This window comes from Eretmochelys imbricata, chromosome 4, assembly GCF_965152235.1.
Source record: "Eretmochelys imbricata isolate rEreImb1 chromosome 4, rEreImb1.hap1, whole genome shotgun sequence".
Classification (NCBI taxonomy): domain Eukaryota; kingdom Metazoa; phylum Chordata; order Testudines; family Cheloniidae; genus Eretmochelys; species Eretmochelys imbricata.
In genome coordinates, this window is record NC_135575.1 from 45,386,629 (window position 1) to 45,458,717 (window position 72,089).

Here is a 72,089-nt window from a genome sequence, read left to right on the forward strand (position 1 = left end):
TCTTTTTCAGAAGTTATTCCTGATCAAGGTCTATTGCTACTGCCTGATGTTAATAACATCACAAGTTTCATTGCCAGAGAACTATGCTTGAAGTGTTCTTTGTACATATGGTTATGTCTTTGGTGCACCAATCAACCATCTGTGTTCACAATCTAAATGTTTTGTGTCTCAAATTCTTTTATTATGTCCCACCAGCCTGTCACAGTTCCCAGGATTCATGTAATAGTATCTGCATAGCCTTCACTAAGCAAAGTTGATAACATTTGTCCTCTATCAGCCTTAGTTCTACTCTACGTTATCTAGTTCAGAAGTTGACTTAAGCAGAATTTTGCATTACATTTAATCAAGTTTTCCAATTCTATTCATGACATCAGTGCATCCCCGCTCTTTAAGCATTATGGCATTGCAGTAATATTGTTCCAGTTTTGAGAACAAAGTCAGCGTAGCCAAAAATATATAACAAGAAAAACCTCAAAACTATTATTTCCTACATATTTTCCAGACAGAAGATTGGAAGATCTCCAGTGGAATCTTGATTTAATTCAAAGTGTTCAAGCCTGCACAACTTGGGTCAGTATTTTTTTAAATGAAGCTTTGAGACTGACCTTGGAAGGAACTCTAAAGATACTTTCTTTCATTTAGAGTAAAGATAAATGAAGATTTTTTTATGGTGTGATTATGAATTTAAGCTCCCAGGTTTATCCTCTGAAGGTGTTGTGCAGGTTTCCTTGGAGGGTGAGGACTGAGAGGTCAGATTGGAGTGATCACTTTGGGAAAAATGTTCATCCATCGGTGATATGGTGTTTTTATCTTTTATTTTTCCGTGTGAGTTCATTCAAGAGCATAGTGATTGTCTCATCGCACCCACATAGTAGTTATTGTGGCATTTAGTGCACTGGTTGAAGTATACTTCATGTTGTGATAGGCATGTGTAGGATCCATATATCTTGAAAGCTGTGTGGTGGGGGGGTGTTGATCGTCATAGCAATGGAGTCTACAGGAGTTGCATCTGTTGTTCTGGCAGGTGGCTCTGGTGCAGCTTTGAGTTGGGATATCCTGGTCTGTGCGGAGCTTGCTTCTTATGATGAGTTTGGAGAGGGTGGTGGGGAGAGAGTTGTTTAAAGGCCAGAAGAGGGGGTCCTGAAGATTTCTTTAAGGATGGGTTATATGGGTTGTATTTACTTGATCATACCCCATATGGGTTCCAGTATGAGGTTGTAGGTGACAACTAGGGGTGTATTGTCAGAGGGGATTTTATTTCTGTATTGAAGTAGGTTCTCTCAGGATATTTGGATGGCCCATTTCATGATAAGACCCGTTTCTCTGGTGGAGTGTCCTTGTTTGGAGAAGGCGGTTTTAGGTGCATTAAGGTATATATCCCTTAACTTTCTCCTTTCCATAGTTAGTAGTATCTGAAATATGTGTTAACTACTTATGCTAAACAGTCTGTCCACCTTGTATTTAGCTGTATATATTCTGAGTATATTTCCCAGAGCTGATGAAGAGCTCTGTGTGAGCTTGAAAGCTTGTGTCTCTCACTAGCAGGAGTTGGTCCAATAAAAGATATTACATCATCCACTTGTCTCTGGAATTATTTTTCTCATTAGTCACTCTGGTGTTTAAAAAAAATCAAATAATAAAAAACATAACTTTCCCTTTGAAACTTTAGAGTAAGAAAAGTGATGATATCAATAATAATTTGATCTTTCATTTAGAAGCATTTTTCTGTACATCTGATTCTATCTTCAGCATCCACTTTCAGATGAGTTCCAGATAGCCCTTTTTTTACGAACTGTGGAATTTGGACAATTTATGAATTCCAGAAATCCTTTCTTCATACTGGTGAATACATCATTTTAACTAAAAGGCAAATGGCCATTCATAGCACTATCTTTAAAGGATCTGTCATGTAAAACCCAATGTTAGGGGTTTATAAATTATAACTCATCCATAAATACCTTGCTCTGAGTAAAAACTTAGTATACAAAAAGTCTCTCAAGGAGCCACTACAATTTATCAGGTCAAACTGTAGCTTTTCACAAGCCTTTATAAAATAGACTACAATAGCTGGAAGGGTACAAGTACAGCTTATCACATAAATAAAAACATATTTAAAAAAATCTGAATAACACTGATTTACACATTAGACCTTAACAGTTCTAGTGCATCCTCAATTAAGTAGAATTTAATTCTGTTGGCATTTTCAACTGTCTCACCTACAGCTTTGATCTTGTCAGGTTTCACAAGTCAAGCATAGTTGTACATAGTCAAACATGAATGGGAGACCTTCCAGGAATAATCTGTGTGGCTGCAGAACATGGGGGTATTATTAGAAAGTTGCATTCTTACCTTTGAGCATGTGACTGAAAAAATACCTGAGCATGGTGTTAGATGGCATGCCATCTTTCAGAAGTGTTGCAAATCTCGGGTCTTACCCTGTTGTAGAGTTATGCACACCTATTAGGTCTCCCTGCTCCTCCTGGTTAAACTGGGAGGAGGGAGGTGCACTGCCAAAGACTTCCTCTATCAATTTCTGCTACTGGAACGTATTCACAAAGAAGCCAAAATGGAAAAGGGTCCACAGAAAAAATAAATGCAGCCAAAGGATTCCCTATAGGGATTGGGGAAGGGAAGCAGAATGTCATATGTGTACCTACAAACAATCACTAGCCCACAAAGCTCCAAGAGATGAAACACCCACCACCTCCAGGCAGCCAGAGAGATTCATATGTCAACACAATCCTCTGTTTGCAGACTTATGGGGGCATGATTGGTCTAATCAATAACTCTTGTAGTTTTCCAAAAGTAAATACTATACATTTTAAAAATACCCACTGCAATATCAACTAGCTTTAATATTTTTCTTCATTTCCTGTTCCAAACCATTGTATATTGTTTCTGTACCCTGTTAGATAGCTACTGCATTCCATCCTAGAGGTAGTTGCACTTCAGTTATAGAAGAGCTCTGGATATAGGTTTCTCTTCCAGAGAAAAGAATCGTGGAAAGAGGAAAGGCCACAGTTACCCACACAAGGATCCCAGCAAGTTATCCCCTCAGGGCAAAGGCTCCATGGGATAAGCTTGTGTGGTTTTCTAATTATACAAATTCCCTGAGCTCAACCAGGAAATCCAGTTTCGTCCTTACAACTCTTGGAGCAGCCACACAAAGAGCTATTCTTGCTGCACTCTCTGCCTCTTCCATTCCCCTCATAGAAGCATGCTCAAGCAGAAGCTACACTTCCACTGACTGCCCCAATATACCTTGCTAATTTCAAATTGGGGAGAAGCCATGGAGGGGGAATTAACTTTCAGGTGAACTTTTGCTGAGAAATCTGTAGGTTTGAGGGGATCATGATACAGAAAAGTGGCACAACAGCTTCTTCCCATCTCAGTCCCAGGCAGACATAATCCCACATCCAAAGAGCTGTCCTTAAAGGTCTGAGAGGGCACCATAAACTCAAAGGAGGAAAGAATTAGCACACAAGCTGTCTCTGTCCTTTCTGAAATGTTCCCTACCTTTCTGTCCCTTTCCATGCTCCATTGATTTCCTGTATAACAAGAGTGGGGCATCCGGCCTTTAGCAGTAAAGCACTTTGAAGTCTCTTAAGGTGAACGGCACTTTAAAGTACAAGATATTATTTTACTGGAAAAGCTCTCTGTACATTCCCAGGTATTTCCTAGGAAGATTGTTAGCTTTGGACAACAAATTCAGAAAGAAAAAGAAGGAAATTCACACCAAAACCTTTTTCACATTTTTAAGAACCTACCTTAAACTGACATTAACTCATTGAATTGAACAGTAGAAATGCTCTCATTCTGCCTTTCAATTGCTGTATTGTGCCTACTGTTGGGGATGTCCAAACAATGGAAGATAACATACAATATAAATCCCATAATCTAAACACAATGGAGTGAATTAGGGACAGTGTTTTAGCATTAAGTCTGAACTTCCAGTCTTCTTTCAACTGGAAGCTTATTGTTTTTATGGGTTTGTTTTTGTTTGGTTGGTTTTTGATGGTAGTGGGGTGTTGTTGTGAGTAATTGATAACTTTTCTTTTATCTGATTTGATCATTCTTCAGATTTTGATTAGTCTTAACATATTTTTGTTTTGGATTCCAAGTTGCCATTGGAAGACAACTTTACTGTATACACTTCTTAGTGTTTTTTTACTCCTGATGAAAACATCACAGCTAGGGTTCTACTAAGGTCAAATATGTAGAGCTAGAACGGTGTAAGTTCAGGAGCTTTCCATCATATCTATTAGTATTTGGTTTTTAAAAGAAGCTAATGTAGCAAAAAAATAGATCTTTAAAACTGGTTTTAAACTCCATAACAATGGAGCTCACCTAACCTTGAAGGGCAGAATTGCAACTTAATGAGGAGAATTGTCAGCTTCATTTTTTTCTGTCTTTTATTTAAACAGAATGAACAAGACACTTATAACATTTTCTTCAGGTCTACACATAGTATGCCTCATTAATGACTAAGATCTGAGTATGACACAGTTTATTAACCTATTCTCTAATAATTTATGTGTAGTGATCTATATCTTAAATAGATCTGCATTATAATTTTTGTAGCATATATCTATATCTGGAAAGTTTTTTTCAACATAGTCCTTCCTCTAATCCCCTCTTCTGTTTCTGATCTCTTCCACCTCTATTCTGGTACACACCCACTGAATTTATCTTTGGTTGTGAGAGAACAAGATTACCAGCTTCTGCATAGACTGCACACGTGCTCAATTCTGCAAATTGCTCTGCACCCTCAACACTACTCAATGAAAGGTGCTCAGCTCCTTTAGTAGTGTAATATGTTGCATTTGTAATGTGCTCTGAACTTTCTTCCCATGAGAATGAGCTCACTGCATATGCATTGCTTTCTGGACTATCTACCACAGGGCATAAAAATCTAGTATAGTCCTAAAATGAGGCCTCCTAAATGACAATACAAGCTGCTGCCATAGAACCAAGACAATGTTTCTAGGCAGCTATGTAACTCTTCCTTTGATGTTTAGTTTAGCTTTAAAAGTGCAGGATTATTATATTGTGATTGAAGAAAACATTTATAAAGTAATATAATTTAAAGACAGTCCATTTTGAAATGCACAGCCTATGAATTTATTGTACCCATTCAAAGCTTGGAATCATTCTTTTTGTAATAGTCTTAAATGGATGTTAGAGAATAGAGACATCTAGACTATTTGTAAAGGATAATTCATTTGATGGAGTTTTGCCTTTGTTACCACTCACAAATTAACTTTAAAAACACTTCTTTATTTTTACAACTTTATTCTTTATTCAAAATTGCTTACCGATTTGTGGAAATGTTTCAGGTTGCAGGTTGTTTGAACTATTCACATCCACCTATACTAGTATGTGATTTGTCACCTAAGCTACTAGATGGCTCAAGGATTGGTGCTATGAGGAAAAAAGAAAGAAGACTCTTCTTGACTGATGAATTTCACTTGAGTACCTGAGGTATTAACCTTTGAGATCGAGGTTGACATGACTGATAAGAGCTTTAAACTAGAAGATGAGGGGAGAAGGTTGGGAGAGACTTGTGAAATCTCCATGCCTGGCTTCAGTACACAGGAGGAGGAAAATCAGCTAAATGTAGAAATATAAAGGTATAAATGAACACTAGAAGGTAAGAATGTGGACAGCAAGGAGAAAGACAGTACAAATATTGATTGGACAGGTAGGTGTTACAGTTAGTGAAAGGAGTACACCTAACCCAGCTAGAAAACTAGATGTGGTCTGGGAGAAAGCACTGAAATTCTTGCACAGAAATGCAAGGAATCTGGGCAATGAAATGGAGGAACTGGAACTACTGGTACAGGTCAAACTGGATATTGTATGAATTACAGAAACATGGTGGAATAGCACTCATGACTTGAATACAGATATTAAAGGGTATGTGCTGTTTAGAAGAAAGAGAAAGGTAAAGATGGTGGAGTGATGTTGTATATCAAGGAAGCGGTAAATTGTAATGAAATAAAATGTTATTCCTGTACGTGACAGACAGTAGATTTCTTCATCAAATCGTTATTGAATCAACAAGAGGCAATGCAATTTTAGACTTGGTTTTGGTAAACAGTGAGAACATCACGGAAGAGCTGGTTATTGGAAATAAGCTTGGACTGAGTGATCACAAGTTAATTCAGTTTAAATTAAATGGAAACTATCAAAAGCAGGTTGTTTTCAAAAGGGAAAACTGAGAAATTAAGGGATTAGTTAAAGAAGTTCACTGTACTGAAGAGCTCAAGGACTTAAATGTGGCCTTAGCTCTAAATACACCATACAACAGCTATCTTGCTTTCCAAGTAAGGGAAATAAACTTGTAGAGAAGGGCTCCAGATCCAGCTGCATGAATGACCATGTTGAAACAGTTATTACAAATTAGCAAAAAGCCTATAGGAATTTTTTTTTTTAAAAAAAGGGGTTATCAATGAAAAGAAAAAAATGAAAAAAGCACCCTCATGAAAGTTAGAAAATGTTGGAACAAAATGAGAATTGCTAAAAGTCTATCTGAATGAACATTTACCAAGAAAATTAAAAGAATTTTTTTTATTTAGATAAATAAAAAGTGAATAAGGAAGGATGAGGTTGGGCCACTATGCATTGTGGATGGGAAGGAGATTAAATGTAATCTAGGAGTGACCCAAAAACTAAACAAAAACTTTGCCTCAGTTTTCAGTAAGGATAATAGTGAACATGGGCATGAAGGCAGGACAGCTGATGGAAATGTGTGTATAGAAATGGAAATTACCACATCTATGGTGGAAGAAAAACTCAAACAGTTTAATGCACTCAAAATGGGGGAAGATAATTTCCTTCCGAGAATACTGAAAGAACTGGCACATGGGATTATAAATCCAGTGGCAAGGATTTTTTATAAATTTACCTATTTGAGGGTAGTAATGTATGACTAGAGAACAGCTAATGTCATACCTATATTTAAGAAATGGAAAACAAATGATGCAGGCAATTACAGACTAGGCTGTTATTCCCTGGTATTCATTCATTGGCTTCACACTAATAGCATAATTCTTCACAGATCTGCAGTAGTAGCCACTAAATCATAGAAAGGTTTTGAGGTCTATATAATGTTGCAGGCATGGCCGTATAAGCGTGTGCCTCTATTTTATCAGGATCTGTACCTTCACCTTTTTAAGACACAATATGACCCACCTATTTGACTGATCTCCCAGAACTTTCTTTGTGAAATGTTAAAAATGGCAAGCAAATGGAGAAGGGGATATAATGCAACATGGGCTTACCAAAGGTAGATTGTGCCAAATTAACATAATTTCCTTCTTTGAGAAAGTAACTGATTTTATAGATAAAGGAAATGCACTAGATCTAATATACTTGAACTTAAGTAAAGCATATGATACAGTACCACGTCAGAAATTATTACTTAAATTCGAAAAGATGGGGATTTACAAGCATTGTAAGGAAGCTAAGGAACTGTCTAAAGGGGAGAAGCAATGGGTTGTGCTGTAAGGTGAATTATTGGACTGGAGGGAGATTACTAGTGGAATTCCTCAAGGACTGGTCTTATTCAACATTTTTATTAACGGCTTTGGCACAAAAAATAGGAATGTGTTCATGATATTTGCTGACAATACAAAGTTGGATGGCATTTTCAATGCACAGGAGGATCGAACTATTATACAGAAAGATCTGGATGAGCTTGGAGTACTCAAGCAACAGAAAGGGGGTGGAAATTCAATAATTCAAAATGTACAGTCATACACTTTGGGACTAATAATAAGATTTTCTGCTATAAGCAGGAGATGGGTGGGGGCTCATCAGTTGGAAGTGACAGAGGAGGCGAAAGACCTGCGTGTGTGGGTCAATCACATGAAGACTATAAGCCCCCAGTGGGATACAGCTATGAAAAAGAGATGTGATCCTAAAATATGTTGAGATATTTCCAGAAGAGATGCATTAATGTCATTGTACAAGACACAAATCCCATTTGGAATACTGTGTACAATTCTGGTCTCCCATGTTAGAGAAAAAATAATTCAAACTGGAACACGTGCAGAGAAGAGCTACTTGGATGATCAGGGGAATGGAGGGCCTATCTTATGAGAAGAGACTAAAAGAGCTAGGCTGGGTTTAGTCTAGCAAAAAGAAGGCTGAGGGGATATGATTGCTCTCTATACATACATTGTGGGACAGGGGTGGGGGAAAGTAAACACCAGGGAGGGTGAAGAGCTACTTAAGTTAAAGGACAATGTTGGCAGAAGAACAAATGGGTGTAAACCAGCCATAAACATATTCAGGCTGGAAATTAGAAGGAGATTTCGAACTATCAGAGGAATCAGGTTCTGGAACAGCCTCCCATTAGGAGCTGTATGGGCAAACAATTTAATTAGTTTTGAGAGAGAGCTGGACACATTGATGAGGGGGATTGTAGGAGCAGGTTGCTTGTGTTGGTGGTGGTGTGTGTGTTGGGAGGGGGGGGCTCAGCAGCCCTGGTCTTATTTAATAAGCCTTTGTCTTATTTTCCTAAAGCTCATGCTTTAGGGGTTCAGCCAGTCACTTGCAGGGGTTAGGAAGGGACATTCCTCCCCTTCTGCCGTTGTATTCTGGAAGAGTGTTTTTTCTCCTTCCTCTGAAGCATCAGAGATAGCCATGACTGGAGATGGGACACTGGCTGGGGTAGCAACAAGCATTCTCTCTCAGATACTTAGCTGGCTCCTCCTTGCTTACAGGTCCAGGGTTTAACTGATTGCTATATGTGGGGTAGGGAAGGAATTTTCCTCCAGGTCAGATTGGCAGTGACCTTGAGAGATTCTCACCTTCCTCTATAGAATAGAGTGCAGGTCACTTGCTGGGATTATCTGAATATGTTTCACAATCAATTCCCTGCTGTTGTAGGGGGCTTGGGCTTTTGTGTACCCAGTCCCTTCTATTCTCTGCCTCTGGTTAGTTTCCTGTGGACTGCTTTGGTCTAATTTTGGTTGGTAGGTGTAGTGTCCAGATGCAGAGTGGTGTTGGTGGCCTGTGATACACCGGAGGTCATACTAGATGATCTGAAGGTCAGACAAGATCAGTGGTGGGCAATTTGCTTCCCGCAGCTCCCATTGGCCAGGAATGGTGAACCCGCAGCCAATGGGAGCTGCGGATGGCTGTGCCTGCAAATGGTCAATGTAAACAAACTGTCTCATGGCCCGCCAGCGGATTACCCTGATGGGCTGCATATGGCCCGTGGGCCGCCGGTTGGCCACCACTGGACTAGATGATCTGATGTTCCCTTCTGGCTTTAAACTCTATGATTATGAAGTTAGATGGTATTGTATCTGTTCCTTGAGTGTGATAAAGAGATTCTGAGAGAACAATATGAACTTTCCCAATGTGAGTATATATTTAACAAGATTTTTGCTTTCCATTAACTCTCTTTTGGATGAAATATTATTCATATGAATGTATGTAGAAAATGAATAAAAATGGTCATGACCACCAAAGCAATTTTGTGCTTTGTATTTGGTCAAGTGCTTTTGAATAATTTTGCAGTGTTCTCTTAGCTCCACCAACACCCCCCTCCCCCGCCCCCATATGTGTTTTATACAGACCACAAATGCTAGACATTTAGCCAGGCAAATGCTTGAAAAAATACATCTGCCCTCATTATGGTGAAGTTCTTGGAGTTCATGCATCTGTTTAATTTTGTGAAGTGGAAAACATGTAGCTATTTTGTGACAATGTTTTTATTGCCTCAACAGAAAAAAACCCTTCAAAATCCAGCTAATAAATCATCCTTCTATTTTTGATGGGGCCCATTAATAAACACTGGATGTACCCACTAAATTTATGTTGATTGGCTGAAAATATTTGTTAAGGTCAAGGAGCTCATTCTTATGTTGCAGCATATGAGTTTTGCAGACTAAATGGGGGAATCTTAGTTTTAGTCTCCTGCTGTCTTACTTGATTTCCCCCTTTTTAAAAACAGTAAGTTTACATATGTATATCCAGATTCTCTTACAGCCTGGCCCAAACCTCACTGAAGTTGGAGAGTTTTTCCATTGATATCACTGGGCTTTGAATCAGGCCATTGAAGTGGGAGCTCTCTAGGGGACAGGGACCATTTCTTGGGCCCCAGTATTGACTGGGGACTCTGGGCAACATGGCAATATGAAAATAAATATTTCAGAATTGTATATTACCTTCACTGACCATCGATGTTAACTCAGTATATCCCATTACATTCATTGTAAACTTTTGCAGAACCACAGTGGTTTCTGTCTATATTTTGTGTTCCTTAAGAGCAATGCATATTGTACAATCTTACCACTGTGCTGAGAACATAAAAGAAGTGTGTATCACAGCTACAATGTAACTCAAAGCACATTGTTTTGATAAAAATCGTATACATTCTGAGTCAATTATGAGAAAAAAAATTAGAAATCAAATGTACTGTTCACTATGTATATTATTAGACATTAAACTGCCCATGTGGAGCCAGTTACAGGATTAAAGCCTAAATTTGCACTTTCCTTAGCTTGAACTAGCCAGTTGCACTTTCTGTTCTTCATACCTTAGTACAATGCTGCTATAACTGCACTGGAAATACATTAGGACAGGGGTGGGCAAACATTTTGGCCCGAGGGCCACATCTGGGTATGGAAATTGTATGGTGGGCTATGAATGCTAACAAAATTGGGGGTTGGGGTGCGAGAGGGTGATGGCTCCGGCTGGGGGTGCGGGCTTTGGGGTAGGGCCAAAAATGAAGAGTTCAGGCTGCGGGAAGGGACTCCAGGCTTGGGCAAGAGGTTGGGGTATGAGGGTGAGGGCTGGGGGTGCAGGCTCTGGGGTGGGGCTGGGGATGAGGGGTTGGGGGTGCAGGAAGGTGCTCTGGGCTGGGACTGAGGAGTTCGGAGGGTGGGAGCGGGATCAGGGCTGGTGCAGGGGGTTGGGGTGCAGGAGGGTGTCAGGGGTACAGGCTCTGGGCAGCGCTTACCTCAAACAGCTCCCAGAATCAGCGGCATGTTTTTCTCCAGCTCCTATGCAGAGGGGCAGCCATGCAGCTCTGCGTGCCGCCCAGTTCCAGGCCAATGGGAGCTGCGGGGGCGGCGCTCGGGGCAGGGGCAGCGTGCGGCGCCCCCTGGCTGCCCCTACACAAAGAGCCGGAGGGGGGACATGATGCTGCTTCCGGGAGCCGCATGGCGCCACAGGCAGAGCAGGGCAAGCCCCCAACCCCACTCCCTGGCTGGAGCGCCAGAGCAGGGCGAGCCCCAGACCCTGCTCCCTGGCAGGAGCTTGAGGGCCGGATTAAAACATCTGAAGGGCTGGTTGTGGCCCCCAGGCCGTAGTTTGCCCACCCCTGCATTAGGATCACAAAGTTCAAAAAACCCTGCTTGAAATCATTAGAAAGTTTAAAGTTTTTCTAATTTTAAACACTCAAACACACACTTTGAGGTGAAATTATGCAATTACATCCCTTAAAAAACATAAGTTAAAAATAAAGAAAAATAATTGATATATTCTCTGTAGTTTTTATTCTGCCTTTCTATTTCTTTCTATTGTTCCTCTTATTTACCGGTAAGTAATTATGTAACACCACATGACTTTGGTAGGTATTTTACAAGTGCTTAACTGGGCATGCAATGTTATTTCACATTATGCTGTCTCCAATGCCAAAGGATCCCAAAACTCTTTTACGAACTAACTGTATACACAAAGGTGAAATGTGGCTACCAGTGGAGCTTGGCAGCCAAGCAGACAGACAGCACATAGTACATTGCATAGCTGCAAGAAGGGAAAAAATGGCAAATGACATTGAGGAAAATGCTTACTTTTACAGAAAGTTTCATTGGACTGAAGGTTGTGGCACTGGCCTACAGGCAATAGAACTGATTGCCAATTACAGTCCCACATAATTTAATGTTAAAATTAATAACTATTCCAAAGTTATTAAAACATTAATTACCAAGAGACTTGTGAAGCATGAATTATCATCAACCATCTGCCCAAGATAGGTAGCTCTATCAGATTTTTTTATTCTACCTGCTGATTGTCCCCTTTCCATGTTTTAAAAAGTACTTTCAGATCAAATCATATGAAGTTTTAACAGTTATAACTGACTTATTTAGGAAGCAAGCTTTATTCCTTTTAGCCAAAATATCACATTTTGTTTTACTTATTACCATAAACCATTCAAATTTATTAATGGCATTTAGTATTCAATTCAATAAAAACATACAATTATTATAAAGCCAAACCATTTGCAAATGCTCCTGCAAAAGAATTACATTAAACTAGTCCTGGGACTTCAACAACAAACAATCAGTACCTTGAAATGCCATAACATTTTGTTTAACCAGCTCAGATTTTGTTTAAAAAGATGGCAGTTCTTAAATCTCTGAAGTCTCTGCTTCCTCCCCATTCCAGTACTGCTTCTCATCCCAATCTGTTTTGCTTTGGCTGACCCCCAAGATTTTTACCAGGTCTTTTGAGTGTTATTCTATTTAATACACTGAACTCAGAATATCATACCAGTGTCCAAAGTAATTAGTGTATCTAAAGTTCTGGTTGTCTCTTTAATTGCACTGAAATGGCAAACCACTTGAAATTGCCGCTTGAACAAACACTAAAGTGTGTTCTTCATAGGGAAGCTGGCACTTCCCTGGTTACAGTACTTAGTTGTACTATAAAGGTGTCCAGGTTACTAAAAAGTGGACATTTGTGGTCACATATAAATGTGTTGAACACCTGAGGCTCTCACTGACTGCATATGTGTTTCAGAAGCTAAATACCTTTTAAAATTATGCCATTACTCCATCATGATAATTACTTTGGGAAATATCACAAATCGTGTATTGGTAATTGTCCACTTTTCTTGTGATAGCCACTGAACATAGATAAAGATGTTCAGAAGAGGATGAAAGTTGCCAGGGATGTATACACATGTGCTTTGGTTCCACTTTCAGAAGTAGCGTAGGGATCTGTACTGGAGTCTGAGCTCCTGAAGTTCCCCCACCCTGTTTTAGCCACCTTGGAGGACCAAACTGAGACACCACTCATCAGCAATTAACAGGGAAAACAAAAATCATCAAATATTTTCATTGTGTAGAAACTCATCCAAATGAGAGACTACTACTGTCTCTTTCATATTGCTCAGCATAACCAAGCACTAGAAAGAAGAGAGAGACAAAAAGACTAAGAAGTCTAGCTGCTTAACAAGTCATAGGCCCTTTCTGCTATGCAGCAGATGAAGTCAGATACCTTGCCGCTGGAAATTAATGTGGCCTGAATGTTCGAAGGAGAGAGGTAGAATATACTGGCACTTACTCTGCTGCACTTTCATGAGTGGTCCCTTCCTGTGACACTTCTTGTGGTCTTGCAATAGAGAGTTCCTCTTCCCTTCCCTCCCTCCCCCCTTTGGCCTATGGGTTCCATGTTTCTTCCCCACTATCTTTTTAAAAATTCATATGGACCTCTTTTCTTGGCAACCGTCCATACCTCATCAAACTCTCTGGGGATTTTCAGGGAAGGGATAATGGGGTTCCCTACTTTGTAGTTTTCTGCCATGTTTATATCATGATTCCTACAGAGCACAGCTCGCCTACTTACCAGATCAGCAGTTGGGGTCACCCAGTTTTGTCAGTTGTTGGCTGCGTGTGTTCTTTTTATGTGGTGGACCAGCTCTGCATAGATAGCTGACACAGCAGACCTCAGTTGAACTGACCAAGAAGACCACAGACTTGGTTCAGTAGTGAATGTACTTGGACAGGGCTATTGCAGACAAAGCACAGTACTAGCATCTAGCAGACTCTACGGGGCCACTAATACATGTATTCCCGTGACAATGGACTCATCTCAGTGAGCTGCAGGACTCTTCTCCCCTCTCTGCCAGATAGACTCACCCCCTTTGTGGCTCCTCTGTCTACATGGTTACAAATAAGTTACATGTTGTCCCTTTGAGGTGGTTAGTTACCATCCTTTGCCTTGTACCTGTTGATCCAATCAAAACATCTCTATTCATTATACTGTCATCCTGACTTTATCTTCAGGAGAGGTCAGTGTGCCCCTGTATAATTGTCAGGGAGTGTGTTTACCCCAAATGTTTGTATCATGACGTTCTGGTACTATCCTTTTGGAACATGTTTACATGAATACTTAGTTCCTAAGAGTGATTTTTGCTCATAGTCTGACTCTGGCTAGCTTTGCTTTATATCAGAAGGGTCTGACATATGCTCACTTTAGTTCAGATCTTAGGCTTTGTACTAGGCCCCATACTTCAGGCTCTACTACATAGGGATCTGACAGACTCAAAAGGGGAGTCAATCAAGATAGTGTGAATTGGAAATTTTTGCCAGCTAAAACAAGAGAGGATGAAGCCATAACATTCATACTTATTTACTGCTGTTATGGCGTGTCATCAGGTAAGCCAGCGTATTTTGCTCTCGTCCAACCCCCAAAAATACAACTCTACAACTAAAGCCTCACTCTTGTGAGCTACACAGCATAGGCCAGGTTCTGTCAGTTGTGGGTAAGATCTATGGAGGATCTGGTTATGGATCCCTTATTCTTTGGATCAGTCTGTGCTGGCCCCAGTCCCGGAGCAAATCAAAGCATAAGTTAGAGCAGCGGGCTGTTCCAACTTATGCCAGCTTTGTATGATTTTAAAGGGGAGTAAACCAGTCTCACCATACTCAAATGATGAACCTAAATAAAGGTCTCTGTGCCACACAATTCCTCTCCCATTTCTAACAGCCCTATTTTATATTGTCTTATATGGTTTTCAAGACAGTTTGAAAGTTTTGTATATATTATAAAATTGCTCCAGATTCACAGACGTGAGAACATGCACATTTTGATGAAAAGTTATTTCACTATATTTGCCAGCTCTTCTCTAGTCACAGAGGGCACTTTGTATTCATGCAGGAATCTCACAATGCACCAGAAGCATGCACCAACAGCATAGTAATTCACAATCCGTGTGGCTTATTGCTATTATTATTCACATCACATAAGGAGGGCCAATGCTTTTCCATTGACAGCACTGTAATACCTTCAAAAGTATTTGCAATCTTGGAAAAATGGTCATATAGATTAATTAGGGTGCAATGTACACTTACTAAGCAAATCACCATAGGTCTGCCTCACCTTGACAGCATTACGGGGTCATGTCTTCACACGGATGACCTGTTCTTGAACTGTTTCCCCAATATATTAAGTACAAATGTTTTCCCCCCACACCCACCAAGCATGCATGTCTTCTCTTTACTCCTCCCTATCCCCATAAACATATGTAATTATTGGGAATTTTGCAAGAAAATTCCAATTTCCATTTATGCTTTATTTCCGATACATCATTCTTAAAATTAATCACCCAAGAGAGTAACGTAGCACAGGCTATTTCTCCACACTCCCTTTTTGTAAGATTTTCCTCTACTGAGACACATTTCAAAGCTATTTCTCAAGCTATTAGTTTTAGTAGCTGATGTACATAACCTCTTTGTGGAAGCTGTAGCGAACCAACATTCTACATTTTCATTGCAACAGTTATAAATTCTGCAGTTTCACTATATGGTAAAAAAGCAGGACTTACGACAGCTAGACCTGAAACTAGAGACGGGTAACTTCTATAAAGAAGTATTCACAAAAAATTCTTTAGAATACCACCCACCTATTTTCTTGGCTAGTACTTTTGACTCCCTTATTTGTGCAACTTCAGGTGATCAAATTTTATTTGCCAATATGTTTGTGGGAAACAAAACCATTGTGAATACAATTGTGATTTATTTATATGGATTTTCATGTTGGAAGTGTTATAACGGCCAGTTTGAAAAACTCTTTATTATCTACTCAATTGATTTAAATGATTACAAAGATAGGATAATTTTCAAGAAGGAAAAAGGGACTCCACGTCACAGTTTAGTTCAACCAATTAGGAAAAAAGAAAGAAACAATACTTTGTGACTAAAATAATCAGTCATACGATGCAAATAATGATTGAGTACTTACAGCAACCAGTCAAGTTCTTCAACAAGTTAAAATTTGTTCGAAATTGAATATTTGTGAATAACGAACACATGAATTAAATTCATGACCTGTTTATGGAAAATTCACATACAGAAAAAAGGGTTAAATTTGCCAGATAATTATTTATTATGGATAATTCAATCAGCTCTTTAAAAGGCCAAACCCAAATATTGGCCAAATCCCCTACATGAAGCCTAGTGCAGGATTGCAAAATATGGATATACTTTTGGGCAGACTAGATTAGAGTCAAAATTTCCTGTTGCTTCATAAGGATCTAAACAAGCTCTTTACAAAGGCTTACAGAGGAAGCAGACCTGAATCTACTGCTGAAAGTGTTAAAATTGAAAATGGGCCTCATTTACAAAAGATCCATATTCAAATGTTATGGATTGTAATGTTTCGGGTACCATGTAATATTTTTATTTGCTTGTGTGGTTATAATTTGTAGGCAGCAGCTATATTTAGGAAAATAAATGAGACAGAGAAAAACTAAATCAGTAAACCTTTTGCTGATGATATATTTGGTTTCTAGAAAGAATTGCATCACAGCTGGTAATAAGTATTTCTCCAAGACCTAGCAACTATACAATCAGTTAAACAGAAGTATCAACATTCTCTGCAATTGCACCATTTATTAACTTGCAAAAACCTTGCTGGGGTTCAGATCCAGGGTTTGGGTTTGGCTAATTATACCGAATATGGGTAGCCATGAAATCTGGATCCAGATCTGAATCCAAACTTCCACATAGATCTAGGGTGTTCAGATACCATTTCTGGCTAAGAGTTATCACTGGTTAAAATAGCTGTTGCCATGCTACAAAATGAATCAGAGTTGCTCTGTTATAGTCCACTGGTTGGTAGGTATAAATAGGGTATTAAAAAGGAAAGTGTAAATTAAGTTGGTTAAAATTACCTTAAATTAACTTGAGTTCAACAATCTCTGTTCTACATAGTACAACAAATTGATCAAAGGTACCTAATGCTTTGAATTGTACTCAAGAAATGTGAGTCACCATCTGGAAAGTATAGCATCAGCCAAAATGTGTGGTTGCATGCACTTTTGACTTTGGTTCAAAGAAAAAAGGCAAGTAAGGGCCAAGTGATTTCTAACATTTGTATCTTGAGAATAGCAATTATATATATATATATATTAGATTTCAGAGTGGTAGCCGTGTTAGTCTGTATTAGCAAAAAAAACCCGAGGAGTATTTGTGGCACCTTAGAAACTAACAAATTTATTTGGGCATAAGCTTTCGTGGGCTAAAACCCACTTCATTGGCTTATGCCCAAATAAATTTGTTAGTCTCTAAGGTGCCACAAGTACTGCTATTTTTTATATATATTAGAGTATCTGGGCCTAACGAACAGAACTTATTGCTGCAAGTAGTCCCACTGAATTAAGTGTGACTGCTTGTGTAAGCACAACTCAGTCAGTAAAGGTTATAAAATCAGGCCCTCTGAATTTTGTTTGTTTAGTCATTTCTTGTATAACACAAAACAAACCAAAATGAAACAAACCACCACAAAATATGTACACATGATGAATGAACTAAAACGAACTAGTCTGTGGCTGGAATTTCATCCACGCGGTGTATTCATGGAACTGTTTCAAGAGACCAATAAGCCAACCAGTTAATCTAAATCATGATAAACCTCCCTCCTTATTAAAAAGCAAGTTTTTTTTTTAAATTAATAAACTATGAAGGCCATAGCAGAAGTAATTATTACCATAAAGCAGTTGTTTAATCATATTCACTGCTGCCAGCCTATGGCCCCTTTTGAAGAATACAGCTGACTTATTTTAAGCACAATGAGCAAAGAGTTGGAATATTTTCTGAATAGCAAACATCAATCATTTTCATATATTCCCCACTAATAACTACAGTTCGAGTACATCAGCCCCATTTTTAACTTGAGGCAGTCAGCCAGGCAACCAGCAATTACTAACTGAGCTCCATGACCTAATGGCCCCTTGCCTAATTATATTCCCGATAGTAAACTGAAGATATAATTATAAAAGTAAGTGCATGTTTCTCCTGTTTCTCACCTTCTTCTAAACTGGAAAATAATTAGATTCAAGATACTGTCCAACAGCATGCTGTGTGATTGATTTCAAAATTAATTATCCTACTGGCGATGGAAAATTGTCTTCAGTCTCCACATCCTTAAAATACCATTTTAGATGGGCAATTTTAGCTGGTAGCTGTAGGGAAATGTCACCAGTTGGGGATTGCTGCACATTTCATTTGGCAGAGAAATATGACTGAAGCAGTGTCTCAAAGCTTGCCAGACAAGCAGTGTAGAACAATGTGATAAATGAAAAAAGCCTCAAACACCTTAAACCATTCAAACGATATAAAAAAGGAAATCCTTCTCAATGCATTTTTATTTGTTCTTCAAAATTACCCCTCAGCATCAATGGAAGTCTTAGTCTATATGCAGCAAATCTGAGATATAAAACCACACACAATCATACCAGTGTAGCCACTGCTGTGACTGGTTCTTAGAATCAACACAAAGCTTTGTCATCAGAGCTGTCAGGGCTGGCCCAGTGACTTAGTGGTTCAAACACAGCTGAAGTTTTGGGCCCTCCTCAGGACAAGCACAGAGTCATCAAGACCTACCCTCTCTCCTGAGAAGAAGGTGTCAGGTACTACTCTAATGCACTTTTTTATGGATTAACAGGTGGAGCATGACTACTGGTAGCCTTTGAGGTTCCTACTCATTTTGCTCCTTCAATCAGAGGGGGCTGGATGATGCAAAATGGGCAGCTAGGAAGCTAAAGGAAAATGAGTGCCAGCCTTCATGAATTTTGAGGTAATCTTTGTTGTTTAATGTCTGGGGAGTGTCCTACAAAACAAAAGATAAAGAAAAACAAGTTATCACCTAAAAGAAAGAAAGGGTGTGTGACATACTCAGGGTACAATTCAGACTCATAAGTAGCTGTGTCATCCCTGCCCTTCAATCTGGGGTGCCGTTTACACTGTTTTGTTGCTGTAGCCTTCAGTCAGGACTGCTCACAAACAGCCTCCAGCCACGCCAAGGCTGGTAAGAGTCAAGGAGTCTAAATATCCCCCACCCCAAAATGTATGTCCTGTTCTGCGCAGTCCTCTCCTGGATAATACAAATGATATGAAGTCCATTATTGCTTCAATGAAAGTAATATGCACATAGCTTGCCATCCCAACTGGAGTTTCCATAGACACTTCAACTCAAACACACTGGATTAGATAAAACAATGAAACAAGTTTATTAAACTAGAAAAAGAGATTTCTGAGTGAGTAAGTAATGATGCATAAAAGTCAGAAATGGTTACAAATAAAAGATAAGATGCAACGGGTGCTTAACTTAACAAATTATGTTGAATTCAAAGCAAAGTTTTCTCACCACATGTTTTCTTTCAGTAGTCTAACTGACCAAACTTCTTTGATCAGGACCCTAATGGCTGTTTCTGTTGTCCCTTATGGTGCAGTAAATCGATTGTGGGGAGGGAGGTGTCACTTGGGTTGTCTACCCACCCTTTTTAATAGTCCTGTCCCTCTTTTGAGAAGCATTTCCAGCTGGAAGCAAGGTGACAGGCAGTCTGTGTGGAAGAGAACTCCATGCTATTTCTTTTCTAAGATGTATATTTTTGCCCCTGCCCCCTTTCTTGCCAAAGAACGGACACTTAGCAGGCAATGGTCCATCAGCCTTGTTTACATCTGGCTGAGGTGTCAGCTTGCCCTTTGTCTCTGAGGAACTAGTTTGGCCACTCCCCAGACTTCTCTGGGAAACATACTTTTAGTCATGATCTCAGCTTATGTTTATAACTTCACATATAAATCTGCTACGTGGATTTTGCCATGATATGATTGATCAGCAAATTATGAGTTTTTGAATGGTATCTCCAAAAATTATATTTTGAACTATATCTTTCATCTGAGTGAAAACCTCAGGGCAGACTGTCAGAAAACAGGGAAGCTGGTGGTGTGTTCTATAATTAGATTTCATCAAGTTAATAGCAAATGTGAACTCCTGGATCACTATACCAGTCTTACCATGGAGTCATGGACAGTCTACTTAGACTCTCCAGTTTATCAGACAAACTGGACTATGTAATTAATGGTCACTTAAACCAAAAATCACATCACATCAGGTTGCTCCAAGTCCCAAGAGACCAGTCACTAACCCCCGATCAATTGGTACTCTAGATCTTACACCAAAGACAACGCTGCTAGCCAATTAGTGTAGCTCCATTGAAGTCAATAGGTCAGTGGAGTTATGCCAACTTATACAAATTGAGAATCTAGTCTAGATCTGTTGAAATGTGCAAGACGAGAGGCTGTCTGGATATTGGCTTGTAATAATGCTTTGAGAAAAGAGACATTTACTCAGAAATGACAGCACTCACATGTTTTAGTAGTATCATCATGGGTGCTCAGAAAATATTCTATGGAAGACAAATTGTTGAATCCTTATAGTCATTTAGAGGCCAAAGAATTTAAGGAAAAATTCTGCACTGTTAAGTCTTATAGGGAAATGCTATATAGTATATCCAAAATTATTTATGATCCACCAGCATTGTATATGCAGTGAACTGTGTACGTAGGTCACAAAAAAATCTCCTTTGTTTCTTGTTTCCTGTGACGTAAATAAAAAAAGATAGCCAGAATAGGCTGGCACCAAAAAACAAAGATTCTCCCAGGGTATTAAAAGTGAATTATTTGATGGGAAATTACCAGATGATCTGCTATAAACTAACGTTTTTTTCCTTCTAGTAGGGGTCATTTCAGATAATTTAATTTTTGTATGTCTTACTGGTAGGCAAGAGTCTCTGGAAGAATTTGTTTGGAATGTGTGTTAAAAATGACATCTTGAATCTGCTATGCCTCAGAATATCTTGTATGCCAAATTGATGCGCTAGTTATTGTGGGAAATGATTGTTGATAATTCATCCTTTCTCTGATTTTCATAATATTCAAGTGATTTCAAAATTGGACAAACATGTTAGCCTATCTCAGTTAGTCTAAGAGCCAAACTATCAAGGATTAGAATGAAACTATCATAGGAGACTGATTATTCCACATCACTTACTGTAGGGTTTCTTGCACCTTCTTTGGAAGCATCTTGTGCTGGCCACAGTTGAAGACTGGGATACTGGAATAAATGGACCATGAGTTTGGTCCATTATGGCAATTCCTATGTTCCTAGGATCCCAAGTATCATATGGCCTTTCCAGTAGTTCTAGTCCTTTTCCTCACTCTTCTTCAACTACTCAGTAAGTCAGAGCACCACCTTAAGATTCCCTAGGTAAGGAAAATTAAGCCAAGTTTAAGGTAGATTTGAACTCCCAAAATGGTGCAAAACAGTTTTAGTAGACCAGATATTCTGAGTGTATAGATGTAATCATTACTTGATGTAATTCTTCAACTATAAAAGAAGGTTATTGAGAAGGTATGAAAATGCTTAAATGACTATTGGTGATTTCTTAGACCACTTTAGGTGGAAAGTTTTAGAATGCAGAATACATCAAATGGAAACCAAAATAAATGAAATAGAAAACAAAAACAAAAATCAAGCCCTGTTCATCCTCTTTATTTAAATGTATAATATAAACCACTGGAATACAACAACTAAATGGAAATTACTGAACTGATTTTTTTTTTAAAAATCTCCCATCTGTGGTTAGAGGAAAAAAAGCCAAATGATGACAATACGTAGTTTTGGTCCATATAAATTAGGTTCATATAAATTAGTCCTTTCTACCCAAGAAAGTCAACATCAACTTTCATTTTTTATAAAGCAAAAGCACATAGCCATACAATGAGTGCAAAGCTTGTGCCTGTTTTATAGGCTAATCACAATATTTCTACCATTCTTTGGACAGATTTTCCATTCTGACTCAATGTATCACTGTAATCTTTCTAAAATTCAAACAAACATTGTCTGATGTTGGATCAAGAGATAAATAACTTTATTTTGGATAAGAGAGTGTCTATTTCTTTTAATTTTTTCCTTCTCTGTTTTGATTTCCATCCGCGTATACATATTTACTTATAGCAGGTAGGCCTACACATATAATTTTCCTACCTTAAGAATGCTTAAAATATAACACTGCATTTTGATAGAATAATGTTTACTCATTGTAGAATGTTTTGAGTCAGGTTCTTCTGTGTGGTTCAGCCCCTTTGTGCCATACTGCCAACAAACCTAGTCATAGAGCCAGTACATTCAGCCCAGAAGGATCTGCTAGTGGAATAATGGTAGCATAAAGACTCCTGTATCACCTTCTTCCCTGTTGGTGGTCAGATACAAAATTATTTGATCCAGATGCTCCTACACCACACCAATACCGGCAGCAGTTTTGGATCATTGAGGTTGTTAGTAGCTGATGCAAGTTAGAGGAGCCTTTAGAATCCTAAACTTAGTGTAGGAAGTCACACTGGCAGCATGAACAGGGGAGTAGAACATCAATCTTTAAGGCTCCATACACAACTTCCCACATCCCCCTCCCAGCATGAACAGTGTGAAGTTTAACAATACCCAAGGACCTGACCCATTCTGTCTTAATTACAAACACAACATGAAATTTTCACAGACACTTTACGTGAGAGTCCCAAGTCCCATTTTTAAAAGAGACTTAAGCACTTAGGCTCCCAAGTCCCACTGACATTCAGTGAGCGTTAGGCCCAGTGTACTCTAGGAGGGTTTGTTCGTTTAACCCTCCTGCTATAGATGCAGTATATTGGTATAAATGTATAAATAATAGGTTGTCAAGTGATTAAAAATATTAAAAACATAATAGAATACCATTTATTTAAATATTTTTAGATGTTTTCTACATTTTCAAATATATTGATTTCAATTACAAAACAGAATACAAAGTGTACAGTGCTCACTTTATTTTGGATTACAAGTATTTGCACTGTAAAAAAACAAAAGAAATAGTATTTTTCAATTCACCTAATACAAGTACTGTAGTGCAATCTCTTTATCATGAAAGTTGAACTTAAAAATGTAGAATTATGTACAAAAAGACCCTGCATTCAAAAATAAAACAATGTAAACCTTTACAGCCTACAAGTCCACTCAGTCCTACTTCTTGTTCAGCCAATCACTCAGACAAAAAAGTTTGGTTACAATTTGCAGGAGATACTGCTGCCTACTTCTTGTTTATAATGTCACCTGAAAGTGAGAACAGGCATTCGCATGGCACTGTTGTAGCTGGTGTCGCAAGAATTTTACATGCCAGATGCACTAAAGATTCACATGTCCCTTCATGCTTCAGCCACCATTCCAGGGGACCTACGTCCATGATGATGACGGGTTCTGCTCAATAACAATCCAAAGCAGTGCGGACTGATGCGTATTCATTTATATCCTCTGAGTCAGATGCCATCAGCAGAAGGTCGATTTTCTTTTTTGGTAGTTCGGGTTCTGTAACTTCCGCATCTGAGTGTTGCTCTTTTAAGACTTCTGAAAGCATGCTCCACACCCCATCCATCTCAGATTTTGGACAGCACTTCAAATTCTTAAACCTTGGGTTGAGTGCTGTAGCTATCTTTAGAAATCTCACATTGGTACCTTCTTTGCGTTTTGTCAAATCTGCAATGAAAGTGTTCTTAAAATAAACAACATGTGGTGTGCCATCATCCAAGAATGCTATAACATGAAATATATGGCAGAATGCAGGTAAAACAGAAGAGGATACATACAATTCTCCCCCAAGGAGTTCAGTCACAAATTTTATTAATACATTATTTTTTTAACAAGCGTCATCAACACTGAAGCATGTCCTCTGAAATGGTGGCCAAAGCATGAAGAGGCATACAAATGTTTAGCTTACCTGGTTCGTAAATACATTGTAATGCCAGATACAAAAGTGCCATGCAAATACCTGGTCTCACTTTCTGGTGACATTGTGAATAAGAAGAGGGCAGCATTATCTCCTGTAAATGTAAACATTTAACAAAACAAATTTGTTTGTCTTAGCAGTTGGATGAACAAGAAGTAGGACTGAGTGAACTTGTAGGCTCCGAAGTTTTACATTGTTTTGTTTTTGAGTGCAGATATGTAACAAAAAAATCTGCATTTTTAAGTTTCACGACAAAGAGATTGCACTGTAGTACTTGTATGAGGTGAATTGAAAACTTCTATTTCTTTTGTTTATCATTTTTACAGTGCAAATATTTGTAATGAAAAAATATACACTTTGATTTCAATTACAACACAGAATACAATATATATGAAAATGTAGAAAAATATCCAAAATATTAAATAAATTTCAATTGGTATTCTATTAACAGTGTGATTAAAACTGCGATTAATCATGATTAATTTTTTTATTTGCGATTAAATTTTTTTATTTAATCGCGTGAGTTAACTGCATTTAATCGACAGCCCTAGTAAATAGTGCTAGATCAGCATACGCATTTTTGGACCGATAACTCCATCTAAACTAGAGCTTTTACCATCATAGTTATGTTGGCGCAAAAAAAAAAAAAATCTCATCCCAACTGATGTAGCCCTGCTGGCAAAACTTCTGAGTGTCAACCTGCTCTTAGACTTCACAGTGCCTACAGCATTTTTGTAAATAGGACTTAGTCACCGTAACTGTTGAAATTTTAACCAAAAACAAAAAGGTGAAGGTGAGCTCTGTGGAGCTTGAAAACTTGTCTCTTTCACCAAGGTTCACTAAAAAAAGATAAGGCCTCACCCACCTTTCTACATGTTTAAAGGCAGGACTTCCTTTTCTGCACACAGAATTGTTTATATGCACACCTGTGCTGTTTCAAACACACAGGGACAATTCCTCAGATGGTGTAAATTGTCATATCTCTGTTGAAGTCAATGGAGCGTGACAATTTACAGCAACTGAGGATCTGTCAAAGTGCGTCCAAATCAATACCTGTGCATTAGCTCTCCTTGTTATTACTTATTTCCAAAACTGGGTTAAACTAGTTTGTTTAAAATACATTCACACATTCACATTGATTCACATATGTAATTCTATAAGGGAATTTTTGCTATGAAATATAAAAGTTATTTTTTCTTTGCTTAGCTTTTTCTTTTCTTTCCTCGTGTGTGCTGCTGGCTTCTATGGGAATGGATAACATTATTAAAATAGTCAATGCCCCAGTTAATTGGGTATATTTGAAACAAACAAGAGGCAAAACTGGTTTTTAAAAACATTGCTAGTCATGGACTTTGTAATATAATAGGACTATACTGAATACATTGTTTTCAACATATTATTCCTTTTCTTGTCCAAATCCTACAGGAACTCTATTTTGCCCACTTCCCCCAAGCCCTAGCCAATAGATCATGGTTTGTGTTGGTGACACGAAAAACAATTGCCAATTCAATGGCATAAAATCTTCCATTCCATTCTAGAAAGAGTGTATTGACCTTAATAAAACCAACTTTGCTTTCCGGTCTCCCTATCAACAATCTATAGATTGTTGGGTGTCTCCCACAAACTCCTCACATTGCTACTTTCTCTGTCAGGCCTGACTTGACTATTCATCTTGTTCTCACTTAGAGTAAAAAAAATAAAATAAAAAAAAATGCCAAAAGCTAAACAAGTAAACGTATGTGTTAAAAAACACTATTTTATGCCTGCTGGGGAGTGAAAGCGTGAGTTTGCAATCTGTATATGGAGACAGTTGGCCATAGTCCTGGGCTAAGCATAGTCCTTTTAAACACTGTCTATCACAGGAATGCTATATTGGATCAGAACTGAGGTCTATCTAGTCCAGTATCATCCTGTCTCTGACAGTGGTTAGCACCTGGTGCTTCAAAGGAAGGTGCAATAAAACACCACAGTAGGGAGATGTCAGGTTATCTGCCCCAATTAAGGTCTTATCCTATATCACCCTAGTATTTAGAGATTGTCTTGAACCCAGAAGCATGATTTTATAATTCTCCCCCAAACCATTTTTTATGTTTTGGCATTAGCTATTATAACTTTTTGTTATCTATATAAATGTCAGTCTGTCTTTGAATCTTGTCAAGTCTTTGGCCTCAGCTACATCCTGTGGTAAAGAGTTCCTCACTCTAATTACACCCTATGAAGTATTTCCTTTTTAAACAGTTTCGAATTTTCCACTTTTCATTTTCATTGAATGTCCACTTGTACCTATGTTATGAGTCAGAGGGAACTGAAATTCCTATTCAATTTTCTCTACACCATTCTTTATATACTTTTATTGTGTACCTTATTTATTGCCTTACTAAGGTAAAACATCCCAGTGTTGTTAATCTCTCTTCAAATTGAGAATTTTTTCCATCCCCTGGATCATTCTCATCACCCTTACACAACCCCTTCTATTTCTGCAATAGCTTTACTGAGAAGGGATGACCAGCACTGCATGCAGCCTTCCAGATTACTCCTATGCCACTGCTGTTTTGAGTCTAGTTTAAATAGGTTTGGTTTTGTTGAATGTGGAAAGCTGTTTTCAGGGCGTAAGAAAAAAACAACACCCTTTCCCTCATGAAAATGAAGCTTGTTTATGACTTCATAACTGGTCACCGGGCAAACTTCCTGTGTGAGCCATTTCTGAACTGGCCTTGAGGCCTGTGATGGAAATGTAAGAGAACTTCAGAGAAATACCAATTGTTATAGTCATCAGTTTGAGGAGCCAAAGCTTAGACAGAAGCTTTTAACCATACCCCCAGCTACTTATTACCTGTATGGCTAGGAGTAAAGCATTTCTTCTTGATGCCCAAGACACTCTGTCATGCTGACTACCAGACACTACACCAGATTCTGATGTCAATGATACTGGTGAAAATCCATAGCAACTCCAGTGACCTCAGTGGATTTTTTTCTGCATTCACACCAGTGTCACTGAGATCAGATTATAGCCCTGAGAGAGTATGACTGTAGCACTGTCTTTTTAGAGATAAAAAGAGTTTAATGAGATGAGGCTAGTCTAGAATAGTGGAGTTCACAGTGAATAGAATACTCAGAATAATTTACTATTCTACATCTGGCTTATTATCCGACACATTCACTGCCTATGCAGAAGAACAACTACAGGACAGTGCTTCAAAGAGGTCAATCCTAATTCCCTGTTTTGCTGCTTTGTTTTTGCAAATCAGAAGCTGTAAAAAAGTTAAGATAACATTTTATTTTTCCTCAAGTCCTTCTTCATTTGTTAAATTTCGCATATTTCAGCTTATTGGATTTTAATTTCAATGAAGAGTGTTAAAGCAGATCCGTGCAATTTAAAGTGCTTCTTATGGCATCTGTCTGTTCAGAGACAGAGTGGAAAGCATGCTAAAATGGGGGAAGATTGTCAGAATAATTTATAAAATATGCTGACTAACAAAGACAAGTGTCTTATCTGAATATCCCTCTTACTATTCCTCTTACTTGTATGGAATAAATCTAATGATTTGCAGATGTCTATTCTGTACTGTCTGTGGCCAGCATCAACAGACTAGCACTCCTAATCCGCTCCATATTTTAAGTATGGGCTAGATTCCGCCTCTCTTATTCACAAATAGTAATAATTTATGCTGTGAGTAGCCTAATTTAAATCAGTAGACAACTAAAGAGCAAGGAAATCTGAGTGTGTGCACTACTTTTAAATAATATTTCTGTGCATTCTTAGGAGTAGCCCATCACCTCTGTTCTGGCAAGTGTCTAATGCAACCCTTGAGCAACATTATTTTAAGTGGATTCTGTCCATTCTATAAAAAGAAAAGGAGTACTTGTGGCACCTTAGAGACTAACCAATTTATTTGAGCATAAGCTTTTGTGAGCTACAGCTCACTTCATCGGATGCATTCAGTGCATCCGATGAAGTGAGCTGTAGCTCACAAAAACTTATGCTCAGATAAATTGGTTAGTCTCTAAGGTGCCACAAGTACTCCTTTTCTTTTTGCGAATACAGACTAACACGGCTGCTACTCTGAAACCTGTCCATTCTGTGGTGCTCTGAGGTTAGATACAAAGTCCTGCTTTTACATTTCAAATGAATAGTGCTTCAAGTAGTTAAGTGAATTGGAGATTAGTTTTCCATATAAAATGTCTAGCTCCATATAAAGAATGATTCAGAACTTTTAACCTTTTTCTTTAGAAGGTACTTTAATATGGTTCCCCAGCATCTAATGGGCTCTAGAGTACTATGAAATGCAGTTAAGAGGTATATTTATGACCTTTGTAATGAGGCAGTTTCACTAAATTGTGAAAATATTCACATGAAACCAAAACAGAATCCCTTGCATGCCATAAAGTCTTTGTATTATTAGATTTCACACTTTTGAGCTATTTAAAATTACTATGCCACCACAGTTCAAGGGCAAATGAATAATAAAAGAAGGTTTTGATAGTAGGATTAAGGCAGTTGAGTTTATTAAAGAAAGGGAACAGTAGTGTAGGTTTTGTAATTGCCCTTTTTCTGTCATCTTCTTTGATCATAGCTGAGCTGCAGCTATGTTATAATAGGCAATGTTTCTATTTTTTTACATTTGTAGTGTGTGGTGTGCCAACTTCCAGAAGTTAGTGAATCCATTACATGTGCATTTGGAGGTAGAATCAGAGCATTTCTGCTAGGTTACAAATGTTTTAGCTTTCTGTTCATTAACCTATTGGAGCTACTCTGCGGCTACAGCACTAGCCTAAAGCAAGTTAAAACTCTATATACGTATATTAACACATGCTAATATTTTCTCATTGTATATAGTGGCCCTTATGAATTATAGATGCCATACGCTGGTGAGTTAATATTGTTTAGAATTTCTCACATTGCCTTATTTTGCATATGCCATCTGAGCTTTTACATTAATTTTTTTTTCCTGTCAACAGTATTTCACACTTAATTAAATTTAGGAAAAATACTCTGCTAAAAATAAATATTTTAGCACAATTTTTTCCTAACATAAAAGGCACATTCTCTTAAAGAGAAAAAAAAAGGAGTACTGTTTATACTTAACTATGCCAGCTAATACCTACACACATAGGATCTTCATTTCTAACTCAGCAGCTCCTATTGGCAGATCTTCAGATGGTTAAAGTGAACACTGATAGTCAACACCTTGCGACTATGTTTTAATTCTGCTGTAGACGAGTAATAAATGGGGTGCAATGAAGTATTGCCTTTATATTCTTCTAAAATTGCAAACTGAACAAATGGAATCCATCTGTTCTCTTGGCATAACTACAGAACCGACAGAGACAATGCAGCATTCATCTGGACCAGAGATGTGGCCTGGAGTTTATTACTGAACTGCCAACATAGAGAATCAAATCTGGGATTAGACCTGCAATGCATGTCCTAGTTTGGTAAGAGCAAAATTGTAAATTGTAGGCCAAATTCTGCTCTTGGTTACAGGCATCTCATCCATGTAACTGAGAGCTGAATTTGGCTCTGTCTACTTTTGATTGAGTAGGACAGAGACTGCAACACACAAATATTGCCTTGCATGCTGATACAACAGAATAAATTCAGTGCAGCTTTGAAAAGGCTTGAAAGGGTCCTGAGTCAGCAAAGCATGGAGGCCTGAATGCACAAAAGGCGATAGGCATTGTGATGTCGAGTATCGCAGCACCTAACATGTAGGTGCCTAGGGAAAAAAAAAAAATCAGAGGAACACACTGCAATTCATAAAGTCTGAGTTAGGTGCCTAGCTTCCCTATACAATGAATGGGGAGAGATAGGTGCCTCACAATGGGATTGACAAAAGCCAGCACCTTAGGCAGGGAGCTACCTAAGCTAGCCAGTGGGCGATGCCAACCAGAGCAGTGCATATTCTAAGCCCCACCTATCTCTGCTAGTGATTCACTTCCAGGAACCCTCTCTGCAGTTAGGCAAAGGGGACCGGGGGGTGAGGGGGGCGCGAAAGAGAGAGAAGGACCTCCATTGTAGCTTTTAGTCCAGTGGCTAAGGTACTCACCTGGGATGTGGGAGACCCCCAATTCAAGCCCCTCTCTCCCCCCCCTCGTTAGCCTCAGAGAGAAAAGGGATTTGAACAAAGAGTTGTGACAATTCAGGCAAGTGCCCTAACCTCTAGGCCATCAGATATTTTTATGTAGGGCTCCCTCATTCTTTCCTGCTGAAGCTGTTCCACTGTGTATAAATAATTAGGGAGTCATTGGAGCAGGGGTGAGCACTCAGTGAGTGCTCTAGTCATCAAGCTAGAAAGTCATTTTCATATCTGAGGTACTCTTTCTTGCCCAAATGACGGTTTAAACTGTTCCACTGGATTGGGCCCTGCATGTGATTTAGGCAGTCAAATGCTTGTCTTTCCCTGGTTTGTGAATTGCTTTGGGGTTTAGGCAGGAGATATGCATCTGGACGCCCAGAGTAAGCCTGCAGTGCACATGCCCAGAGGCTTGCCGAGGTACTTTTTACAGCCAAAACATACATGCTGACTGAGTTACGTACGTTCAGTGGGAGTTTTGTGAATCACTGTTGAGCCTAAAATTGGGATTTAGGTACCTAGATCTGGGATTAGGCACCTAAGTATTTTTGTGATTCTAGCTCTTAAAGTCCCACTGAAATCAAAATACTTAAAAAATGTATTGCAAGTTCCTAAACACATACCATTTTAGAAGATAAAAAACATTCTTGATGTAAAGCCTTTATAGCATGACATGGCAGTATTAATACTGAAATCAATGAGAGACATGGAAGTGCTTACATGCTTTGCTAAATTCAGTGGGAAGGGAGGATGGGTAAATTTAGGCTTGTTCCAGCTTTTTTTATTTTTAGAAGTAGCTTTGTCTGTCCCTATTTATAAACAATGAGAATATTTAGTGTAATCATAAAAAGTTACCTTGAAGCAGCCTCTAACTGTTATAATAAGGAACAACTGGCATTGTATTTAGCATACTATATGCTTACTCACAACAGCAGTGTATAACAGATAGTCAAGTATATGCTAAAACTATACCTTCCCTACAAACGTTGTGTGGGAGTAAGTATAATGATTAAACTAGTGTAATTTGTGCTGCAAACTGTAACAATAATCAGCTGGAATTAGCAGAGATTGTAGCATTCAGCATGTATTACATATATGTCTTGTTTGTTTCTCTCATTTTCACTGTTAACCTCCCCCTCACATTTGTTGCTACTTACTTAAGATTTCCTGGATGGGCTGTTTGGGTGCAGTGATAATGCCTTCCTGGACATTAAGCAGAACACCAGTATACGTGGCTCTTCCAAATGATGCTGGAAGTCGGAATGTGGTGCATTTCTCTTCTTGCCTACCCATTTTAGAAGGTTTAAAGCTGAATTTAAAAAAAAAATCACAAATACAAACCACAAAAGAAGAGAGACACATATTTAACTTAAGGCCTTAATTCTAGAATATCAGGACATAGCTGAATCTGTTATCCCACATCAGAGCATTTTCTTTCTTACTTTTTGGGTGGCTCTTTAAAAATATGTGCATCGATGCAGCCAAGGTAAGGTTCTAACTCAGAATTTCCCTCTTTTGTGGTTTAATGTGAGAAGTTTAGTGTTATTTTAACATCGTTTTTCCATTTAGCTTTCTCATGGGTTTGTTTTTCCAACAGTTGGATTAGGATACCTTCCTGTCACAATACATATATTGCATAAGGCTGCTTTTCTAAGCTAAAATATTAAAATGTAAAATCCCAATAGAATCCCCAAAACACCCATTATAACTCATTTATTAGGTCATAAGATATTGTAAATACAAGTGATTTTAATAAGTTAGAATATGTCAAATTCACTTAAACTCATGGGAACAAATTTGTTATGCTATAGTACAGACATTTCCTTAGATTTTTCCTTTGTAGTTAAGCTTATGTGATGAAAATTGTTTCTGTAGTTAATATATGCCATGAAATGCATTAATCCACTTGTTCAAAGACTTCAGAATGATTCCTTCCCCTAAACCAGTACAAAGAAAGCAATGGCGCTGCATATGTAAGGAAGCCTCTGCAAAGCAAGGCCCTGTTCCCATGAACATATACGTGCTTAACTTTATGCAAAGAAGTAGTCCCGTTGGTTCCAATGAGACTACTCATGAAGGTGAAATTAAGCATGGGTTTGAAAGATCTGGGCCTTAACGTTTAAAACACAGAAGACAAAAATATTGCTTTACAAAAAAAAGGTGAGGGCAAGGTATTCTAAAACTACTACTCCAAACTGGAAAACCAATAGCTGGACATACAATATATTTTTGTTTAAAAACAGGGGAAAAAGAACTGCATGCTATGTTTGTATATCAGATTGGACTGCTTTAAACCTCTCAGGCAAAGGGTTCAATTTTGAAAAGCACAATTCTGAATAAAGTGCGAAATGAATATTTACTGTAGCTCTGCCACCAGCATTGTAATAAGTAGAATCCATTCTCTCAGCATGGTTAATAACCAAAGAAAAACCGTTTTTTTCTTACTGGGTGCTGAAACAGCAGATTCCTTTAATTTCTCTAATACAAAGGATGTGTATGCAGAGAGGGGGAGTACATTTGCGTTTAAATCACAATAATTTCCAATAATTATGGTAATTGTCTGGCTGCCTTGTGAATTCCAGTTGGAATCGGTATAGCACATGAAACACAATGGAGGATAATGTAAAATGGAGTGCATATCATAGTCATTGTTTAAGCACATAGTTAAAAGAATTACATAGACAAATGTATCATTGCAGTGTATAACGTACCAAGTGAAGATAGCTGTACTACATAGGTGCATACACTTCTTTTTACAAGTTAAATATTCAATTCATGTTCTTGTACACCACCAGCTATACCAAATATTTAGTATCGTTTTTTATTTGTAGCTCTAAAAAGACTCTAAAAACTTGCAAATCCATTTAAATTCCAATGAGAAGAAAATAGGTGCTAATGTCACCGATGGCTGGATTAAAATATACCTTAGACTCAGTCATTAAATGATCATAAACCGCTTTGATGACCTCCCTCCATCATCAAATAGTCCCAAACATGGCCTGCATCCAATTCCTTGGCTGAAGACTGAAGTGCACACTGCTTTTTAGCCCTGACTCAGCAAAGTACTTAAGAAAGTGTATAATTTTAAGGGTGTCATGCCACTGAAGATAATAAGACTACTTATGCTTAAAGTTCCAGATCTGCTTAAGCACTTTGCTGAGTCAAGCCTTAGTATATAAACCATAAAATGTTGGCTCGCCTGCTACTTTCCATCCAATTCAGTTTAAGACAATTTGGATACCTCCACGTGTAGTAACTGTGACAACTGGCATGAAACCAAATGCTCCAGACTAGCATCTTCCATGTTCTGAAGTAGATGTGAAAACAACAGATTTGGAAAAGATACGAGGATAGACTTTACCAGGCTTAATTTCCTACAGCTTATGTTTTTTTTTTGTACAGCAATGTTAATGGAACAGGATTCAGGGGGAAAAAAAGCTAGATTAGTAACTTTTTTGTTACTCCCGTTAGAGTGAGATATGTCAATAGTAAAGATGCTCCTGAACCAATACAAATTGTGCAGTTATCAGGTGATTGGGCTCAATTATTCAAGCCCAAGTCAAGATTTTAACTTTCGTCACTGATTCAATGATACTGCAGTTGATGATGGAATGTTATTTAAAAAGCAAAAACAAATAAATGTATTATTTTATTTAGTTTATTCCAACACAATAAAGTAGTGTCTCTTGAGGAACACTTATTACAGTCTCAATGTTCAACTGAACAGCAAGAACAGATTTTTGTTTTGTTTTGTTTGGGGGCTCTAGTAAGGTGTGAAGCCTGCATAATTTATTTTTTTACCCCAAAGGGGAAAACTAATTAATTATGAGTACATTCCAACCATACCACTTTCATAAGAAGTATGAAGGGGGTAGAATGTTATTCATCTCAGGAAGTCTGTGACTTTTGGAACTTCTGTAGTGAGCTGGCAATTGGAGAATAAAGATAGCTTGTATAGAATGGACTGGACTTCCTGTTTATACAGCCCTAGCAACAAAGACTGGAATCATGAAACCTTTAGTGATTGGATCACACTTTATTTCTAATGCTTCCAATCAGAATCTGGAAGTTGAATATCAATTTCTGGCATCTCCTACATGCATTTTGACCCCCCTCCCCTAGGATCATGAGATTGTATATTAGACTTTGATCTTGGACAGACATTGCAGGGTTTGTATTTACTCTACTTCTGTGATGCAAGCTTACTTCCACTGCTTTTATTCTTTGAGAGGCTGAGAAAAATGTTCAGCTTCTCATAATTATGAGAAGTTGCCAGCAATAAATCATTCAACAACTTAACCTTATACCAGAACAGTCATATCCAGTGACAAGTGCCAAAAATCTCTGTACATTTTCAAGGAAAGCCCCCTCCCCCCACCACCCTAGCTGCCATAATAAACTCTATTGCTGGAGTCATTGTTTAGGTTGCAAACCCCATGCAGCTGTAAGAATATGCTGAGTAGGGCTCGGTGCAGCAAGACATCCTTGGAAGGTAGCATGGCTTGTGGCTAAGCTACAGGCTTAGTATTCAGAAAACCTAAATTCCATTTCTTGCTGTTTCACAGGGAGCCAGCATAACCTTGGGTAAGTCACCTAGCCATTGTCTGACGTCACACATGTAAAATCTGCATGTTGAGGCATCTGTGTGATTTATTATACTACAGTAATTCTCACCATGAGGTCACATAGCATTTAAATGAACCTGAGTGCCATTGGTCTCAGAAATAGGAGGTCACTATTGGCAGAGCTTTTACAAATGTGTAAATCATCATCATGGGTTAAAGCGTTAGCAAAATTAGGTCAGAATGCCTCCTTGAACTGGAGCTAACTGGCAAAAATCTGTAATTAAATATTTCTTAACAGACAGATTTTTTTAGGTCAGATTTCCAAACTTGTTTGCAGGAACCTATATGTTAGTAGAGATTTCCAAATGTGATGTTAGAATCTCTGGGCTGATTTTCATTTTTTAGAAGACTGATTTGAAACAAATTTTGTTGCTAATTACTTTCTAAGGACCTAATTCTGAATGTGACCGACTCCTTCCAAGTCCTTATGATGTTCAACTACTGGTAGAAAATGCATATAAGAGACAAGTAGAGATGCATTAGCAGTGTAGCCCCCACAATGTGCTCGGTACTGTCTTTGCACAGAAGACATAACCTAAAGAGCTTACAATCCAGGAATCAAATAAGAACACTAATACACGCACATGGAAAAAAACACCCAATACACAAAGTAAAAATAGAACTTCTGACTGTAATTTTCTAGGTTGAAATAATCAATAGGCACAATAAATAAAATTAAATGCCACCCAAATTAAACTGTAAATGGTGCATAAAAATAGCAGGAAAAGTGCCTAAGAGAACAACAACAACATAATCAATGTTACATGTTTAGCTTTTTATCTGCTTTGATGTCTTACTAGAAGATAGGCAGGTGTGGGTTGATTTTTCTAATCTGGTGACCAAACTCAAGAGTGGCCTTAAATTAGAGGAATCCTAAATTAGAGGAGTTGGCTTGATTCGTTCATTCTGTGCTTACCAAATAAACCAAAAGGAATCCTCCCCTGGTCAAAGCTTTGCCAAATTTGTCTGGGCTGAATTTTTTTTTTTTTAGTTGAGATTTTACCGGAAGCCCAAGATGTATTCTTTAGCCAATGCAGTTAAGGAAATTCTAAAATCACTTTTATATGCTCTGAAGAGTACAGCTCCTTCTGTGACTATCTCTTGTCCATATCTTTCAGTACATTGCCATCCTCCTTCCACGATGATCAATTATAGCAACAATTTTCTCTTGTGGCCAAAAAATCTCTTATGACAATACACAGACCAACCATTCATTTCAGCTGCAGACAATGGCACAGATCTTAGGGGCTCCAGTGTGCAAGAAAGCATTTTTTCTCTCAAGGGTATTGGAATAATATCTTTAACATCCTTGAATGAATATCTTTATGAAAGGTGCTAGACTGATAGCCCTAGAGATTAAATTCTTTCTTTATCCATAAAATAAGCACAGCCTGGGAAGTTGTATCACCACTGTGCCTCATCTTTGAGCTGAGTGATCACCTCCAGGGTGAGAAAACAGGTTAGTGTCTGTTTCTTTCTGCTGAAGAGGCCCAGCCTCAATTGCAGTTCCAATTTCTATGATGTTTTTGATTAAGCCATTGTGGATAACTATGAGTACATCCACTCAATATGCAACAATAGTCAAACAGGTAACTAAACTATATTTAAAAAGTGAAGAGAATGGAATGTCAATACATATGATAAATCAGTGATACATTCCCATTTTGAATACTGCATTAAAATTTCAGTCACGTCTGTCAAAAAGGGAAGAGCAGAATTTTAAATAGACCCAGAAATGTGTAATGAACATGATTAAAGGCATGGGGGTCTTCTATTAGGAGCAATTTAAAACATTAATATTAATTAAGTTTGGAAAGACGACAAGCGAGGGAGGAAATAACAGACAGACATATATAAAATAAAGGATGGTATGGGAGAAGGCCAGTCATGCACTCCTGTTTTCCACCAATTCTAATATAATGAGAAGAGACTAATTAAAACAGTTAATTTAGAAAAGATACAAGGAGATGTTTCTTTACACAATGCATCACTTAAACTTGCAAAACTCAGACAGATACCTTAGCAGCATTAAATAAGTTCGCATTAACATTGATAGGACTAAGCTCTGGTCTACACTAGGAGTTTAGGTCAAATTTAGTGGCGTTAAATCCATGTAAACCTGCACCCGTCCACACGATGAAGCCCTTTTTTCGATTTAAAGGGCTCTTAAAATCGATTTTCTTAATCCACCTCTGACAAGTGGATTAGCACTTAAATCGGCCTTGCTGGGTCGAATTTGGGGTACTGTGGATGCAATTAGATGGTATTGGCCTCCAGGAGCTATCCCAGAGTGCTCTACTGTGACCGCTCTGGACAGCACTCTCAACTCAAATGCCCTGGCCAGGTAGACAGGAAAAGGCCCGCAAACTTTTGAATTTCAATTTCCTGTTTGCATGGTCACCTGCAGTTTGCTACCCTGGCCAGAGTTCATCAGCAGAGGTGACCATGCAGAGCTCATCAGCAGAGGTGACCATGATGGAGTCCCAGAATCGCAAAAGAGCTCCAGCATGGACCGAATGGGAGGTACAGGATCTGATCGCTGTATGGGGAGAGGAATCCACGCTATCAGAACTCTGTTCCAGTTTTCGAAATGCCAAAACATTTGTCAAATCTCCCAGGGCATGAAGGACAGAGGCCATAACAGGGACCCGAAGCAGTGCCGCGTGAAACTTAAGGAGCTGAGGCAAGCCTACCAGAAAACCAGAGAGGCAAACAGCCACTCCGGGTCAAAGCCCCAAACATGCCACTTCTATGATGAACTGCATACCATTTTAGGGGGTTCAGCCACCACTACCTCAGCCATGTTGTTTGACTCCTTCAATGGAGATGGAGGCAACACGGAAGCAGGTTTTGGAGACGAGAAAGATGATGATGATGAAGTTGTAGATAGCTCACAGCAAGCAAGCGGAGAAACCGGTTTTCCCAATAGCCAGGAATTGTTTCTCACCCTGGACCTGGAGGCAGCCCCCCCCCCCGGACCCACCCAAGGCTGCCTACCGGACCCACCAGGCAGAGAAGGGACCTCTGGTGAGTGTACCTTTTAAAATACTATACATGGTTTAAAAGCAAGCATGTTTAATGATTAATTTGCCCTGGCATTTGCGGCTCTCCTGGATGTACTCCCAAAGCCTTTGCAAAAGGTTTCTGGGGAGGGCAGCCTTATTCCACCCACCATGGTAGGACACTTTACCACACCAGGCCAGTAGCACGTACTCGGGAATCATTGTAGAACAAAGCACTGCAGTGTATGTTTGCTGGCATTCAAACAACATCTATTCTTTATCTCTCTGTGTTATTCTCAGGAGAGTGATATCATTCATGGTCACCTGGTTGCTTTTCTTAAGGGACATTCAGAGATGCCCATTCCTGCTGGGCTATTTGCCTGTGGCTGAACAGAAATGTTCCCTGCTGTTAGCCGGGGGGTGGGGGGTGGGGGTGAGGGGGAGGTGAGGAGCTAGCCACGTGGTGGGGGGAGGCAAAATGCGACCTTGGAATGAAAGCACACGTGCTGTGTATGTAATGTTAACAGCAAGATTCAACCGCGTTTGCTCCAATCCCTCAGACAGAGACAAACACCTACAAGATCTGTATCAAGCGTTCTTACAGCTACAGTTCTTACCCACCTGCTGAAGTGAAAAAACAGATTGATACAGACAGAAGAGTACCCAGAAGTCACCTACTACAGGACAGGTCCAACAAAGAAAATAACAGAACGCCACTAGCTGTCACCTTCAGCCCCCAACTAAAACCTCTCCAGCGCATCATCAAAGATTTACAACCTAAGTGTAGGCCTTCACTACACTTGCAAGTTAGAGCTCATTAAATCAGCCCCGGGTGCCCTACTCCTGAGGTGTCCGGACTGGCAAGGCACATAGAGCACCTGGACTCTGCAGCTGGAGCGCTCCTGGTAATCCACCTCCACGAGAAGCATTGAGCTTGCTGCGCCTCAGCTGAAACCCCCAGGTGTCAATGTGGATGACATGTTGCATTACTGCACTGTGATTGGCCTCTGGAAACATCCCATAATCCCTTGAAGTCAAGTGACCACTCTTGTCATTGTTTTGAACTCGGCTGCAGGCATGCAGATATCCCCTTTCAAAGCTCCGTTTCTGACAGCCGGCATGCTTATCTGCTCTGGGACAAAGCAAACTGTGGAATGCTCCTGCCGCAGAGGCAGGCTTTTGTGCATGTGTGTGTGAGAGAGAGAGGTGGGGGTGGGGGCTGATGTTGGAGTTTCCCCCTTACCTCTGCCACTGTCTGAACTTACAAGACCGCATGCTGATATGCTCTCTGCCCCCCAAAACACAGTCTTTCTCCCCCCACATACACTCCCTTTCACACTCTCCCTTCCCCGATTTGAAAAGCACTCTGCAGCCACTTACACACTGGGATAGCTACCACAATGCACTGCTCTTTGTGGCGTTGCAAGAGCTGCTAACGTGGCCATGACACTGTGCTTGCAGCTGACAGTATAAACACACAGCAGCATTTTCCCTGCTGCGGTCTCCAAGGGCTGGTTTAACTCCTGGCGCTCTACATCAGCAAGTGTAGCCATGCCCTTAGTAAGAGTAAGAGCACACATAAAGGTGTTTTGAAAATTTTCCTAGGGAATCTGGTACAAATGATATTCATCGGAAATTCTCATAAAAGATTTGACTTGGAGGCAAAGGAGGAAAAGGAAAATGAACTATATGAGAGCCAAATGACAATTGAAGGGTAAAATAACTGTGTATAATTATGTAAAGAGTGTAAACACTATGGAAGGACATGTATGGTAGGGTACTACACAGAAGTATAATTAGGACTAATGAGATTAAATTTACCAAAAGAAAATTTTTGGTTAAATAGCAATAAACATGTCTTAAGGGTGAGCTCTAATTGACTGTGGACTAACATCTAAGGGAAGTGATAGAAGCCCCAGTGCTTAGGAGTCATTTAAAATGGGACTGTATAAAGCACTAAAAGTCTCTCTGTCGCTCTCTCTCTCTCTCGCTGTCCTGGGGCATGAAGCATATGCTCTTTTCTGTCTCCAATTTCTATTCTTTAGTCTCTGGCATGGTTTTGAGCTGGCAAAGATTGTACTAAGCTTTATTTTCAGCAGATATTTTCTGTGGCAGAAATTGCTAGCTACATACTGCTTATGACCCGATTCTGAGGTGGTAGACTTTCTTTTTCCTTTCTTTTTTTTCTTCTTAAGAGCTTATTAGTGTCTGCTTCATCTTTGGCATTTTGGAATTATTGACTTCTTTATCAGACTGACGCCTCTCCTTATCAGTACCCTTCTTCAACCTCTTGTTCATTTCAAAATCATTTATGACTTCATTACTATTTATATCCAGAATTAAATTCTATTAAACCTAGCTTTGACAAAAGTCAAAGGACAAGCCATCTCTGGATCTCTCTCTAAAGAAATAGCTTCTTTACCCTACTTATTTCTGTCTAAGTAACAAATTGTCTCTGTGTTCTTTATTTATGACCTTGCTAGAAAGCACTTTTTAATTAAAATATATTAAATTCTATTTTCAGTTTTGCATTAATCTTTCCTGTCTATATAATCATTTAATCAATACACAGCATAATTACATAGGAAAGGCAGCTCTGGGAGCCCAATTCTCAGCTCTGGCTGAGATTCACTCAATATAGGACCTGCAGGGGAAAGGAGGGGAAAGGTGGCTGTACTCAACCTGCTCCTGGGACTGTCTTGGCCCCTGCAATAACTAAGGGTTGCCTCACATCTGCTGTAAGTTATGTCTGTCTGCTCTTGCCTCAAGGGGCTGTTCTGACAACCAGGAGTTGCCAGGGCATGGTGGTGCTCTTACCATGTCCCATTTTGTCTGGCTATCCTTCTATTCTGGGTACTATAATGTGGGGAGAGAGAGGGGTGCAGGGTTGGTACAGCTAATTCTAACTCACTGAGAGTCTCCCACACCCTAGCAAAATCCTGGTCAAGATAGTTTTATAGTCCTTTTTTACCAGCAGTGTCCTGCAAAGAGACTGTAGTGAACCACACTAACTACCCAAAATATCCACATCTGGCTGAGCATGCATTGCCCTTTAAAACAAGATCAATATCATAGTCTTGTTTTATTTTATAAAACCTGAATGAGAGAGACTCAGGAAACTTGTAATTAACTTGTCCATATCAACCCTAACTCTGAATTCCTCCATCTTCCCATTACCTGGGTGCCCCTCACTTGAGGACTGACCTAAAGGAAGCGGGACAGATGAAAACCATCAGCAGTGTGTTGTCAGATGCAGGACAAGCAGGCCAACACATATGCAAACTCCCCATCTCTGTTAGGCCTTGAGAGGTTTAGATTATTCTATCCAGTCTCCACATTGTCCATGTAAACATTGATCTCTGGACTACAACTTGTGGATTCTCAGCCCTCTCCCTAGAGTATTAATGGAGTATGTAGAGTGGGTTTTCCAGGAGGTTCATGAAGAATGGGTAGAGGTATATTGGGCTTGGAGGTCTGTACTGTAATGGTAGATAAATAAAGCTCCCTCATTGACTTCCCAGTGCTTTCCAACATGATTCATTAACTTTTTAGACTTGTAGCTCAAATAGGTCCTTGCATTTTTGGCAAGATCTCGCATATGTGGAACTACATGTATGATGATCTGGGACTGCACAGATCACTTACATATTCAAAAGGTAACATCATTTGTGATTCCTTATATCTACTCATTTATACAAAATTCCTGAAAGCAAGGATTCTTCCTATTTGTTTTTTCAGTAAAAGCATACCAGTAGCACTCAAACAACAAGGAGCCTATTTCATATATTTATAATTCAAGCTAAGAGAGATTTTTGGAAATAAAACTTCTCCCTGTTGTTACAGTACAAGTCTAACATCTTGAAGTTTAAGTATGTATTAAGCTAGCTCCATGGGACTTTGGGTGGTGTTTGTTTTGATAAAATTATATGGTAAATTGTGATGTACTCCAGGTTTTGAAATTAACTGGCTATGATGAAAGGATGATCATAGGATGATCATAGAAGTCAGAGGTGGAAGAGACCTACTAGATCATCCAATCCATCTCTCTGTTAATGTCACACAAATTATTTAAGGGGGAAAAAAGGAAAAGCAAAGTGTCAATTTTTCATTAAAAAAAAATCAAAATCTCAAACTGAAGTTTTCAAATTTTGGCCAAATATTTTTGGATTTCATCCATTTTCAGCTGAGTATTTTTTTTTCCAGTTGGGACTTGTGCTTCCCCCCAAAAGAATTGATTGGGGTTTCTTTACTAAAAGCTAAAAGTTCCAAACTGGGGGGAGGGGAAACAAGGATATTTTCTGAAAAGCTCTAATTTAGGTGCTCAAAACTAGGCACCCATGTTGAAAGCCACTGTTGAAAATGTTGGCCTTGGCTCTTTTAATTTTTCTTCATAAGTCAATCCAGCTCACTGATCATTTGCTGCGCTTCTCTGAACTTCCTCCAATTTATCAGTGTTTAACAAGATGTCACAGGTGAGACTGCAACAAAGCTGTCTACAGCAGGATTTTGTTTCTTCCCAGCTCTAGGATAATTGCATTGCTCTTTTCTGCTGCCCTGCAACACAGCAAACTCATGCCAAATTTACTGTGCACTAATCACCTACAAGTCTTCCTTGCACATTAGTGCTTTCATAGTGCATAAATGCTCCTTCACAACAAAGCCCTGTGGTTTGGATTATTGTTTCACAAAGGCTGAAAGAGGATTGGTCTCCATAAAATAGATCAAGGATAGTGAGGGAGGAGAGGGGTAAAACATCCAGGTGGGAGAAGAACGATTTTAATTAAAGGTCAATGTTGGCACAAGAACAAATGAGTAAATAAACTGACCATGGATAAATGTAGGCTGGAAATTAGAAGGTTTGTGATCATCAGATGAGTGAGGTTCTGGAACAGCCTTTCAACAGGAGCAGTGAGGGCAGATAACTAATTTGAAGATTGAATTTGATATATTTATGAATGGGATTTTATGACAGGGTTGCCTGTGATAGAGTACTAGACTCTATAACCCAGAAGGTCTTTTCCAGTCCTCTGTAACATTGTGAGGTATAGGATATCAAATGTTTCACTAAAAATTCAACTATGTTACATTGCCACACACATGTATCCGTTCCATCAAAAAACAGAAAACAAACAAACAAACAAAATGAATTAATCATTTGTCATACACAGGCTTGATAGAATTTGATTTTTTATAATTGACAGTCTATTTAAATTTTTACAGTTGTGGGAAATTATGGAGGTGTCAGGTGATAGTTATCAAAATGGTAGGTGTTGTGATTCAAGATGTGAAGGCTTCAAGCTGTTAAACACAAATTGGCAACATCATGTGTTGAAATATACAAAGTCAAACTCTGATAAGTTCATGTAACATTTTTAATAGTTTGCCTATGTTTTGGTTACCATCAATGGAAATATTTCTCATCAGCTTGTGTGTATACAGTGAAGTCATTTACCAATAAAAATCTAATTCTTCCAAGGACTAGTCATACACAATTATCATTTCCTCTAGGATTATATCTACACTACAGTAAGAGGACGTGTGGCATGGCCATGGCTGGCCTAGGTCAGCTGGCTCAGGCTCTTGGGGTTATAAAATTGCAGTGTAGACATTCAGGCTCAGGCTAGACCCCAGGCTCTGAGAGCCCTGAGGGGTAAGGGTCTCAAAGCCCAGGCTCCAACCTAATCCTGAATGACTACCCTGCAATTTTATAGCCCCACAGCCCAACCAACTGACCCAGGCTCAGACTCAGTGCCACTTTTAATGGCAGTGTAGATGTACTCTAAAAGTCTAATACTGTCTCTTTTGTGCATCCAAATCTCCCATCAGTAAAGCTGTGGAAACTTTTAGGTGTGCCAGGAATACAGGATCATGTTGGTAGAGGATATTAGACATTTGATTTGTTGCTTATCACTGCACTGTGTGCTGAGCAGTTGTGGGGCTGATTTAGAGGCTTCTCACTTAAATCCCTGCCCTTTTTCTGCTTAGCCTTTTTGGCCCTAAGGGCCACTTTAAATTATTACGGCAGAAAATCAGCTCATGAAGTCACATTATGTTATCTGGGCTTGGCAAACTTAACAGTAAAACAGCAAGGCAAAAAGGATCTTGGGAAATAAGAGGAAGAGAGACTAAAACAGGGTCTGCCATCAGAGGACCCTATGGATCATTACCTCACAACTGCCTGGCCTATTTCCCAGGTCCCTCCCAGTGTACTGGTGGTAGGAACAGATGGAGTTTCTGGCAATTCTTGTAATCCATCATTGTCTCCAGCATTGTCTCATTAGTAGAAATGAGAGCAGAAACATGTCACCAATAGAGGCATCTCACTAATAATCCAGTGTAATATAATTAAAGATTGAAGACATGTTTATTCAAGAAATTTGTAGATTCTCTCAGTTAATTTAACAAAATGAAATGTTGCTTGGGCCCTGCAGAAATCTTTTGAGGGGCTTGTATAAACAAGTGGCTGCTAAACATTGGAATAAACTGGAAAGGCAATGGCTAGTTGCTTATGCTTGTGCTAACAGACAATATTGAGTCATGAAGGAAAAAAAAATGATAGTTTTGAATATTCTTTGAAACAATTTTAAGGATCCCTAAAATTGCTAGAGAAGGTCCTCAGAATATTTAAAAAGATTCTTATGATTTAGGATTTACTAAGAATTTCCATCGTTTCAGGCTTTGTAGTGCACAGCGGTTTTCCTGTAATTTTCTACATACCTAAAAGTTAGGCATTGTGGAACTCCGAGTATTGGCTTGCTTATGTCCCTTGGTGGATCCTCACCTGTAGATCTCAGAGAAGCGTGCATTTGTTAGTTGAGGTGAAATTCTTTTTAGAAAGTGGTCATATCAACACTAAAGTTTATGGCCTGCTGCAGGCTGCCTGACTAGAATACATTTCTTAGGTACATAGTTGCTGCTTACAGATTATACCAAAGCCAACAACCATTACATTGTTTAACATACCAAAACAGATAAGGGAACTTAATTTATCTATAAAACTTTCCCTGGCTGGATGAGGAGCTGTGTCTGAAGGGATCATCCCTAGAAACATTAGGCTCAGACAGTGTATTTTCTCCCCATTCACAAAAAAATTGTACTTGTGCTAGAGATAAAATCAAAATTTTCTGGTTTTTAATTATCTTTTTCCCAGATCTCTGGCAAAGGATTATGTGAATCTTGTCCTCTTACTATTCTAACACTGGCTCATTCCATATTTCATCACCTGGTTTCAGTTTGTTAGTGCCTTTGTCAATAAGATTAAGAGAGGAGTGTGCTTGGGTGATCCCAGTTCTGGAGGGTGTGCTCAGTTTTTTATCCTGCTTTCATATAGGAACATCTCCTATATTACCCTAATATTTATATTTTTGATGATGTAGAGGAGTCAAAGTTTTTTGAGAATAAAACATTTTAAAATGTAGTTAGAGCAGCATCTGTTTTTACTAAGGCAGCATTTAATCTTCTAATCTCACAGTGATCTTTTGGATAATTAGTGCTGTGATTGTTTTAAGAGGTCTGTTCTTGTCTTCTTTCTATGCTATTCTTAATATGACATATCTTGTTAGATAATGTTTTGTTAGAGTTGAGGACAGTGTACAGAATTTTAAAATAATTTTTCCCTCTATCACACTCTGTTTAATATTAATGACTTAAATAAGTGTTGTTTTTTCAGTTTCCTTTCCATAACCATCTTTAGAGGCTAGTTGGTTTTGTTAGTTTTTTTGGTGCGTAATATTTTATATAGAGTTTCTATAGTTCTGAATTAAAATGAATGTTCTGCTGTTTGAAATAAAGTAAACTCAATTGTTCTAGCTCAGTATGTGCATGAAATAATTTACATTCATTAAATGCAATTCCCCCCCTCCCCCATTTCTTCGCCCTAGTAAAAGACTCTTACTGTACTTATAGCACCAAAATAAGATGGGTCAAGTTCAAACCTGATGCAAGCAGGTACAACGCTCATTGGTTTTACCTTCTTCAAACATTTCACCAATTGAGCTTTACTAGTACTAATATTCTTGGAAATATCCAAGTTGCATGCTTGAATATTCATAGAAATGGAACTTCAAACCTGAACCTGCAATAATTTTTTTTTGGTGCACCAGAAATGCACACTCATCCAATAAAGGAACAAAGAAGTACCCCATGAATCATCTTTACAATCACAGCTAACCACTAGAGCCTCAGAGAGTATTTGCCATCCACGTTATTCCTATTATTTGTATTACAGTAGCAGGCAGAAAATCCCACTCAGCATCAGGTCCTTGTTTGGTCAGGCACCGGGTAGACACAATAGTAGACAGTTTGTCCCAAAGAGCTTACAGTCTACAGTTCAAAGTAACTTTAATAAATGTGAACAACGTATAATTTCAAAGAAGTCACAGTCTGCTCCTGGAATTGTGTAAGCAGAAGAGAGGCTAGTTTTTAGCTCAGCTCTAATATTAACACTCTAGTCATTTTAGGGAAGGGAATACATGGACGAAAGATGGACAAACATGGTGTCCAAAACCTCACATAGCATATCAGCCTAGCTTAGGCTCTTCCTGAAGAAGCTTCCACATTAGGGCTATCTTGACAGAGCTAGTCAAGTTATCCTGCACATAAAGCATGGTATAAATTGCACAGTAATCCTCACACTTTTGATGTTTTGGTAGAGCTGTCCCACGTTTTTGTGGATGTGAATGTTAGAAAACATTGATCAATGTTATTCTCCTTTATTTGCCCAGCTGTGCTTTTCAGATGCCAGATGACCAGACAACTTCTTCTTTAGTGACACTGGTACCTACAGTCGCAAAAGTTTGCAGAATGCCTTGAATGTTTCATCTAGCATAAGACCTGTAGTTAAGTATCCACCTCTTTCCCTCCGTTTCCTGCAATATAGTGTAATTTCTGGGCAATGCAGGTTTGCTAGAGTGACAGATCAAAAATGATCTAGTTTTTGCTTTATATCACAGCAAAGGAATCCCTTAGTGGCACATGCAATTAATTAAACTTTAATTCTCTCTGCTATCATGGTGCACACAGCTTCCTGTTGCCAGGAGAGAAGTAATCAGCAATAAAGCAGACTAAAAAGGAGGGAGGAGAAAAAGGCAAGATAAAGTCAGTGACATAAGCAACAGCAGACAAGATCAGAGATAAATAGTTACGAGTTACCATTGTGGCATCACTGTCAGGAGCATATTACTTTTGTCATAGCAGACATTGCATTTACACATGGGGAAAAACAGTAAACATGTATTCCTTCCTTGGACAGAAGAGTTTGTTTCTCCATGTCCAGATATGGTTCTCATTTAAAGTAAACCTTTAAAGCTGATGCAATCCCACTTGGGAATGGAAAGAAGCCTCTCTGCCTCTCAACTTGGGGAGGGTGGTAGAATGAAGCACACACTTTGTATTCATCTACTGCAGTGACTACATTCATAACAATAGGCAATGCCAGAATAAAAAATCATAGCGTTGAAGATGCCTTCATTTATACTGGTAATTTTAATGGAGGGAAATTCAATGTTTCCAGTAGACAGCAACTGCAATTTTAGAATGTTTTGCTATAGCAATTCGAAATATGGTTCTCAGACATCCAAGTTCTCTATAAGAAGCTTCTCTTAGGCTTTATTTCTAGAAGTTGTGTGGCTTTGCAGTGTATATTTATAGTTAACTTTCAACAGTCAGTATGGCAGCAAATATTATCTTTCCCTCTGCTCTCATTCTCTCTTTAAACCACTCCCTCCAACTTTCCCTGTCTCTATAAACTAATGGAGAGGGGGAGAAAAGCCTCTGACCTATAATTCTGATTGCCAAAACAATGTTTTACAAGGAAAGCTGGCAGAAATTGCTTGAGGACTGTTGGAGCAGTGTGGTCTATGCAGCAAGACAAGGAGGATGAGTGCCAACCTCTATTATGTCTATCATAGGGAAGAAAGGCAGGCAGTTACCTTGCAGCCGATGAAGTGAGCTGTAGCTCACGAAAGCTTATGCTCAAATAAATTGGTTAGTCTCTAAGGTGCCACAAATACTCCTTTTCTCCTTGCTGGTAGTGTTACTGATCTACTGAAAACTGCTATTGTGTGGTCTATTAACAGTGCTGTCATTCCTTTTTTTTCCCCCTGACATTTCTGCTCCGTCTTTTGAAATGAATTAAGGTGCTTCGCATTATTAATTCTAGTTTCTGAAACATTCCTAGAGCAAAAGCAGCAATGAAGATATAGTCATCATTAGCTAAAAAACCTGGAATATCAAGTGTGCAGCCATCTGATCACCACATCATTTTTACATTCACAGCAAAGATCCACAGGGCAGATACTGGGCCTTATCCTCGGCTCCATTTAGTCTCCTTTGTACCACTCCTGAAGTGCAAAACAGACTTGTAGGCTTTTTAAATGGCCTGCTGAGAATTCACTTTGTACAAAGCAAGCTTCTAGTGGCATGGCACCATCCTCTCTACAACATAGTAGGATAGATGAAGAAAAGGGGATGTGGGCAGAATGCCCACACAGTCCAGTGAGCCGCAGTTGTAGCTTTAACCTCTGGGGGCTAATGCAGCTGTCATTGTTTAAGGCAGTCCTGAGACTGCTCTCATTTGCTCCTTGGGCCAGCTATGGTAGCCGAGAGAGCAGAAGTGATTTACAGCTCTTCCCCCACAAAACCGGCACTAGACACCAGACTACTAGTCCTTGGGATTTGGCCTAGAGATTCTAATATTCTAGTTTCCATGCTTTTGTGCTAGTAGGGAAAGCAGAATATTTACAATGAAATTTGTTATGCAAATTAGAGAGAAGAATTTTGTTTTAGGAAATATTAGGGACATAGTGACCTCCTACTGTTTCTAGGAAATTAAATGCAGTTAGGGCACAATCGCATAACAGTAGAAGAGAGTAGGAGTTATTGGAAAATCTCTTATGAAGAGATCACTTCTATGGAGTTCAGGGGCTTTGTTCATATATCAGAAGTAAGAATTTACACAGGGCCCTCTTTTCAAACATAGGTGACCTTTGACTGCTCAATTTTACCCATACACACATATCAAAATAGCATTTGTACATCTTGTTAGGGAATACTTAATAAGACTTGGCTTCCATTACACCATGCTGCCTTCCTTACACTGACTCCTAGGACCTAGAGAGGAGAGCATGAAGTCCTTTGATTACATTCATGAGTAGACTAATAATGCAATTCCAATTCAGTCCAATGATCGGCATGTTCCCAAAGACCAATCCCCCTCAGATCTCGGTCAGAGGTGGGTATGACCTACTCAGGATAAAGTTATATGTTGGGTTTGGGTTTCATCCCATGTGTCCACTTGTCTTTATTGTGCATTCCTGATCAGATGGTAGGTTGCTACACAGCATGATGCCACATCTGCCTTCTCTTTCTCCCAGAGTTAGGCTCAGTTTTTCGGCTCACTTTTCAATGAGAAGTCTCTTATGATAGTTTGAGGAAATAACTTTCCTGCACCTCCTTGTTCATCAGACAGTGGAGAAGAAAGTACCGCTCTGTCTCAGAGGGGCAACATTTTTCAAGCAGCTATCCTAGTGGCAGTTTATGGCCATCTTTCTGCTAAATTTCAGGAACGATAAAGGTTGATACAAATAAACACAACCCACTATCCTGCATTTGTATCAACCATTTACATTGCTATGAATGCAATATTTCGTCTCCGTTTCTGCTGCAGATTTTTTTTTTTTTTTTAAAACCCATTATCTGCTTGCTGGAAGAAGCAATTCTTAACCAACCACATTTTCTTCCTGTGACCACTGGCTGTCAGTGTCTGGTGTAGCTTAAATGGTGCAGGACAAGGTAAATTTAAATTCACACCAGCAAGTGGCTGTCATCACCACATTACTGCCTCAAAGTCATTTAGAGGATTCGAACCAGCATAACAACATTCAGCACTTGTACTAGGAATGAAAAAGGAACAGAGTTCAAAATAAGATTTTTAGTGTTACCACTAATGTGACCCTGTGTCTGATCCACTTTAGCACCTGCATAGAACTTTGCTAAGCATAGTTTGGGAACCCTAAAAAAACACCAGGGAGCTGATTCTCTTTACACTAATACCCCTTTAAATCACTTGGCAGTCGCTTTTGAAGCTGTAGGCCCATATTTACATCTTTATTATATTTGTATTGTATGCATTAACCTCAGTGAGGCTCCTCCTGATTTAAACCTGTATGAGAAGAAAAACAAGCCGCAGTCCGCTTCAAACAGATGATCGGATCGTGCATCATTTTGGATTAGTGCCACTATGTGTAACTCCTCAGCACCATTCAGATATAACATTAAATTATAACAGTTCTGCTGCTCTTGGCAGCATGCTATTAAATTAGCCTTTTCTAGTACACATTCTCTACATGACATGGAAATGATTTCCACAGATTAGTTTAACATTACTAGGAAAAAAGATTTTCCTCAACTTGTTAAACAGGATTGCTTTTTAATCTGAAATATTTTATCAAGCTGGATAATATTTTCCCCCATGGCATAAAGGATAACAAATAGTCTAAAGTGATTTTATACTGGCTTTGTTTTCTCTCATAAGAAAAAGCACCCTGAAAAATCAGATTGTACTTAAAGCAGCCTCCTCAGCGTGAGTAAACACAGTCTTAGGACTGGGACAGCCAGACATTCCAATTTAGAAAAGCTTTACTTTGTCCCTCCTGCAGGGCCGGCTCAAGCAGTGAAAAACCTGTCGCCGCCGAATTGCTACCGCGGACGGCCAGGAAGAGAGAAGCTGCCGCCAAATTGCCGCCACCACAGAAACTCTGCCGCCCCTTTCTGGCTGTCACCCCAAGCACCTGCTTGGAACGCTGGTGCCTGGAGCCGGCCCTGCCCTTTGGTTTAAGAATACAAGGAAGAAACTTTTAGTCTTATAGAGTCTGAGCAATCTAATTAGAATTCCATTTACCCTATAAAAAGGAAGGTTAGTCACATCTTCTTCTGAAGGGTCCTGGTGTTCCCCTTCCCTTAGTTATTTCCCACCTATCTATTGCTCTGGTTACTGGTCCTCCACTAAAACTTGTCAACACTGTTTTTGACTCAGCTAGAGGTGTATAGGAAAGAGCAAGAAAGTCTTTTCAAACCAGCAGTCCTACTGAATACAATTCTGTTTTATTGGGTTTTTCTGACTGAAGTGTGGCATTTACCTATGGCACTGCAGGTAGGATGTAGGAAATGGATGTGCATATGGGTAATACCACAAGTAAGAATCAGGTAGTGGGCTTACAGCTTTACCATTTAATGGGTTTCTTGGACACAGGTCCCTTGGACACAGGTCCCTTAGTTTCCTTGAGTTCAGACACATTGCATGCACACAGGACCTCCGGCCCAAATACACTGATATGGATTCTAATTTCCCACATTTGGGGGTTAGGTAAACTTTAAAGTAGGCAATATCATTTCTAATTTTGAACTGTGTTGACTAATAACTGAAAGATGAAGTCAATTAAACGAATTCCATCCCCTCCCAATAACACCAGTTTTTTAATCTTTCATGGTACATTTGTAATTCAAAGCACCCATTGACTAAAGATACCCAGGTATACTATTTTTGAATAATTTCTGGCAGCAAACTTTAGCTGTCGGAATGTAATTACAGCTATTGTTATAATCACAAACATAAAAATACCACCTGGGAATGCCTCTTTTTTTAAGAGGAAATCAGCTAGTGGTTGTAAAGAAATGTCTACCTTATCTAATCTTCTCCAGGTTGCAAGTGGAGAAGAACCTTTTTCTCTCACTGATTTCCTATTTTCTGTGGCTAAAAATGAATTGGTGCAGAGATAGATTCTCAGCTGATTCCAGGTGACAATAGTTCATTGACTTTGATGGAGCTGCACCACTTGACAGCAGCCAAGAATCTAACCCAGAGTTTCTGCAAGTTCCAAAGACCTTGAGCATAGCCCTTTCACATAGACTACAGGCCTAAGTCTCGACTGCCTTTCACCTTGTGTTGTCATTTACATCTGTGGGGAAATAAATGTAAAATACTACAACTAGTCTAAGCAGAGAATTCTCATTTAACAGTATTGCACCCACTTTGCACAGGTGCAAAAGACTATACAAGGTGCAAGACACTGGAGAATCATACCCAATATTTTCCTTTGGCTAACCAGTTATGGCCAGGCTGTAGCTTGAATCACACAGCTCAAGACATGCTTCTAAAATAGCATGTATCTTAAACAAAGGCTTATAATCTCGTGTTTCCGATATGCTTAGCTTTTCTTAAATAAACTGGATACCAGACACGCCTATGTTTCATGGTCAATTATGGCAGACGGAACCACTCATTAATTGATGGCAGAAGTATTAGTGCATGCTTCCACCCCTTCAGTGCTGGAGTCCTCACCAGCCCACACACTTTAAGTGTTCCATGCTGTTTGCCTGCTCTGACTACAGCAATAAAAGCGTCGAGGCTTGGAGAGGGGGGAAGGTAAGAAGAAGTAGGTTAAACACAGCCATTTCCCATCCTTTTGCTTGCCAATCCACCAGTCCCTCATAATTGCCCCTCATAATTCCCACCCCAGTCCAGGTGAGATCTTTTTCCTAACCCTCCCCATTCCCAGTACCCCAAGCTGTCTCCTGTGTGTATGTGTTTTTGTAGGTTTTAGCAGAAAACATTTTAGCTTATGACTGTCTCTGGAAGGGATCTCAATCATCTAGTCCAGCTCCCTGCACTATACAGGGCAATTACAGTAAAATGTCAGTTTTTTAATAAGGATGTCTTGATAGTACAGGGAAACTTTAAAGTTTTAACCTAATTTAAAGGCAACTTGGAAGCCCTAAACCAGTAATTTGACTCAGATCCTCCTCATGCACTGTTGAATACTCTGATTCATCTGCTTTTCACTGAACTGGGAAGAATTCCCAGCTGTCTGCAACCGAGACAGCTTGAGAGTGGGTAAGGGTTATAATATAATTGGCATGTTTCTGATAAGGTCCCAGTTGTGTGCCACTAGGAGTGAGGTTCATAGCTGTGACATCAGGTTGGCTCAAATGGACAGAGACTTTGCATAAACAATGTTCACAGCCACACATGATGTTCTTTTTCCTGGGAATATGTCACTAAAGCACAAGCCATGAATGGGTGTGCATAGGTAAGCTATTACGGCCAATTTCAGGCAAGTTCCTCATCCCTGTGTTTTAGCTGCCCTGTCTTACTAATGCATATCCTGGAGTAGTTGATAGCTATTTGAGTACAGCTCTCTAATTTTACATTTCATTTCTTTTAAAAACAATTTTTTTTGTCCTTCCTCTAGGAAAGGTAGCTCCTACTGAAATGTTCAGAGAAGTCAGTAGGAGAAAGGTTAAAACAGTTTCTCAACTATTGAGTTTTTTCCTCCTAGTATTCTTGCTCTTTAAATGGGGGTGGGAGAACCACCACAGGCTCCCTAGATTATTTTGCGTTATTTCCTTAATTTCTTGTACACCAGAAATCCAGATGCTCTTTCAATAGCAGTTGGAGTTCTGACAGCCATTTTCACCTCACTTTGGACAACTCTTCTGATCTTTTACATTAGAAAGTAAAAGTCCCTTTAAGCTATTTCTCAAATGGCAGTTTACTTCTTTTCCAAATTATCAGTTTAACCTGTCACTTTCACTTCCTCAGCCTCACTCCCACCTCCCCCTCACCTCCCCCCCGCCACTTTACTTTCCCTCCTCAGAACATACTGTATGACCATTGTGACGGTGCCCCCCCTAAGGCTTTATGGAGATATGCTTATGAATGTATATTTGACATAACTAGAATATGTTTTATGCTACATATGCCATGTAACATATCTCTTTAAGGTTATGATCTACTGACTATTAATCCTATTTGTATGCATGTACCATTTTTGTATTCAATGTTATGAATATTGGCTGTATACTGGCTTGATTTTTTAAGTAACCTTTATAAAGCATTTGGTCAGCTTCTTGAGAAATGAATGTGCAAATCAAGAAGCACTTAAACTAAAATGGATCTGGGAATGTTCCAATCCACATAAGAAGTCTACTTGAGGACGTTCAAGGTAGCATGTGAAACATGACTGCTACCTGGTAAGAAACTGTGAGTCATACATGGAAATGTGACTTGCCCAGGTGACTCCAGAACTCCATCTTGGAGCTGGACTTTGCATAGGAGAGAGGAGGGGGTCTCCACCCACAAGAGAAAGTCTATTTAAGCCCATGAGAGACCCCTGCATTGTGTCTTCAACTGTCTAAGGAGATATCCTTGGGTGTGGAGAGGCTACCTGAAAGAAACTGGAACAAAGGACAGTAACTATAGGGGGTGTGAGTGCTTGCTGGATCCAGACTAGAAGGAGGCTAGTCTGTGAAAGAGAGCTTACTGGAAGTGGTGAGGTTTTTATCTGTATTCAGTTTGATTAGACATAGACTTGCATGTTTTATTTTATTTTGCTTGATAATTCACTTTGTTCTGTCTGTTACTACTTGGAACTACTTAAATCCTACTTTAATAAAATCACTTTTCATTTATTAACCCATCGTATGTATTAATACCGGGGGAGGCAAACAGCTGTGCATCTCTCTCTATCAGTGTTGTAGAGGGTAAGCGTTATACAGGGTGAAACGGATTTATTTGGGGTTTGGACCTCATTGGGAGTTGGGCAACTGAGTGTCAAGTCAGGAACACTTCTTAAATTGCTTTCAGTTAAGTTTGCAGCTTTGGGGCCTGTGGTTCAGATCCTGGGTCTGTGTTGCATGTCTGGCTCAGCAGGACAGGGTGCTGGAGTCCTAAGCTGGCTGGGCAGGAAAGCAGAAGCAGAAGTAGTCTTGGCACATCAAGTAGCAGTCCCAGGGGGTTTCTTTGATCCAACCCGTCACAACCATAATGGACAGATGTTTTATGTCCAGTTAAAGTGATGAGGGCTAAGCTATGTACCACTGGTGACAAAATTCAGCAGGCCTGTCATAGAGAAGATCTGGCATTACACAGCATAGGTGTGCCTGGAAGCCTACAGAGAGGCAACAGTGTACTTGCCAGAGGCTGAAACGTAGGTACCTAGGGAACTTTGATCCTGAAAATTTAGGCACTGAGTGAGTTTAGGCATATACAGCAGTGGTAGGCAACCTGTGGCCCATCAGGGTACTCTGATTGCAGGCCACAAGACATTTTGCTGACGTTGACTGTCTGCAGGCATGGCCCTCTGCAGCTCCCAGTGGCCACGGTTCTCTGTTCCCAGCGAATGGGAGCTGCGGGAAGAGGCAGCCCTGCATGTCCCTGCGGCCCGCTGCTTCCCACTGCTCCCATTGGCAGGGAACTGTGTGAGGGAGTGGGCTTCTGCAGGGGGAGTAGAGATGTGAGTGTGATGGGTTGGGTCACAGAAACCTCCTTGGGAACTGCCACCTATGTGCTGGGACTACCTCTGATCCAGTTTTCCCTGGAAGCTTGGGACTTTAGTACATTGCCTGGTTGTGACAGACACGCTAGCCTGCTGCAAACACAGACCCAGGTCTGAACCACATCCCCCCAAAACTGCAGGCTTAACTGAAAGCAGCTTAAGAAGTGCTCCTGTCTCCAACACCCAAATATCCAGTTCACAATGGGATCCAAACCCCAAATAAATTCATTTTACCCTGTATAAAGCTTATACAGGGTAACCTCATAAATTGTTCATCCTATATAACACTGATAGAGAGATATGCAAAGGCTGTTTGCTCCCCCAGGTATTGATACTTGCTCTGGGTTAATTAATAAGTAAAAAGTGATTTTATTAACTATAAAAAGTAGGATTTAAGTGGTTCCAAGTAATAAATGGACAGAACAAAGTAAATTACCAAGCAAAATAAAACAAAAACACTCAAGTCTAAGCCTAATACAGTAAGAAACTAAATGGAGGTAAGTCTCACCCTCAGAGGTGTTCCAATAAGCTTCTTTTACAGACTAGACTTCCTCTTAGCCTGGGTCCAATAATCACTCAACCCCTCTAGATACTGTCCTTTGTTCCAGTTTCTTTCAGGCATCTCTTTGGAGTGGAGAGGCTATCTCTTGAGCCAGTTGAAGACAAAATGGAGAGGTTTCCAAGGGCTTTATATAGTCTCTCTTGTGGGTGGAAACCCTTTGTGTTTTCCTATGCAGAATCACAACTACACGATGGAGTTTTGGAGTCACATGTCCATGCATGACTCAGTACTTTACAGGCCAACACCATTGCTTACATGTTAGTTTGAACATTCCCAGGAAAGCTCAGATGTGGATTGGTGTCTCTCAAAGTCCATTGTCCGTTTAAGTGTTTCTTGATTGGGCACTTACTGAGAATAGTCTTTTCTCAAGAAGCTAACCAAATGCTTCACTGAGGCTACTTAAAATCAAACCAGTACATAGCCAATATTCAAAACTTTGAACATAAAAACGATACATGCATACAAATAGGATGAATACATTCAGTAGAACGTAACCTTTGCAAAGATATGTTACATGCCATATCTAGCATAAAACATATTCCAGTTGTGTCATATTTAGATTCATAAGCATATTTCTATAAAGCATTATGGGGTGCAATGTCTGAGTTTTTCTCCCCACTCCCTCTTGGCCTGAATAGGTTTATACCCCTTAGAATCATAGAAGATTAGGGTTGGAAGAGACCTCAGGTGGTCTTCTAGTCCAACCCCTACCCAAAGCAGGACCAACCACAACTAAATCATCCCAGCCAGGGCTTTGTCAAGCCGGGCCTTAAAAACTTCTAAGGAAGGAGATTCCACCACCTCCCGAGGTAACCCATTCCAGTGCTTCACCACCTTCCTAGTGAAATAGTGTTTCCAAATATCCAACCTAGACCTCCCCCACTGCAACTTGAGACAATTGCTCCTTGTTCTGCCATCTGCCACGACTGAGAACAGCCCAGCTCCACCCACTTTGGAAACCCCCCTTCAGGTAATTGAAGGCTGCTACCAAATCCCCCCTCACTCTTCTCTTCTGCAGACTAAACAAGCCCAGTTCCCTCAGTCTCTCCTCAAAAATCTTGTGCCCCAGCCCACTGATCATTTTCATTGCACTCCAATTTGTCCACATCCTTTCTGTAGTGGGGGGCTCAAAACTGGACTGACCCCTTGGGCACTCTGCTTGATACCACCTGCCAGCTAGACATTGAGACATTGATCACTACCTGTTGAGCCTGACAATCTAGCCAGCTTTCTATTCGCCTTATTGTCCATTCATCCAATCCATACTTTAACTTGCTGGCAAGAATACTGTGGGAGACCGTAACAAAAGCTTTGCTAAAGTGAAGATATATCATGTCCACCACTTTCCCCATATCCACAGAGCCAGTTATCTCACCATAGAAGCAATCAGGTTGGTCAGGCATGACTTGCCATTGGTGAATCCATGTTGACTGTTTCCTGATCAACTTCCTCTCCTCCAAGTGCTTCAGAATTAGTCCTGATTCTGTTCTCAGTAGGTCATCTTGTGTATGGGTGTAACTATTGACCTCAGTGAAAGTTTTGCTGGTTATTCAGTATTTTGCTTTAGAGGAACCTAAAAGCTCAGCTCAAAACATAGAGTTACACATAGCTTCCATTGAAAACCATAAATTGGCTCTGGTTCATTTCAAACTTGATCCAGACTTGACCTCACTTTTGTGCGCATTTGTGAATTTGCAGAATATAAGTGTTAAATGACACAGGTCCTCACAATTTCCACTGTTAGTAGATGTGTAACAAACCAAAATTGCTGTACATAGATCAAAATGAATGAGGGTGTATTAAATCAGTTTCCATTCATAACTGTATCCCAGCAGACTTTCAGGCAATTAGTACCGTAAGGTGTGCACAATACTCCTAGAAATCTCTGAGTGTGCTTATTGGACTCAGTGGATAAAGCAACTCAAACAGCTTTATCTTTGGATATTCTTTTTCCCCACATGGTGTCTAATTTATCCTCTTTAAGGTTAAGAGAAATATTGACAGCATTTGATCATTCAGAGATAATGAAATAAATGTGTATGTTTCAGGATTCACAGCTGATGTATGCACAGGATTCTAAGATGTATGCATATTGTATATTATAACAGAGATAGCAAAGAGCCTTAATAGGCATTAGCCAATGGGAAGTGAGATATCTGAAATGTAATTGTATATTTTCTCTCTCAGACCTCTGACTCCCTGCCTGAGCATCAAACAATTTTAAGCACTGCCACATTCTCTGAGCACAATAAATATTACACTTTAGCACTTGCAAAGAACTGAAACAAAAAAGAACAATAAAACCTGAATATTTTGGAGAAATCTACCTCATTAGTCATTCAGCATGTTACAAATTTCTTTTACCAAAACAAATACATTAATTTAATATAGGAATAAACACCTCTGAGATCGGATGATGTGCATAAACTAGATATAGCAGGACTGGAATTTCCAAAATGTAGATATTTGCATTTGCAGTTCAGGTGGAACAAGAGACCTTACAGTAGTGTGAACTTCCTATGTGAACACTGTTTCCATTTTGATAGGCTTTGTGGGGAGAGGGGACTGGATTTGGATGAAAAACCAAGAATTGTGCCACTGTATATTCTTTAGATTTCTTTCCAGGCAATTAAAATAAAAAGGGAAGGGCAAAAAATGTACAATATCTTGACTGCACGTTGTTGAGCTGCCTGTTTAATACATATTGTCCTTTTGCAGCTGAGTATGTATATCCATTGTTCTTTACTTCTGCTACAATGACTGCCCTGGATCCTACTGCACAAAAATTCAAACTATGATTTTTCTCTTTGGCTTTTCCTGTTTTTCATTTTTCTGATGTTAAAATTCCTAACTCTTTTTCTTTCTATCACAGCTGGCTGTTTAAGGGGTTAGGGTTCAACCTCACCTGTTCCAGGTTTAGGCTGACTTGCTAGGTGAAAGAAATGACACCGGGGTCATGTGATGAGAGCATATGACTAGATACCAGGCCTGCTGGGAAGAGGGCAGGTGACCACTTTCCAGAGCTCCCTGGCAGGAGGTTTGGGATTAAGTCTGTAAGAAGCAGAATTTAGTTCAGGGATAAGCCTCAGGTGAGGGATCTGCGGGAACAGGAGTCTGTTGGTGAAAAGCCCTAGCTATGTATGTGGCAAATGACTGTGAGCCTGGAGGGAGAGCTATAAGCAAGGGGAAGCCTTGATTGAAGAACTGGAAAAGAAAATTGAGAGTTCAGGGATGGCAGATGGTCCACTGAAGAGCAAGAGAACCTCCAGGAAAAGGCTGATGGGATGAGTAGGCTAAGCACATAGGAAAGACAAGGCAGTTTGAGATACAGGGCAGAAAGGCCAGTTGTTGAAAAGGTATTGGGGCCATCTGTTTGTATCTGTTCCAAATGTGGCCTATTTTTGCTATTATGATCTATGATATGCTATTTGTAATTTGACTGTGTGATTAGTCACCTGAGCCAAGCTAGGTTTCCTCTTTGAATGAATGATCATGAATAAATTTTTTTTTTGGTCCAGCGCTAACTATAAACACGGGTCAGTTATATATCTCCCCCTAGTTTCAGGCTTTGAAAACTCAGCTATGAAGACTGGCTTCAAAGTTACAATGCGGTCACTGATCAAGGCAACTACACCTGTATTCCCCCTCCATGGTCCAGCAAGGGCACCCACTCTAGGCTCCCAGCTCCTCAACCATCACCTCTTGTGGGAAGAGATCCATGCCTCTCTCCTTCCTAGCAGGGGTTTCCAGGCTCCACAGTTCCATACTTACAATGTGAGTTTCCCTGTAAGTCAGACTGCCTAAGCAGCCTTTATGTAGAGAGAGAAAAGCAGGCCTATCAATAGCATAATTGTCTACAATAAGTTATCACATAGTTTTTTCTAGGCAAGCACATTTATTCTTAAGGTGAAAGCATTACAGAGAAAATATATTTAAAACAACAACATATACATGCTAATAAGCTTACCAGAGATCACCCCAGCTTCAACAAGGGCTCTGGCAGGTGATCAGTCCTTCAAACTCAACAAAGGTTTTTCTGTGGTTATACATTCGGAACAGCTGTTAGCTCAGAACAAGCATGCCTGTGAAATTGTTAGTCACTCCTTTATACTCTTTGATCTCTAGACTCTGGGAACAGGTAACGAGCAGACACTTGCCCTCTCCTAAGGGCATAGCTTGTAAGGGCTGGGTTTTTGCATAACTGAAGGCAGGGGAAGGGGATGGGGAGAGATTTGAATTCACCTCTTCTTACGTATTTCTCAGGAAATCCACTTCATATGTATTGTCCCAAAGGTTCATTCACGTGTGCCACATTGAACAATGTAGTCCTTTAATCATCCAGGCCCATAATAATACATAACTTTTGTGTTTAATTCAACGGACTCTAAAGATATTGAATTAAAGTAAGATCTCCCAAAGATACAGGAAATTACCATACCTGTCACAATGTGGCATATAGGAATTTAATTTAGCAGATCAGGGCAGATTTTTATAATTGGAACATTTCTTAAATGGTTTTTAAATTGTTAGTTCAGTTTAAGAAAATTACATTCCTAGTTTTGGAAGTTTCAAATTATTGTATAAATCAAACCCAGCTTGATTTCATCAGCTCCAAACACTCCCAATCTTCCTCCCCCTGAAGGCAATAGCGAAGCTCCCATTGGCTTCAGGGGAAGCAGCTGGGCTCCAATATGTTATATCTGAACAACATTTAGTTCCAGACTGTTATTACTACTGCATAGTCACACAATGGGAGTGGAGGAAGAGGGCTGAAGAACTCTTCTTCACTTGTGCATAGGCTAGTCACCAGCTCAGTCCTTGAACTTTGAGTGAAAAGATTGCCTCAGGCATGTGTAGACAGTAGCACCAGCCATTCGGGGGCTTAGGGGCATGGGGTAAGGACAAGAGACAGGGTCTGTGGCCATACTCTGTCTGTGCTTTGTGCAGTAGCATTGTGCCAGTCCAATGGGGATTGGATATAAACTGTGTAGTAGGGGCCAATGCTCCGTACTTCTGTTTCCCCTTCCCCAGTGCTCCCAGAGGCATTGTGCCTGATTCACATACAGTGCTTCTAGGAGCTATCACTTGGGAAATGCACCTCCATCACCCCCCTACTCAGGGCAGCAGCGACACTATGGCATATGATCTCTAAAGAGTTTTCTATAGAAGCATAGGGATTATAAATATGAAACTTAGTCATATCTAATACCTCTGTCCCCTTGTGTTAAGCTAAAGAACAAATGTCTGTTTTAACATTGAATTTCCTTTAATGTATTTCTTTATGTTCAGTATCAAACAAGAATATAAAATTGAGAAATTAAGTTACCACTTTACAACATTGGACTTGTCACGACTCTTAAGTACTTCATTAACAGGAGACTTGGTACTATGCAATCAGGGTATTTTCCTCAGTAGTAAGAGACTTGTTCGGAGTTAAAATGCATCAGATTTTTCCTCAGATTGGGCCAGATTCTCAGTTGTCCCAGAGCTCTGCTTGGCAGCCAGGGGAGAAAAAAAAAACCCAGGGAAAAACAGATGGCTTTAAGTCACTTTCAAACTTTTCTCATTCCCCAGGAATGCTGGGGACTAGTTTTGCCCTGGTGTAACTTAGAGTATCATCCTCAGGGCCTCTTTAAATTCCATGTAGCTACAATGACCCTCCAAGGGGCCATTCCATAGCAGTGGCCACCAAAGTTCAGCAATGCCAACTATGCCCCTCTAGACAACCCCAAAATACCTGGGACCTCAAGTGGGGTAGGACCAGCTTCACTGGCTTAGGTTGCCTGTGGGCTACTTTCTGGCACTATTGTTTTACCAGACATGCTACTATTTTTATACTATATTTACAAGATAATCAAAACCAAAACACTTCTACAAGCACCTAGTATTTAAAATAGAGAGATTTATAATCACTCCATTGTAAAGAGAGATCCCACTTCATAAGAGCACATTAACGATGTTTATAATGTACTTCAGGATTTATTTTCAGCAAAATTAAGATCAGCTGAGTTGTATGTTTATAAAAAGGCACAAAATGAAATATACTGAATAGGGCATCAATGATTAAAGGACAGATTTAGTCACTTTCAAGAATGAGTTATCAGATAGTGGCAACATTTTTCACCACTTGTAGACCTGAAATAATAGCTACTTAGCCTATTATAAACATGGGATTTTATTTTTCCTAAACTTTAATTGTAAAACTTGAATAAATACATTACGGTACTAGTTATCTGTTCTTTCCTAGATTACTGTGCACTGACAAGCAAGCTCCTAAATTACATTTGAAATCCTAATGATCTAAATACAGTACAACGGCCAAATGAACACAAAATACCAACACCATTATGATGAAGGTCAAATAATTTCAACATAGTTTCAGAGGAACACTTGGACTTTATGGAAGATGAATTTCCTAAAAGAAGTTGAAAACCAAAAAGACCTAGGAACATCAGGGGATTCAAAATCCTGCTATGTAAAAAGATGGTCATTTCCAGATTTTTCAGAAATATGTTTACAATATTTTGCAGGAGTGAAAAAGGGGTTCTTACTGTTGGGCCCTCCTCCTTTAGAGAGATCTAGAAGAGGCCGGGGTGAAATCGTGGCTCCATTGAACTCAATAGGCATTTTGCAACCTGGGCCAGAATTTCATCTTTGGGATCTGTGCACTTTGTTAGCCAAACCTAAAAAAAGTCTCCACAGATTCTATTCTGTGTCTTACAGGGTCACAGTCTTCCATTTGGTCCACCATTTCTTCTGTTTGGATGGAAAAAGTACCTACTGGGCTAGTAAAGTCCAGTGCTAGCTGCATGAACCACTGTAGTCAAGGAGGGAGGGGGGGAGAAGAGAAGACTATATGTGGAAGTGAACTGTAGCTCCCATCACACTCCTCTCCCAGCCTCAGCTAAATACAACTTGATTGGAGGCACCTCAATAATGTTGCTTTATTCAGTGAAATTATGCTGACAAAGGAGGCAGATGGGAGCTATAATATATACATTGTTAGTAATGTCCTCTTTAAAAAATCCTTTTGTGAAGGATTTTTTAGAAAGGTTAACTTTAAAAAAAAACCAATTTTAAGACCTGTTTTCATTGTGGGGGGCATGGTTCTCAACCCTATGCATACAGAGTAGCTGCTGAGCTCTCCATTCCCACAGAATAAATCCTTCTCCTAAAAAGGAACAGTCTTAAGGAAACTCCACAAGAGGCAATTCATGCTGTAAAACTACAAATAAAAGAATGCAGTAAGCCAAGCTCCCCATACAAAATTGTGCAATATACCAGCCTCCAGATTTAACAAAACAAACAAACAAAACAAAAAAAACAGAGCTCACAGTAAGCCAGCTTCAAAATTGGAAAAATCTATACAAAATGAGTTATACTGGAACCTGGAAGGCTGCCAACATGTGAGCCTAATGTGGTGCCTGAATTTGATAAGAACAGAGGAAGAGGTGAGAAATGTAGACCAGATAATAAAAAACGGTAAGACAGCAGGATCTGATAAATTGACAGTAGACCTGGTAAAAGTCATGGGCAAGAGACAGGGTGGATAAAAATAAATTATTTAAAAAAAAAAAAGATTTTTTTGATAAAATGCTTTGAGAAAGAAACATCTAAAAGATAGTTTTCAATAAGATACATTCTAGCTCAAAGATATCTAATCATGGAATAGGGATTATAAATTCTAATTCTATAGTATGAGACAATATATTCATGTAATGTTTAAGAAAAGTTTTGTAAATTAGTTCCAATAGTTCATGGATTAGAGACCCAATCTTATGGGGTTCCAGGGACTTCTGTATAGATTATTTAGGTTAATCTTTCTATCTACCCAATGGAACTCAGTGCTCAGTCTAGAAGATACCATCAGAGATGCTTAGTTTTGCAGTTCTCAAACTGCGTATTTGTGTCTCCAGGGATAACATGCTGGTTAACAGCAAAAATGTTTTTAAATAAATACATACATAAAAAATATAGAGGTGAGAAATAACAGACCTCAGCCCTATTGTCTGGAGATAAATGTGAGGGGTGAGGTGGGAGGCAGTAGAAACAAAAGTGAAACTGTTTGAGCAGCATATTCCAGAAGTCTTGAGGTCTTTGAGGGTAGCCTTCATTGATCTGAGATCTACCATACCATTCTCTGAACTAGAAGGGAAAAATGTATAATGGCAGCAAGCCGTAAAAGAGACCCAGTTTGGGAATATTTTAGTGAAGTTCCCGTACCCGTGGGTAAGACAGGCATACATGCAAAATGCAAACTGTGCAACAAAGAAATGCAAAGCCTCGTTGCCCGAATGAAACAACATAATGAGAAGTTTTCCTTCTCAGGAGGAAGCTGCGTTGAAGATGATGAAAGGAACATGTCTGAACATGCAGGATCTTCAGGTTGGTAAACTTTTTTATTTCACACTTCTTTCCTAAGGACTGTCTGTCTTCCTTCTGGACTATTCTTGAATTCTCATGTTAGATTAACAACTATATTTTTTGCTCTATGGTACTCTCATTTTAGATGCAGTTGTGATAAACAAATATTTTAAGTTTCTCATGTTGACTTGGCTGACACAGTCGATTTAATTTTTTTTTAATTTCATTTAACTATTTTAGTTAAACAATTTTAACAAAAACAAACCTGATTTTTAAAAACTTGAATGTTTAAATTCAAAAATTCATATGCTTGTTTTGTTAAAATATTATATGTTTGCTGTTGAAGAAAAAAAAATCCAGAATACATAACGTTGTTGTTTTAGTTAAATAAAACAATTTAAATGTCTGTCTGGTGATGTTCTTCTCCTAATACAGCAAGAAAATCCTCCAAATATTAACGATTATCCTGTTGAATTGGAGATAGTTCACCTCCCAATGACTTCACAAATATCTGCTTCAATTACCTTTGATAAATGAAATAACCAAACAATCATTCATTTTCGGATATAGCTGTAAAACTAATCTGAAAAGTTTTCAAAATAAATCACTTAAAAATGTACAGTGTGTACCTTCTAAAAATGAAAAGTACATCTATCTCTGAGTTGTGAAGAATATGTATTAAAGTTATAACAACCAACAACAATGCATTTTTAATCATGGATTTCTACATAAAATATATAGTCTTCCTGACTAGTGATTTAAATCAAATCCACCCTGGCGAGAGAGACATAAAAAGGATGAGTCGTGTGGTAAAAGCCATATGGTGAGAGGAGAATTCCTGAAAATTGCAATTTGGATACTAGGATTAGAAAAAATGGCAAAACCCCTCTTTGAACAAGAGCTTTAGGAAAGGATGAGGAACCACTGATGCCATGTTTGTAATTTGGCACATGATAGAGAAGCATCTAAGGCAGGGGTGGCCAACCTGAGCCTGAGAAGGAGCCAGAATTTACCAATGTACATTGTCAAAGAGCCACAGTAATACATCAGCAGCCTCCCATCCACTCCTCAGCCCCCAGTGCTCCCACCTGTTGGCAGCCCCCACCAATCAGCACATACTCCCCCCATCCCCCACCCACTGCAATCAGCTGTTTCACATACACAGGAAGCTATGGAATGGAGGGGGGAGAAGCGAGGATACGTCAGGCTCAGGGGAAGGGGTGGAATGGGGGCAGGGCTTGGGACAGAGGGTGAGCAGTGAGCACCCCCAGCACATTGGAAGTTAGCATCTATAGCTCCAGCCCTGGAATCAGTGCCTAGGTAAGGAGCCGCATATTAACCTCTGAAGAGCCACATGCGGCTCTGGAGTCAGAGTTTGGCCACCCCTGATGTAAGGTAACAACAGGATAGCTTCTAGCCATTTAGTGACAAATGATAAAGTGGAAGAAAAATGCTTACACCAGTGATGAGTAAGTGTGGAGTGTTGGAGATTTAATAACCATGGTGAATGTTCTATGTAGATCACCCAAAACAGTGATCTGAACATGTTTTGGAACGACAAGCCCCTTTGAAGTAAAAGCTGGACTACACTGGGGTCAGCCCTAAATTCACTGCATGGCAGAAGAGGATGGCGGGAAAGAGACCCTGATGAAAGCAGAGGAAGCGATGGATGGATTGCCACAAAGATGGACCTTACTGCCTCCTTAGACAGACTTAGATGCTGGATGCCTGCACAATGACCCAAACTCAGATGATGGGATAAGGGGAATAATAATAATCCTGAAACGGCTTAGAGTTTGAGAACTTCTCTGCACTATCCAGACCCAGGGAAACCTTCAACCTTAAACAGCAACTTTCTCACCAACAGGCCCCATGATAGCACCCAACAATATACTCCATCCTGCCTACCTGAGGTTGCCATCTTGCAGACAAAAACTAGGGACCCACTGCTCTTTCCAGTGCCTAGATCTTCTGTGGGAACATCTCCTTCCTATGCAGGTGTGAGCAGAGAAGTCCAAAATATCATTAATTTCATACTCTTCCCCCCACCCAATACTTTAATTGTATATGCTCCCTTCTCCAAAATCCATCACTCACCCACTGACTCACAAGCCATTCTTCCTCCTCCCAATCTTGTACTGAGGCTCTACCTGAAGTTATGCAAACTTATAAAAGGGTAATTAAGTCTTTAGCTTTGCAATGACCAGTTTGCACAGTAATACAAATGGTGAAGGATGTAGTTTTCTCAAGTAGTGTTCTGTTGAAGATGGTTTGAGAATCACTGTTTGTCATGAGATTTTGAAGATGACATCCTAATCATTTATTTACAGAACTCCCACAGGAATAAGTGAAAATGAGACAGAAATGCAACAAATTAAATCAATTTCTGTGGTGATACAAACTAATCTTTAGAAAGAGTTCTTTATAGGGCGGGAGTTGGGAGTGTTTTGTTTCAGGTGAGCCTGACTATTTAAAAAAGCTGGCGCTCCGTGAACCAGCTGAGTGGCAGGGAACCAGCTGAGCAGAGGGGAACAGCAGAGCAGCAAACAGCAGGAGTTTGCCTGGAGTGAGCCCACTGAGGCTTACACCCTGCTGGCTTCTCTAAGTAATTACTGCATCTCCTGAGGAAGCTCGTAGTAGGAAGGTAATATGGATGGGGGGTGTTCAGCTGTTGTGACCTGCACTGGATGTGCCATGTTTGTCTTTCTTCCACAGGACAGAAGCGACTTTGTGTGTACAAAATGAAACTGGTTTCCATATTGGAAGAGAAGGTTGAAGGTCTGGAGCAACAGGTATCGACCCTGCATTGCATAAGAGAATCTGAAGATTTCCTGGACAGAAGTCAGGATATGCTTCTACAGGCACAAGGTTCTGAAGATTCAGAGCAGGCTACACAGCGGGGACAGGAGGCCAGTGAAGAAATTTGGCAACATGTGACCTCCAGAAGAAGAAGGGGGAACGTCCATGTACCAGCAACGCAGATACAGGTAAGTAACCATTTTCATGTTCTCTCCACAGTTACCATTGCGGGGAGTGGCCCAGATGATACGTCTGGGGGAAGGGAGCAGAAGGAGACTCTGCCAGTTGAAAGGCATGAGATGCACTGTCCTAAGGTTGGGGGTTCCCAAGAGAAGGAGGCGGGTGGTGGTGGTCGGGGACTCTCTCCTCAGGGGGACTGAGTCATCTATCTGCCAACCTGACTGGGAAAACAGAGAAGTCTGCTGCTTGCCAGGGGCTAAGATTTGCGATGTGACCCAGAGACTACCGAGACTCATCAAGCCCTCGGACTGCTACCCCTTCCTGCTTTTCCACGTGGGCACCAATGATACTGCCAAGAATGACCTTGAGCAGATCACTGCAGACTACGTGGCTCTGAGAAGGAGGATAAAGGTGTATGAGGCGCAAGTGGTGTTCTCATCCATCCTCCCCGTGTAAGGAAAAGGCCGGGGTAGGGATCGTCAAATCGTGGAAGTCAATGAATGGCTACGCAGGTGGTGTCAGAGAGAAGTCTTTGGATTCTTTGACCATGGGATGGTGTTCCAAGAAGGAGGAGTGCTAGGCAGAGACGGGCTCCACCTAACAAAGAGAGGGAAGAGCATCTTCGTGAGCAGGCTGGCTAACCTAGTGAGGAGGGCTTTAAACTAGGTTCACCGGGGGAAGGAGACCAAAGCACTGAGGTAGGTGGTGAAGCGGGATACCGGGAGGAAGCACGAGCAGGAGTGTGTGAGGGGGAAGGCTCCTTCCTCATACTCAGCAGGTTATCTCAAGTGCCTATATACAAATGCACAAAGCCTGGGAAACAAGCAGGGAGAACTGGAGGTCCTGGCAAAGTCAAGGAATTATGATGTGATTGGAATAACAGAGACTTGGTGGGATAACTCGCATGACTGGAGTACTTTCATGGATGGGTATAAACTGTTCAGGAAGGACAGGGAGGTCAGAAAGGTGGGGGAGTTGCACTGTATGTAAGGGAGCAGTATGACTGCTCTCAGAGCTCAAGTATGAAACTGCAGAAAAACTGGAGAGTCTCTGGATTAAGTTTACAAGTGTGAGCAACAAGGGTGATGTCGTGGTGGGAGTCTGCTATAGACCACCAGACCAGGGGGATGAGGTGGACGAGGCTTTCTTCCGCCAACTCACAGAAGCTACTAGATCGCATGCCCTGGTTCTCATGGGCGACTTCAATCATCCTGATACCTGCTGGGAGAGCAATACAGCGGTGCACAGACAATCCAGGAAGTTTTTGGAAACTGTAGGGGACAATTTCCTGGTGCAAGTGCTGGAGGAACCAACTAGGGGTGGAGCTCTTCTTGACCTGCTGCTCACAAACTGGGAAGAATTAGTAGGGGAAGCAAAAGTGGATGGGAACCTGGGAGGCAGTGACCATGAGATGGTCGAGTTCAGGATCCTGACACAAGGAAGAAAGGAAAGCAGCAGAATACGGACCTTGGACTTCAGAAAAGCAGACTTTGACTCCCTCCGGGAACTGATGGGCAGGATCCCCTGGGAGAATAACATGAGAGGGAATGGAGTCCGGGAGAGCTGGCTGTATTTTAAAGAATCCTTATTGTGCTTGCAGGGACAAACCATCCCGATGTGTAGAAAGAATAGTAAATATGGCAGGCGACCAGCTTGGCTTAACAGTGAAATCCTTGCTGATCTTAAACACAAAAAAGAAGCTCACAAGAAGTGGAAGATTGGACAAATGACCAGGGATGAGTATAAAAATATTGCTCGGGCATGCAGGAATGAAATCAGGAAGGCTAAATCACACCTGGAGTTGCAGCTAGCGAGAGATGTTAAGAGTAACAAGAAGGTTTCTTCAGGTATGTTGGCAACAAGAAGAAAGCCAAAGAAAGTGTGGGCCCCTTACTGAATGAGGGAGGCAACCTAGTGACAGAGGATGTGGAAAAAGCTAATGTACTCAATGCTTTTTTTGCCTGTCTTCACAAACAAGGTCAGCTCCCAGACTACTGCACTGGGCAGCACAGCATGGGGAGGAGGTGGCCAGCCCTCTGTGAAGAAAGAAGTGGTTCGGGACTATTTAGAAAAGCTGGATGTGCACAAGTCCATGGGTCCGGATGCATTGCATCTGAGAGTGCTAAAGGAATTGGCGGCTGTGATTGCAGAGCCATTGGCCATTATCTTTGAAAACTCATGGCAATCGGGGGAAGTCCCGGAAGACTGGAAAAAGGCTAATGTAGTGCCAATATTTAAAAAAGGGAAGAAGGAGGATCCTGGGAACTACAGGCCAGTCAGCCTCACCTCAGTCCCCGGAAAAATCATGGAGCAGGTCCTCAAGGAATCAATTCTGAAGCACTTAGACGAGAGGAAAGTGATCAGGAACAGTCAGCATGGATTCATCAAGGGAAAGTCATGCCTGACTAATCTAATTGCCTTCTATGATGAGATAACTGGTTCTGTGGATGAAGGGAAAGCAGTGGATGTGTTATTCCTTGACTTTAGCAAAGCTTTTGACACGGTCTCCCACAGTATTCTTGTCAGCAAGTTAAAGAAGTATGGGCTGGATGGATGCACTACAAGGTGCGTAGAAAGTTGGCTAGATTGTCGGGCTCAACGGGTAGTGATCAATGGCTCCATGTCTAGTTGGCCACCGGTATCTAGCAGAGTGCCCCAAGGGTTGGTCCTGGGGCCAGTTTTGTTCAATATCTTCATTAATGATCTGGAGGATGGTGTGGATTGCACCCTCAGCAAGTTTGCGGATGACACTAAACTGGGAGGAGTGGTAGATACGCTGGAGGGTAGGGATAAGATACAGAGGGACCTAGACAAATTGGAGGATTGGGCCAAAAGAAATCTGATGAGGTTCAACAAGGACAAGTGCAGAGTCCTGCACTTAGGACAGAAGAATCCAATGTACCGCTACAGACTAGGGACCGAATGGCTAGGTAGCAGTTCTGCGGAAAAGGACCTAGGGGTGACAGTGGACGAGAAGCTGGATATGAGTCAACAGTGTGCCCTTGTTGCCAAGAAGGCCAATGGCATTTTGGGATGTGTAAGTAAGGGCATTGCCAGCAGATCGAGGGTCGTGATCGTTCCTCTCTATTCGACATTGGTGAGGCCTCATCTGGCGTACTGTGTCCAGTTTTGGGCCCCACACTACAAGAAGGATGTGGAAAAATTGGAGAGAGTCCAGCGAAGGGCAACAAAAATGATTAGGGGTCTGGAACACATGACTTATGAGGAGAGACTGAGGGAACTGGGATTGTTTAGACTACAGAAGAGAAGAATGAGGGGGGATTTGATAGCTGCTTTTAACTACCTGAAAGGTGGATCCAAAGAGGATGGATCTAGACTATTCTCAGTGATAGCAGATGACAGGACAAGGAGTAATGGTCTCAAGTTGCAGTGGGGGAGATTTAGGTTGGATATTAGGAAAAAAAATTTCACTAGGAGGGTGATGGAATCCCCTTCCTTAGAAATGTAACCTTTCTCCCAGGCCAAGTTGATAGCAGCAAGGGCCGGTTTCAGTACACAGGGGTTCCCTCTCATCAAAGCAAATGCAAAACTGGCTCGAACCCCCACCCAGTGACCTGGGAAAATCTTACACACCCCCTGGGCGCCTCAAAGAGGCAATACTTCCCCTCTCGCAAGCACAGAGTCTCGGTGTAGCAGAGAATCTTTAATAACATGAGGTAAACGACATCAGCATTAAATTGGGGAAACACCACAACTAGTGTTCATTAACCAAACCATGAGCAAAGACCCACCCCAGCAAATTGGGCCACATCCTTTCCCTTGGGTTCTTGAGTCCCAGAACCCAAACGTCTCTTGAGTTCAGCAATCCACAAATCACCCAAAGTCCAAAAAGTCCAGCCCCAGAGTTCAAAAGTTCATCTGCAGAGTATTACTCCCCAGTCTGGCTAAAATGTGCCTGTGTGTGGGGGAAAGAGGTAAGGGGCACCTTCCGTGTCCTGAAGCTGACTGCCCCACAGGGCTCTGCTCCGCTCTGCCGTCTCACAAACAGCTCTGCTCTGCACAGCTCACCTCGCCGTCTCACAAACGCGCCACTGTCTCACGAACGGCTCCGCTCTGCACAGCTCACCTCGCCGTCTCACGAACACTCCGCCAGCCTATCCACGAACAGCAGCACTGCACTCTAGACCTTCCAGCTCCCCACTACTTGACACAGCGCTCAGTGATTTCAGCTCATAGTAGTGGGAGCCTTAGTGTTGGTGCACCATAAGGCCAAAGTGAATTCAGCACAGTACCTGTAGCAAGACTCCTATTAGACCCAAAATTAGCTCTGATATTCCACAGTGGAGAGAGACAGAGGTGCAATTGGTGTTTTAGACCCTCACAAAGGGGCCCACACCACCAGGTACTAATACCTGTCTCAAGCCTCTCTCCATTCACAGAGTTTTGGAACCCATGTCCCTTGCCTAGCGAGTGCTACTTAGTTGATGGTGAGTCCCTCCATCATAACAAAAGGCCAAGTACAATTCCAAGCACAGTTCCCATAATCAGGGTAATAAAAATTTATTCTTTCCGCCCCAATAACAGAGACACTGGGGATCCCACAACAGCCAAGGTGACCATTTGGGCAGTTATGGCCTCATTCTAGGCGGGGTGGGTGTGCCTATGCAAATGAGATCAGCCCCTGAAGTTCTTTTCCACAGCTTGCCACACCTCACCACCATATGTCAGGGTGGAGCTCATCCTGACTCTGCTTACAGAAGTTTTTAAGGTCAGGCTTGACAAAGCCTTGGCTGGGATGATTTAGTTGGGGATTGGTCCTGCTTTGAGCAGGGGGTTGGACTAGATGACCTCCTGAGGTCCCTTCCAACCCTGATATTCTATGATTCTAAATACAAATTCATGGTCCATTTTGGTCAATTTCGTGGTCATAGGATTTAAAAAAAACAAAAAACCACATACATAAATTTCATGTATTTAAATCTGAAATTTCACAGTGTTGTAATTGTAGGGGTCCTGACCCAAAAAAGAGGTGTGGGGGGTTTACAAGGTTATGGGGGGGGGGGTTGCGGTACTGCTACCCTTACTTCTGTGCTGCTGCTGCTGGTGGCTCTGCCTTCAGAGCTGGGCAGCTGGAGAGCGGCGGCTGCTGGCCGGGAGCCCAGCTCTGAAGGCAGAGCCACCGCCAGCAGCGGCGCAGAAGTAAGGAGGGCATGGTAGGGTATTGCCACCCTTACTTCTGTGCTGCTGCCTGCAGAGCTGGACCCTCAGTATCAGCCACCACTTTCCGGCCACCCAGCTCTGAAGGCTGCACAGAAGTAAGGGTGGCAATACCACAAGACTCCTGCACCACCAA